A 63,880-nucleotide genomic window follows, 5' to 3' on the forward strand; every position below is an offset into this window, starting at 1 on the left:
TAAAAAGATTTCCATGAAGGGTTCTTTTAGAAAAGTTTTTCTAAAGACTTTTTAGGTGAAATGCAACTGAAATATGCACTCTAAGTAAGGCTCTTACAAGAATCTAAGACTTTTAATGAATTTAACATTTGCACACTAGTCTTCAAAGATTCTTCATCGAATTCTTCAATGCTTGTCGTCTTTCTTCATTGCCTTAGCTGAAATGCAGTTGATTCACTTGTTCATCATCAAAACCTTGTACTTGAAGTATCATGTACGGCTTCATTGTCGTAACACATCTTTCTTCTTGATGAATAATACTGGAGCTCTTCATGGCGAAACACTCAGCTTAACAAAACCGTGATCTGCTAACTCCTGTAATTGCTTCTTCAGTTCTTCGAGTTCTGTGGTTGCCATACGATAATGTGCTTTGGATATAGGTGTTGTCGGAGGCAATAAATCGATACATGACTGGCTAAAGTCTCGATAGGTCTTTTGGAAACACCTCTGGAAACTCCTTGACTATATTGAGGTCTTCTATCGATGGAACTTCAGACTCCACCCCAACAATGCTAACCAAAAAGGTGGTGTATCCCTTATCCAAACATCTCTAAGCCTTCACGGTCGAGATGATACTGCGACACAAACTAGGTCTGGATATCCTGAACACAACCTCCAGAACATCTGATCTCGAAATCACTACTTTTCTCTCTCGACACAAGATACTAGTGTAATGCTCAAAGAACCAATTCATACCCAAAATAACATTATATTCCTTCATGTCAAGTAGGACTAGGTTGGCAGGTAAAACCTATTTTTGCAACTCTATACTAATGTCTCGAATATGAGAAACATACAAGAATGTATTTCAAACAGGAGTATGAACATCAAGAGCAAAAACAAGCGGTTCTACAGGCAATCCCAACTGGCTAGCATAATATACTAAAACAAAAGAATGAGTAGACCCACTATCGAAAAAAACTAAAGCGGTTAAAGTATTTTCACGACAAGCCATCTACAACATATATATATATATATATATATATATATATATATATATATATATATATATATATATATATATATATATATATTAGACCCCACTTAGCTACTATGCAACTCAATAATATCAAGCATTATTTGTTTATTATTCTTATAACATTCACAAAGGCAAAAGTTTCTCAATGCAACACAAGATTATGGTTAAAACATACTTATAGCGAGATGTCGGATTGCTAGATGGTTGTGAATTGATGGTTTTTTGATCCCAAGCTTTAATACCAACTGTAACGGCCCAAACAATTTCAAACCAAAAATATATATATAAAAAATTCCTTTCCTTCTCAAATATAATAATGCAACGGTCTCATCAACAAACTCGTTTCAACAATACCAAGTATTAGATGGTCTTGCCTAAGCGCAAACGCGAGCGTGTCTTAGCCTCCTAGTATCAAATCCAGTATGAAACCATCTATTAACGATTTCGATTGAACCATTACATAAAAGAAATTATTACTATATCAAGTTTTTCATCATTGGCTTCTCCTTAATCGAATCAAGCTATAGGAAGTCAGCCTTCCCATGCACTGGTGTTTAGTAGCTCCATAGAACAAGGTTCAAAGTTAAACCATCCAACGATAAAATCCTTATGTTATTATTAGGTGAGTAAACACAGCGGAAAAACATTGATTTTTTTTAAATCAATTTTATAAACTGGTTTCTTGGTTAAATCTTTAGACACATTACATTAAGAGACTACTACCATCACATATCTGAATATACATTGACTATAAACAAAGTAACTGAAATTCAGAATTTAACTAATAATCAAATATCCAATTAAATAATACTTTAGCAATTCATAAAGTATTAAAATTCAAATAAAATAAGAAACCCTTGGAATAATAAAAAACATCAGTGTGCACAACACCCTCCAGCTTCTTGCACGCTTTGGCCATCACACGTCTCCAAAAAAATATTTTATTTTAAAAGAATGAGACTTTAAAAAGTCCCAGTAAAACTCACACAACTAATGCAATGTACAACACATAAAGCTTGCATGATATAAGTATCTCAGAATTTGAATCAACTATCAACAAGGCAGATGTAAAGTTTCTACAAGCTATTCATGAATTCGAAATTCATAAGCAAGTATGAAATAACAATCTTAAATATGCCAACATCAAACTCCAAATGAGAACAAGACATATATATGAATTCACCAACTTTCAGGAACAAGAATAATTTGCAGTAATATAAAGTAAAGTAAAGCAAAGTGTAATAAAGTAATGTGAGCAAGTAATTTATGTTTCATCTTGATTTTTCGGTCTACTTGGGATTGTTACGACAATGAAGTCATACATGATACTTCAAGTACAAGGTTTTGATGATGAACAAGTGAATCAACTGCATTTCAGCTAAGGCAATGAAGAAAGATGACAAACATTGAAGAATTCGATAAAGAATCTTTGAAGACTAGTGTGCAAATGTAAAATTCATTAAAAGTCTTAGATTCTTGTAAGAGCCTTACTTAGAGTGCATATTTCAGTTGCATTTCACCTAAAAAGTCTTTAGAAAAACTTTTCTAAAAGAACCCTTCATGAAAATCTTTTTAGGAAACTCTTTATTTAATTTTTCGTGTTTATTAATCGACCAATAGACTCACCAGTCGACTAATCCTTTCGCGCCAAATTTTCTAAACAAAATGTCATTTTTGTCAAATTAGTCGACCGGAGGTTTTATCAGTCGACCGGACAGAATGTCTGTTTTCTGAAAATTTAGCAGCAGTCGACTAATGATTTTATCAGTCAACCGGACAAAACATGTATTTTCATAAAAGTTTAGCAGCAGTCGACTGAAAGGTTTTTCAGTCTACTGATGATATTATCAGTCGACTAACTTTTTCTCTAGTCGACTAAGTTTTAAAACTTTAGATTTTCAAATGGCTTGATAAACACATTAGTCGACCGATGATAACTGTCAGTCTACTAATAGCTAATTATCAGTCGACTAACTACTGTTCCAGTCGATTAATTTTGTCGTTTTTCCTGAAACTTTTAAAAGGCGTGTCTTTTCATTTTTCAAACATTTTGATCAGTCAAAATGAACTGTTTTGACACCCTTTCATACCCTCAACGTATGGAATCTTTCAACTATAAATATGAGTGCATTTTACACTCAAAAGCACAACAATCCAATCGATTTACATTGAATTACTCTTTGCTTTTCACTCATATTCAGTTTCTCATTCACTTGATATTTTTTACTTCAGTTTTTCACTCAAATTTCTTTGAGAGATAGTGAATTCGTGAGTAAAGTATTTCAACAACCTCAAAAGCCAATTGCATCTCATTTGCATTCATAAGAAGGGCTCATAGGTTGCTTTGTAAGTTGTTACTTATTTTTTTTTTTGTAAAAGGAAGGACTCCTTGGTTTAAAGGAGTTCTTTGCTTTCAGTAGGTGTGTTACTAAAAGTGGGACCGGATTTGGTCTGTATGATCTTATAGTTACACAAGGTTGATAGTGAAAATCTCAAGCGGGTTTTGCTTGGGGACTGGATGTAGGTCGGAAAAGACCGAACCAGGATAAATTATTGTGTTCTTTGTGTGTTTGCTTTGCGAATTGCAAAATTCGTCAAAATTTCGAAGACGATATTTAAAAGCACTATTCACCCCCCCTCTAGTGCTCGTTGCCTCGATCCTACTGCACTTTCATTTGGTATCAGAGCAAGGTTTGCTATTATTTTGATTTGACCATCATCTAGCATGACAACAACATCATCTCAGCACAAAGAAGGATGCTCCTCTGTTCGTCCTCCTCTCTTCGACGGAACAAACTATGGATACTGGAAAGTGAGAATGACAATATTCTTACAATCCATGGATCTCGAAATTTGGAGAGTTGTTTCAGAAAAGTACCAAATGCCATCAACTGGTTTCAGTCAATGGACCGATAAAGAAAATAAGATTGCTTCACTTAATGCCAAAGCTATGAATGCATTGTATTGTGCCATTGACAAGGTAGAGTTCAATCGCATCTCTCAATGCTCTACAGCAAATGAAATCTGGCATACTCTTCTCGTGACTCACGAAGGTACGTCAAAGGTAAAAGAATCTAAAATTGCTTCTTTAGTTCATAAATTTGAATTGTTTAAAATGAAGCAAAATGAATCTATATCGGACATGGTAACAAGAATGACCGATATTACTAACACTCTAAAATCCCTTGGAAAAGAATATTCACAAGTGGATTTAGTCAAAAAAATCCTAAGGTGTTTAACTCCTGAATGGGAGAGAAAAACCACTGCTATTGAGGAAGCAAATGATTTAAACACTCTCACTCTTAAAGATTTGGTTGGTAACTTAATGGCATATGAAGTCCAACTTTAAGACAGACAAGAAGAAGAACCCAATAAGAAATCTCTTGCTTTTAAGGTTACTTCTGATTCTTAAAATTCAGAAGAAGATGAAGATGAAGATGAAGATGAAGATGAAGATATTGCTCTCATCACAAGGCAATTCAAAAGATTCATCAAAAGGGGAAAATTTCAAAAAAAGGTAAAGAAAGCGGATTCTTCCAATCCAAATGAAGTCAAGTGCTTTAACTGCAAAAAGGCAGAACACATCAAGAAAGATTGTCCTCTTCTCAAAATCAAGCTCAAGGACCAATTCAAAAAGAAAAAGGCATTTCAAGCATGTTGGAATGATAGTGACTCCTCTTCCGATGAAGAATCAAATGAAAAAGTTTATGTAGAGCAACCTCCAGACTTTGAAAATGAGAAATATCCAAAAAAAGTCTACAAATTAAAAAGAGCTTTGTACGGACTTAAATAAGCACCAAGAGCGTGGTATGAAATACTACGAAATTTTCTAGAACAATCTGGTTTTTCCATTGGTCAGGTAGACTCCACTTTATTTATTAAAAATCTTTATTCAGATATTCTTATTGTGCAAATTTATGTTGATGACATAATATTTGGTTCTACTAATGATTCTCTTTGTAAAGAGTTTGCTAAAGCTATACAGGAAGAGTTTGAAATGAGCTTGATGGGCGAATTAAACTACTTCCTTGGACTTCAAATAAAGCAAACTAAAGAAGTAATCTTCATCAACCAGGCTAAGTATACAAAAAAACTTCTCAAGAGATTTGGGATGGACTCATCAAAATCAAGAAGAAATCCTATGAGTACAACTACTTCTCTTGATAAAGATGAAAATGGTAAAAATGTAGATATTAAGCTCTATAGAGGTATGATCGGATCTCTATTATACTTAACTGCTAGTCGACCTGATATTATGTTTAGTGTTTGTATGTGTGCTAGATTTCAAGTTAATCCAAAGGAATCTCATTTAACTGCAGTAAAATAAATTCTTCGTTACTTGAAAGATACTTCAGATTTTGGTTTGTTTTACCCAAAATCATCTTCCTTTGATTTAGTTTCATATAGTGATGCAGATTTTGCAGGAAGTAAATCTGATCGCAAGAGTACTAGCGGAACTTGTCATTTCTTAGGAAATGCCTTAGTCTTTTGGTTTAGTAAAAAGCAAAATTCAGTGTCACTCTCAACAACTGAAGCAGAATATATAGCGGTTAGTTTACCATGTTCACAAGTACTATGGATGAAACAGACCTTAAAAGATTTTGGTTTGAATTACTCCACAACAACTATTTATTGTGATAACACTAGTGCTATAAATCTTTCGAAAAATTCTGTTCAACACTCAAGAACTAAGCATATTGAAGTTAAACATCATTTCTTAAGAGATCATGTGTTAAAAGGAGATATTTCGTTAAATTTTATATCCACTAATGAACAACATGCCGATATCTTCACTAAACCACTTAAAAATGAAGATTTTATGAGAATTAAGAGAGAACTAGGCATTTGCTCATTTTTAGATTTATAAAATGCTGATTTTTTGAACAAAATCTTAAAATCGCACCATATTAGTCGACCGATAAACTTCTAGTTGACTGATGTTTTAAATTTTTTACTGAAGGAATCGCACCTTATTAGTCGACCGATAAAATTCTAGTCGACTGATATTTTTTTTAAAATTTCAACTGAAGGGACCCGATACCCCTTGGATTTTTTTTAACACCCATTTTTTTTTAAAAAGGGCACCATTTCATTTTTACACCCATTCGTTTTCCCTCTTCTTAAACAAAACCCTCTCTCTCTCTCTTCTGCATCTTCTAAAAATCCCTCGGAGTGCCGGTCGCACCCCTCCTCGCTGGAATCCTCTTGTGGCAGCCTCCTCTCACCTGCCGTTATCCACAACATCATACTCTATTTTTGTAGTAGACGGACTACTCCTCGCCTCTTCCCTCTTGCCTAAAATCCATGGAAACTCGACATCCCTTTTCGGGGGTTGTTACTGTCGATTGTTTTGGCCACTACCAAAGATCTTGATCGTAGAAGGCACAATGTTTACTTTGCACAAAGTTGCATTGGTTCTCCCCCACAACGTCGGACAACATCTTCCTTCCGCCAGACATCATTTTTAAAGCATTTGAAAGCCGACATCAACACCATCTTCAACTGTTCTTCTCAACGACTGTGTTGATCAATCACTCTCTACAACTGCAATTTTTTTTCAGGTGAATCTGTTTCATTCCTTATCAACCATGCCTCGTCAGAAGACTGCATCCGCACAAGGTTCTCCTCCAACTACACCACAAGCACGTCATGGATTTTCTCTCAGACTACTCAAAAATCCTCTTTTATATGATACTTTTGGATCAATTTTTGCACTTCCTATTTTACCAGGCCGAAATGTCCTGTTTCACTTATTTTCTCATTACAAAATCAGAGAATTATTTCCAGGTATTTCACATCTTTTTTATGCTGGTGCAGACCCCCTTCATTATCCTTTTCTGATCCACTTGTTTTACACAAATTTACAAATTGATCATGAAACTGGAATTCTTTCCTCTCTTGTTCGCGATGTTGAAATTGAGTTTGATTCTAAATTGCTTGGACAAATCCTAGATATTCCACCTTCAGAAACTCTTTTCAATACTATTGAACTTAATGATGAAAGAGTTTTTGAACAAATTCTTCTTCTCGGTGCACCTCATTGTCCTCCTTTCAAAAATACCAATCTTCAAACTCATGCACGCATTGCTGGACGAATTCTTGCCCACAATGTTCTACCTAAAACAGGATCTTTTGATTATTATTCCACAGATCTATCTACGACTCTTTATGTCTTATTTGGAAATATTTCTGTAAATTGGGTCAACGTGTATTTTATTAATTTGTGGAAACAAAAACCTTTTCTTCCGTATGGATGTCTTCTTACTCGTATTTTCAGATATTTCAAAGTACCCTTAACCAATGAAAAATATATTGAACAAAAAGAGTTCTTTGATCAAACTATTTTTAAACGTATGAAAATCAAATATCTGCCTCCTTTAAACTAGTATATTGATCAAACTGAACCATCTGAGCCATCACTCTTTGAACCCTCACCATCTTCTCTAACACCTTCATCTCAAGCAAAACGAAAGAAATTCTTTACTAGTCAAGACAATGATGAAGTTTTGCAGCGAATGGAAGCTTTGAAGCTGCATCAACACACTTTTCGTGAGGATGTGACTCAACAACTTTCTTTAATTCAGAAAGATATTGCTGAACTCAAGGAGATCATCAAGCAACACTTCTCTTGATCTTTGATTAATGTCCTTACTGAACTTTGATACTGTATGGGTTGTAATATTTTGAACTTGAATTTGCATTTTGCTTATGCTATTTCTGCCCTTACTCTTTTTTATTATGACAAAGGGAGAGAAAAAGATGAAAATTACATGAGAAATTGCATCACATGGAAATGAAAAAAAGATAGAACTTGCATGAGAAATTAAGAGAAATAAATAGAACTTGCATGAGAAATTAAGAGAAAAAGATAGAACTTGCATGAGAAATTAAGAGAAAAAGATAGAAATTGCATATTGCATCATGACATGAAAATTACATCATGTGAAAGCATTAAAAATTGCAATTATGATGCAATATGCAATTCTATCTTTTTCTCTTAATTTCTCATGCAAGTTCTATTTTTTTCTCTTAATTTCTCATGCAAGTTCTATTTATTTCTCTTAATTTCTAATGCAAGTTCTATCTTTTTCTCATTTCCATGTGATGCAATTTCTCATGTAATTTCTGTCTTTTTTTCCCCCTTTGTCATAATAAAAAAGAGTAAGGGCAGAAATAGCATAAGCAAAATGAAAAAGTTTTAAAAATGCATGAAGTAATGATGGAAATGTAAACCGATCAATATGTGATATATGTGCTTTGAATGTACTAACTTTTAATGTTTTGCAGCATATTGATAAGGGGAGTAAAATCTCTATCTATGCATCTAAATGCTCCATCTTTGATTAGTTTGTTATCATCAAAAAGGGGGAGATTGTTACGACAATGAAGCCATACATGATACTTCAAGTACAAGGTTTTGATGATGAACAAGTGAATCAACTGAATTCCAACTAAGGCAATGAAGAAAGATGACAAACATTGAAGAATTCGATGAAGAATCTTTGAAGACTAGTATGCAAATGTAAAATTCATTAAAAGTCTTAGATTCTTGTAAGAGCCTTACTTAGAGTACATATTTCGATTGCATTTCACCTAAAAAGTCTTTAGAAAAACTTTTCTAAAAGAACCCTTCATGAAAATCTTTTTAGAAAACTCTTTATTTAATTTTTCGTGTTTATTAGTCGACTAATAGACTCACCAGTCGACTAATCCTTTCGCGCCAAATTTTCTAAACAAAATGTCATTTTTTGTCAAATTAGTCGACCGAAGGTTTTATCAGTCGACCGAACAGAATGTCTGTTTTCTGGAAATTTAGCAGCAGTCGACTAATGATTTTATCAGTTGACCGGACAGAACATGTGTTTTCAAAAAAGTTTAGCAGCAGTCCACTGAAAGGTTTTTCAGTCTACTGATGATATTATCAGTAGACTAACTTTTTCTCTAGTCGACTAAGTTTCAAAACTTTAGATTTTCAAACGGCTTGATAAACACATTAGTTGACCGACAATAACTGTCAGTCTACTAATAGCTAATAATCAGTCGACTAACTACTGTTCCAGTAGACTAATTTTGCCATTTTTCCTGAAACTTTTAAAAGGCATGTCTTTTCATTTTTCAAATATTTTGATCGTTCAAAATGGACTGTTTTGACACCCTTTCATACTCTCAACATATGGAATCTTTCAACTATAAATATGAGTGCATTTTACACTCAAAAGCACAACAATCCAATCGATTTACATGGAATTACTCTTTGCTTTTCACTCATATTCAGTTTCTCACTCACTTTATATTTTTCACTTCAGTTTTTCACTCAAATTCCTTTGAGAGATAGTGAATTCGCGAGTAGAGTATTTCAACAACCTCAAAGCCAATTGCATCTCATTTGCATTCATAAGAAGGGCTCATAGGTTGTTTTGTAAGTTGTTACTTATTTCTTTTTTCTGTAAAAGGAAAGACTCCTTGGTTTAAAGGAGTTGTTTGCTTTCAGTAGGTGTGTTACTGAAAGTGAGAATAGATTTGGTCTGTATGATCTTGTAGTTACACAAGGTTGATAGTGGAAATCTCAAGCGGGTTTTGCTTGGGGACTAGATGTAGGTCAGGAAAGACCGAACCAGGATAAATTACTGTTTTCTTTGTGTGTTCGTTTTACGAATTGCAAAATCCATCAAAATTCCGAAGACGATATTTAAAAGCACTATTCACCCCCCCTCTAGTGCTCATTGCCTCGATCCTACTGCACTTTCAGGGATGACATAGATCAACCCGAAACAAGCTGACTAGCTCGAGTGTTTATTATGCTATGTATTTTATTATGCCCGAGTATCCCCTTGAGTCGTATCTCCCAAGGACGGAGCCCAAAACAGTGAGAGAAAGTGGCCGCTCTAGGAGAACTCTACTCGGAGGCGTGACACCATCACAACGATGATCATGATCACGAACTTCTGTAGAAGTACCTGAGAACTGTCACCTAGGATGAATTGACAGTCCTGATCCCCCTAATCTCCCTAGCAGGAGGACCTGGCAAAGAAATGCCTCTCGTGAGTCAAACTGAAGGGTCTAGGGAATTCCATAGCTTCTATCCCCTCTAAGGTAGATCACTGCTAAGCAATCGGTTAAGCATACCTCAATGAAACAAGGCAAACCCCAAAAGGCTATCACAGGGTATCTTTAACTAGGCCATAGGTAACACATGCAACTACCATTTAGGCTAGTGCACTTTCCATCTCATTCTTCTCTCTTACGAAACCATTATTATCTTAATTTCATTAAGCACTGATGTCTTCTTTTGAATCATTGTAATTTTGAAAAGATTTTTTATATGTAAAACATGTGAAAACCAGACATCAAATAATAAAAACCGGTTCCCACTAGTGGATGACACCGAGTCGAACTCAAGGAACGGGAATATTTTGTATTCAAACACAAAAATCTAAACTAATCTTTATTGCCAAATTATAAAATGTAAAATGTACGAGTAAAGTAAAAACAACTAACTATTACAACAAATGAATACCCTTCGCAGAGGGCATAAAAAACGATATTTACAAACCCAATTAAATGCCTAAATTCTAAAATAAAAGAAAAAACATCTTCTATTCTTGCACTTCCGTATCACGTATGTGCTTCAGCTCAACTCCTGTGCTATCCTGCACAAGTCAAAAGAACACGAGCAGTACAAGAGAAAGAAGTAGAAACTATACTAAACAAAACATACTAACTAAATGCTAAAAATTATGAAAGAACTCTAAATGACAAGTAAAACTCTATTAATTTTGAATTATTTCAATTCAATTAAGTAGTCTAATTGCAAAATGTTAAATCAAGCACATGCTAATGAATTAAATGCTACTAAACTAAATTGCCAAACACTAATGTAAAGATCTAATACTAAACACCTGAGTAACCATATGCTAACTATTTACAATTCACTAAGTTAATGGTAATTATTTCAATTAACTAACACTTAACTAGTTACCTAGCTAACATCTAAAACTACTACTCAAAACAATAAAAACCAGTGAAAATCAGTAAAAGCAATAGTTAAAGATCAACAATCAGTGAATTACATTGATCCAATTAACTGAAAATCACACCAGGAATCAATTTTATTCAGGAAAATAGTAACATCAATAAAAATATTAGCTCAGCACTTAAACTGGATCTAGATATCCAGCTTAACCGATCCACAACACAACCGATAACCGAATGATCAAATTATTGCCAGAAACTGATGAAAATCGATCAAATGCAATGATAATCCTTCACACAACCGACTTCTATTGTGTAACACACCAGAATGCCATTTCACGGTGACTATGAGGTGCCGATCAACTTTGAGGTGCTAATCCGGTGGATAGGAGCAGATTCTGACCTCAATCACAGGAATTCCGGCAAGAAAAATGTATCTTCCGTGAACCAACTCAGACATTGGCTTTCACAGAAATGAATAGCCAGATGCTGTTAACGATAATCGATCGATTGAGATCATATATTCAATCCAGAAATCAAACAATCAAACCATTCCACCGTGAAACAGATTTTCACAGTGAAGAAAAAAATTCCGGCAAAGCAGAGTGGATTCCGGCAAGAAGAAGAGAACGATCAACTAGATCTGAACTCTCTTGATTAAGATCTGATCAACTCTATTCCAATGGATGTACAAATGTTGGGCCAAATGCTATTCTTATGAACATCTTCATGGTGGATTACAGGATCCTTCAGATGAAGAGGGATTGAAGTGCGATTTTGGTCAGCTGAAGGTGATTCCGGCGACTGTATTGATGCCAGCAATTGCAATGTGATTTACGGCTGGAGGACACCAGTGGATTTGAGCGTGATCTGAATTCCTGTTCAGATTTGGATCGGCTAGATGCTATGCAGATCACTGATATTATGATGAACAACAAAAACTAAAAAAAAAAAATTAAAATGCTAATGCTACAGAAAAATTGTTAATGCAACGAAACAAACAGAAAAAAAAACACAGTCCGATCAAATTCTGAGTTAGGAACCAGCATCTGATCGAATACTTATTCAACCAATGCATTAATGCTTTAACAAAACTTAATTAGAAATGAATGAAAAATGCCTACATTCATAATGCAAAATTTATCGAAAATCAGACATTCTATATGCATATTAAAGGAATTAGATGTTGCTGCTACTAAAAAAACAGAATTGAAGCTAATGATATCGTGAAAACAAATAACTATGATGATGATGCTGTTACAGAAATCAAAAGTATATATGCTAACTCAGACAACCAGAGAAAAGACTAAAAGAAGAAGAGAAGAAGAAAAAGAAGAAGAAGAGGAAGAGGAAGAGGAAGAGGAAGAGGAAGAGGAAGAGGAAATAAGATGAAGATGAAAGACTTACCGTAACTTGAGGGGTTAGGAGAGAAGTGGACTCCTCCCGTATGCCATTGCCGTAGCTGGTTGCCTCCACCGGATTGAGGAAGAAGAGAGATCAAGGGAGAAGGAGAAGGAAGGGTAAGAAAAGGTGGAGGGGAAGGGTTAGAAGAGAGGGAAAAAGCATAAGAGAGAAAACAATTTGAAATTCCCCCTACGTATCATATTTATAACTTTGAAGTTTTGTCCATAAGTCCATCTTCTTTTTAAAATTGCATTTCAACTCTCTTCAAAAAGTTATTTGCAAAACAACTCAAAATGACTATGTTTTAGAAATTGTAAAACTAAGTCTATTTTAACTCTAATTTTTTTATGATTTTAAAAAACTAAATTACTGCAATTATGTCAAACACTAAAATATGCATTAAAATATAAAATAACACTATTTTTCATGCATTTTCTATTTTTAAATCATTTTAGCACATTTACTCGAAACTAACATAAAATTGGGTTTTTAAATCATTTTCTCATGGAATCATTCATATTTTTATATGAAATATCCCTAAAATATATACATGATCAAGTACACCAAGTGCCCATCAAATCCTGTGGGATATCACACTTCCTGCATGTATTTACAAATACTGTATACGAAAATCATAACTTGCATTCTCAAAAGTCTGGACTCATGTTAACATATCATTTAGCAATTCATTCATGCACTATCATATTATTTCTAATATTCCAGGATAAACATGCAACAATATCACATTTACATCATTATGTATCCGCATCTATGGCCAACATGGAACAACATTAACATGCTTACTATTCATTTTTTACATGCTTTGCAATTATAGTCATGCTCATAATCAATTTATCATAAAAATCACATAATCAAATTGCTATAATTGAATAGGTCCACAAATCTCACTTGCAACATGTATATAAACAATAAATCTTGCCATTAACTCTATCACAAATATTTATCTCAGATCAAATATGATTCAAGTAATCAATTTATGAAAAGTTTAAAGAAACATCAAAACATAATCAAAATCATTACCTCGACCTTCGCGATAAGAGCTCCCATAAACCCTTACCAATCAGATTGATATGACTATAATTAATATTTTAAACTTTTAGTACTCAAATCATATTAAACCTAATTAAAATATCTATGGTAGCATACACATTAAAGAACTCATTACAACTGGCCCATAACTAAAAACACATAAGTCTTTTTCTCCGATCCAAGCCTCCATAAGCCCGAACCGAAAAGATTTACATATTTCTAATTATGTTCAATTGTAATAATACTTAAACAAGATGAATACACATTACTTAAACTCAGTTCATGCCATACAAACTACCAAAAATTCATATCTCAATGGAATATGCCTTTTAAAATCGATCAGAATAATATATTTGTAAAACAATATGAAAGGAGTCGTGTATTACGCATATGATTCACATAAACATCCCAAATAGATCTTCTAACATAGCTAGCTCATTAATCTTGATGCAATATGACATAAACTCACTAATAATATGCAATACATGTCAAAAATATATCAATATCATAAGTTTCTAACATATTGCTAATTAAAAACAACTATAAGTTATTAAAACAAATTCAGATATCTGGTAAATCGAATTTATAAATCTGTGGAGAATAGCAAAACTTTAATAAAATCACGGTATTTTTACTGTAGTTACCAGTACATGTCAAGAATATAACCGAATAAATTGTTTGCAAAACAAATAAATACATAAATAATTAAAAATCATTTACGAAACCCTATTTTAGCACATTTTGGTCTAGAATTTATAATCTGTAGGATTTTAATCAGATTAAGTTATTTCTTAAATTTTTTTCAGAATGTTTCTGACAAAACCCTTTTTATATAGTCTGATATTGGGTATTAAGATTTATTCAAAATTTTTATAAAATATTTAGAGTCATTTTTTATAGGCGTTTATAATGTTTATCAAAGATGGGTCGAAATCATCCTGTAAATAGAGCCAGAAATTGGGGCTATGTTAAAACAGGTATACCTACATTAATACAATTCCAAAATGAGCAAAACAAGATTCTAAATTCAAGATCAAGATGCTTAGATAATCGCAGTAATTTTATTTAGATTTTTTGGATAGGCATTCATAGCATTATCGATTTGTTTCTAAAATAGGTTGGGAAACATTTATCAGACATCATAGCTTTAGGTTTCTAAGAATTTTTTTTTGGAAAAAACATTTTTAATATTATAAAACCTTTAGAATCTGATTATTTTCAGTTTAATCTAACTTAATATAGGTTAATACATAAATAACACCATAAAAAATCATACTATGATTAGATCTAATATGAAATAATAACAACGCCCTAATTTCGTATTTTTCTTAAAATCATTTTTAGGGAAAATGCAATATTTATATTTTTTGATTTAAGAAATGATTTTTTTCAATCAAGAAAAGATGTAGAATAGATCAAGAACATATTCAAAGTTGCTAGAAATCAAAATACTTCAATCATACATGCTCCAAGGGTGTAAAAATATCAGCTATATAAATCTTACCTATCTATGATCGATTTAAGAAATGATTTTTTTCAATCAAGAAAAGATGTAGAATAGATCAAGAACATATTCAAAGTTGCTAGAAATCAAAATACTTCAATCATACATGCTCCAAGGGTGTAAAAATATCGGCTATATAAATCTTACCTGTCTATGACCGATTTTCATGGTTAGAACAAAGAAACGAATGATCCGACACCTATTCGACCACCACTCAATGACTAAGTGCAAGTCTAATGGCTGCACAAGGGTTTTCCAAGCCTCCTACACATTTTGGAGGAGAGAGAAAACCCAAAAAGCAAGAAGAAAAAAGAAAAGAAGAGAGAGAAAGAAAAAGAGAGATTTTTTTTCTCAAAAAGTGAGGGGCATGTGGGAGGGGTGTATTTTTATACTCTCCCCAGCCCTAGATGAATAATATCTGAACTTTCCCTCTCTAAAAATATGTGGAGGGGAGAGAGGACAATTCTAGAGCGAAAAAACAACCTCTAGACTCCTAATTATGATTTATTTTGATTTTTTTCTATTTTCTATTTTATTATTTTGTAAGACAATAAAGTTTGACTTTTTGATATTTGATTCCAGCTTGGAAACTCATGTGGACTCTTCTAGATGTGTGGGATGTCCCCTAAATTTAAAACCTTTAAAACATTTAATTTAAAGGTCTTAATTATCCCCCATTTATTTTGCTTAATTTAAATTTTTATGAATTTGAAACTAGAGGTTATGGAATCTATGTGGGCTCTTGGATCCAAATGAGGATCCACATTGTGTAAGGCCAACAAATTTTCTGAGAAAATTCAATGCATCATAAGAATTTTTAGAGAAATATTTTTGTATATCTACGAGGATCTTTGCATTCACGTATATATATATATATATATATATATATATATATATATATATAAATACAAAATTTATTTCAATTTCCTTCATAGGCGGGCTTGGGCTCGACTGGGAGGTCGAAAGTAGCCTTGGTTCGACCTCACTAGGCGTCACCCATGTGAGGGAGTCCAGCTGGTCAGGTTGACCAAGCTGGGTGGTGGCAAGGGAGTAATAAAAAGGTAAGGATTTAAAAAGAAAGCATGGATTGACCAAGTGGGTGGCAGCCCATGGCATCCATGTAATATCAAGAAGAGTAATAATTAAAGTAGTGTATTCTCATTGGGTGCATGGGCGGCTGCCCCATGGGACTTTTGAAAAATTCAAAAGCAAATTTAAATAGAGGTGGATGAGTGGCTCACTTTGGGTGGTCATGCAAGGGTATTACACCCTTGCCACCGCCTAGAGGGGTGTGTGGAGCATCTCATCCGTTGGATCTCTCCAAGAGATCCTAGTCATTCATATCCCATGCAAGGGATATAAAAGCTTTTAGGAAAGAAAGAGTTCCCAAAAAGGTGACATTTTTGGGAGCTCTCCTTCTCCCTCTCTTTCTCTCCTCTTTCTCTAGCTCTTCCAAAAATCCGAGTGTGAGTGTGTGGTGTGGGCATTCATTTTTGTGAAGGTTCCATCTCAAGCTAAGCGAAGTCGTTCTCTTCTCCTTCCCCAATCTGAAATCAATGTGATTATTTCACCCTGTTTTTCTATTTTACTTGGATTTGCATGTTGGTTAATGCATGAAGCCAAAGAGATCCTTGGGCATTCATTGCATGCATGGATCTTTGGCGGACTAGTGGTGTTCGTTTGCTAATGCATGTAGCTTTACATTTCATTTGAGCACCCACACACTTTAGCATTTTTTAAGATGTTCTTCATCTTCGTTTGTTTCCAATTTCTTTTGGAAATGCTTTCATTTTGTGGACTGTAGCAAAGCCTTGAACTTCCTCCTTTCATTCCATGAAGTGTGAGGGGTTCTAGGTGGATAAGATGCAAGCGTTATTTGTTTTTCGTTTCTTGCATGTAGTAGAAAGATTCTTCTCGTTTTCATTGGTTTCACACGCATGCAAGTGCCCGTTTTGTTTTCGGTTGGATGCATGGGTGACCGAACTAGGCTTACTCACAACCCAACTCAGTCACCATCCTCTTCTTCACCTTCTCGGACTGCCATAGCCTTGTGTTGCAGCAGTTGCATGTGCTGCAGTCGTGACCCAGGCCGACAGATTGATGGTCAGCCCAGACCACCTTTCTCCTTCCCCTTTCCCTATACATAGCTGAGCTACAGCAGCACCCCAACCCGGGGCCTGCTGTAGCCCTCTTGCCTTCGGCCTGATTGGCTTGAACCACCCTGGTTCAGACCTGTCAGGGTCACCCTGAATCGAGCAGGGACTCGGTTAGGGGCTCCTTGCCGTAAGCCTTGCAAAGGCTAGTAACCGGGTGCAGACTGCACTCGGGTGTTGGTGTTGGCTGCGTGCCTTCCTAGCGCAGGCCACGACCTACACCAGTAGAGCCTAGTCTGAACCACACCCCAAATTTTTCAAAGTTTGATAAAAATAACCTTTTTGCCCCTAATTCCATCTTCTGAGAAAACCAAAGCTAAATTTCAGTCATTCTTCAGATTTTCTGGATTGAATTCCATATTGATATATTCAAATTCAATTCCGGATCCGAACCCAGTGTTTTAAATCCAAATCTGAGCCTCGTTGTCCGATTTCTAAATTAAAATTACAAAAATACCAAAAAATGGTTTTGAATGGCTTGGGCAGTTTATCCAGCATCCTCTTGGATCCCCAACCCTATATTTCTCAGTTCGAGGTTGTAAACCTCGAATATTTCCTAAAAATCTGGATATAAACCCGTTTTCTGAAGAAATTTTCCCAAAAATCACCTTGAGTTCTCAGAAAAATTCCCTTTTGTAATTTTTTTTGCAAAAATACAAAAAAATAGTTTTAATCTTTGTCTTCTCGTAAAACTTTAGGTTTTTATTCTAAAAATGCAAAAAATGAAAAATAACACAAAAACCAAAAAAATTGGAAAAACTACGAGAAAAACAAATGTTTTTTGAAGCTTTTTAAGTTAATTTTCCTGAAAACCTCATTTTAAACCATTTTACAAAAATTTCTTAAAAGGGGACCTCCTTTTTGGAAAAAGGGAAAATTTCCAACGGATTCCTTCCCGCGCCTCCCTCCTCTTCTCACCATCGTTGATCTTGAACAACTCCCTCCGTTCTTCACCTTTCATCCTCAACAAACCCATTCTCGAATCATCCAGGGTCTCTTTAAGAAGAGCCACCTCGTCTCCTCCAGGGCATCGAGTTTCTTTGCAAAATCCATTATCAACATCTTTTTATCGAGTTTTCTCCTTCTGATCCATTGCCGACCCCATTTTCCATCCCACTTAATGGAGTTTTCCTGCTAATCCCTCATCAATCATTCACCTCCTCTTGCCCCATTACTTTTTACCTCTCGTTCATTTTCCCCCATTCTCCTTTCTTCTTCATCGTCAAAGGAAGATTCAACGAGAAGACAAAAAGAAAGATGGCTCCCTACATCAAAATTCCGATAACCTGGTAAGGATTTTCTCTTCCTCTTCCTTTTTTTTTTTCTCTTTCTTCTACTTTGGTTTTCCTTTCTATTTATCGCCCCCATCAACGCAATGGACGTGGTGTTGATTTGCTCATTGCAAGATCAACCTACGCCTATGCAAAATTAACGAAATATGTGAATACCGACATCTATTATTCTTTCTCTTCTTCCATCCTTTCTCTTTTTTTTAGTTTTCAAGTTTCTGTATGTTATGATTTCTCGTAGCATAGCCTTCATATTATTATTTGCGTTTAAACTTTTGTAGCTTAATTTCAATACAGACGTTGTATTAGCATAAACTGCTTCATCGGTCTTAGTGTACAACACTTTCAATTCAGTTCACCTGATCGGTTAGTAATGGATCTATGTCGATCAAATATCAGATTTCTGACCGATCCCAACTCCGATTGGATCGGTTGTTGTTGTTTTTTTTTTATTTTTATCAGCCGGAATCTTGGATTGACGACTGATTTCTGGTCTGTCATCGTCCTGGAATGGAACTTTTTTTTGATTCAGAGCATCTGATTTTTGGATTCAATCTTCTGATTCTGATTATTTTCAATCTTTGATAATGTGAAAATCTGAATCACGACATTTGAAGCATAACCGTGGAATCTGTATCAGGATGGGTCTGATTTGCATTCCAGCAAACATATTTTTTTTTAACATAACTCAAGCATCTAAGCCAGAATGGTTGCATTTCAATCATCCAATTCCTTTATACATTCATTGAAAGTTACTGAAATTTAATCGATCATCTGAATCGATTTTCAAATTCTTTTTCCCTTTTTACAGACAGATCGATCCTCTGAATCAATCAATGTGCTTTCTGGTGATTACCGTTCACCCCCTCTCTGGTCGATCTATGATGGTCGATAATTTGAAATTCTCTATCGACACCATTATTATTCCTCGATGATCGATTATGTAAATTCAATGCTTTTATTTGAATATGGCGTGTATTTGACCTCCAGTAAATATCGATTCAATCAGATTTATTGATTTTAAACCACTATTTGTCGCCTCCTCTTGCCAAAGTTGAGTTTGGAATCACTTATACCTGATTTCTCAGCAGTTATTTGGCGCGATTTCCCAAAGATCTAGATGCCTGCAGTATGAAATTCACCATGATGAGGCAACTGTGCCATGTTTAGATGCTTGAAACTCATTGTGAATTTTCACTGCATTTTGTTCTTAACTATTGATTTTTAGATGTTGATTTTGCAGGGATGTCATTACTGAATGTTACATTCTATTTTTTTTTCTTTGCTGAAAGTTCATTATGATTTTTAAATTCACTGTATCACTTACACATCCAATTTGAGGGCTTCCTAAAGGTAGCTGCAGTTTTAGCATATGTGCAACCATGTCATTATCACCCGCTCCACTATCATGTTCCACTCATTTTCACACTCCATCGTTGTTGCACATCCGCTATGTGGCACACACCTACACCTCTTCTTCATGGTAAAACATTGTCATCTCTGTTTTGTGTCATATATCATAGCAGCCCAACCACCAACCTGCTGGTATCTTTTATCCCCAATGATGTCTCCTGCAATCACTGTAGCCTATCACCACTTTTTAGCCAAATCGGGCCCACAGTTAGTGTGGAACCTTCCGCCATTATGCAGGGTTCAGGATAGATTAAACTGGAGATTAAAAGGCAGGGTTGCTGGGTTTGATCGAGCCTGGGAGGGAGTCTATGCACAGATTATTCATTGTCAGCAATAATGAGGTCTCAAAGTTAATGTCACAGGGGTTGTAGGATCGAAAGATTAGACTGGTTCAAAACCCTGTCAGTAGATCAGTCTCATTATGAAGGTCACGACTCGGTGCGTGTTGTTTCCTCTGCACTTCAAAGAGTGCTAATATCCCCACACTTCCATTAGTGTTTATTGTACAACATCTATTATCACCATCCAAAAAAAAAAACTCCATTACAGCAGTATCCTACAAATGACTGGTGTGAGATTTGGAAAACGATTTTTTTAAAATAATATTTTTTTAATCAAAATCAAGTGAAAGCCAGACACCAAAAATATAAAAACTGGCTCGCACGAGTGGTGGAGTCCGGGTCGATCTCAGAGAACGGGAAATACTTGTATTCAAACACGCAACTAAACTATGCTTTATTGCCTAAAATAGAAAATTATGAGAAAATGAAACTACTTAACTATTACATCAAATGTTTACCCTACGCAGAGGGTTTAAAATGATTTTATTACAATCCCAAAATAAATTAAACTCCTAATTCTAAAAGAAAAGTAAAAGTGTCTTCTGCGCTCGTGCCTCATGTCACATGCGCTACCATGTATTGCTCGCTCGCTCGTCTCCACTCCACGCTTCCCTGCAAGATACAAAAGCAAAACATGCAGCAGAAATGAGAACTCTACGATAAAAATCAAACAAAAAGTCTAATAAAAATTCACAAAAACATGAATGAATGACATGAACTAACTATAATACTAATTGTAACTACTGCACTAAATGAAAGATTAGTAAAACAGACTATCTAATAAGAATTCAAGAAACAATTCAAGAAATTAACTAACTCGGAAGAAGAAGAAAGCACTCAGCTGAATATAACTACCTAATTAATTAACTCATTCTAATATCAACAAATTAATACATAAAAGATGAACAAGAACTAAGTAAGAAAGTTGACAAGTACTAATCTATGCTAATCGGCTAACGAAATTCCATCTAATAAAAACAACTACCTACAAGGATTAATTAATTAACATAGTAACTAATGTCAATGACATCTAATACACTACTTAGTTACAGCCACACGGTGCATAAAGAAAAGAAAACTACAACGTTAATCATTAAGCAACCTCAAGAATCATACCAAGATGGAACCCAACTAGACCTTAAATAATTAATCAATACACTAATGATCTACAATACTATTTCTAACTAACAAACTGAATACATGTTGAAAGATAATAGAATAAAACTAGACGTCAACAACTGATAACAAACACAAACTTACACGCTATACTAAATCGGAAAAAAATACTCAATGCTATGCTATCACTTGATCTGCTATTGAAATAAAAAGATTTCTGGACTAAGAACTAGTATTAATTAATCTAATTGACTGAGAAATGAGAACAATCAGACTGTAATAAAAAAAAAAACATATACTTGACTAAAAGGTGTAATGACTAAAAGGGGGAAAACACAAATGCAAATGATATGCGATGTTGAACAAGAAACATGATGAACAAAATAATAATAAAAAAAAAGACATGCCAAAATAAAAAATGACAACAATGAAAATGCACAGAAATGAGCAAATGTGATGAAAAAAACAAAATGAAACAATTAACCAAAATGCACAAAAAGAAAGAAAAATGAAATAGAGAATGAAAATACGATGTTGACACTATGAAACAAAAGGGAAACTGCAACACAGCAGAACCAAGAATGTAAATGCAAAGTGAAATGTGATGCACTTCAGCCAAAAATGTGAAACGGGCCCAACCGTGAAGCTCACAACAGGTGCCGTGAAAAGAGCTTCAGCCAGAAGTGAAAATTGGGCTACTATTCCACCGTGAAAATCAAAGGAACAAGCTGCCGTGAAATTCAAAGAAGCTGGTGAAGTGGCTGTCGTGAAAGATGAAATGCACAGAAAATGATTTCACGGTGAAGCACATTGTGCTTTCATGATTGCTGATAGATTTATCGGCAGATCCAAAGCAAATCAGCAACAAATATTGATTTTAAGAGTTCACGGCAGATCCAGATCTGCTTTCACGGCAGATGCAGAGCACTTCACGGTGGACCCAATAAAGAATTCACGACAGATGCTGGATGAAGATGCGATGGTGGGTGCCGTAATGCTAAGATGAAATGGATATAATGTATATGCTGTGTTGGATGCCGTGAAATAAAAAAAAAACAGACACGATGATGCTTGAAATGCTAATGCAAAACAGAGGGAAACAACTTTGTAAAACTAGAATTCCTAGATTAAAAAAAACACAAAATCAACTAATCCATATCGATTTTTTTTTTTATTTTTTTTTCAATCAAATCAAACTGATCTAAAACAAGAAATGAAAGAGGAAAAGAGGAAAGAAAAAGAAAAAAAGGTTAGGAAGAAGAAGAGATGTGCTTACCAGGGTTTGGGTTGAGGAGAGAATGGTCACTCATTTGCCACTGCTTCGCCCGTTCAGAAGAAATCCACCGGTGAGAGAAGGATTGAGAGAAAAAGAGGAGAGAATGGGGAAGAAGCATCCGATGGAGAGGGGTTGAGAGAAGAGGGGCTAAGTTTGAGCAATGGAGGACCCCCCCTCTCAAACCCTACGTGGGTTATTTAAGGAGAGGGGGTTTTAGAAAATGCCCCACTTATTCTCTAAAATTCCTAAAAAGGGCTTAAAAAAATATTTTCTAAAAACTCTAAAAAAACTACACTATTTACTAAACTACTAAGACTTTCAAAAAAAACTATTTTGTCCGTTTAAAAATCTAAATCCTAAAGAAATTAACTAATTCCTAAACAAACTAATTCACCAAATTAACTTGCAATTTATGCTTTTTCAGATATTTATCTTTTTCATGTGTTTTCTCAAAACTAATGATAAATGTGGGAATTTAATGCGATTTTTCATCAAATCATGCATGAATTAATATGATAAAATGCTAAAATAAATGCATGATCAAATACCCCCATGCTTATCATTTGCTAGTCCTCGAGCAAACTGAAGCAAAATGCAAGAAACAAGACTATCACTAACTCACTTTCGTAGGAATCACGATTGCATTTAGCTCATGCAACAAGCCCTTTCAACCCCTGGGTTACCCCAGTGGACGAGTAAGGTCTCGTGAGGGTTTGCAGTGATGCTACCCACAAACATCTCTGTCATGTACGAAAAATATTACACATCCTCATAAGTAGTAGGTAATCAAAGACTTTATTTTCACAAATATTTCGTGTTACAAAAAAAATCAAAACATAATTAGAGTCTTTTATATACCACCACAGAAAAAGAATTTCTTTCATTTTTCTGAATATCACAATTATTTATGTTTTATTCTTAGAAAATCCAATAAAAACATATTATTCTTTACTTATCCTCACTCATATGTTTTCTGCACAGGTTTTCTCACTCACACTTCTAAGCATTGAACTTTTTTTTTTTTTTTTACGCATTCATTCTTCTCTTATAGCTTGTGTGTGGTCTGCTTTTATGCCTTGTGTAATGTCAATATCTTCTATACTTTTTCAATGCATACCAAAAGATATCAACTAAGACATAAAAGTGACTTCCTTCATTTACCTTTGCAACGTGAGAGTCAAACACTTCAACTTGTATAACAACCTAACGCATGCTCTTTTTCACTTTTTTTTAAGCTCATTTTTACGCTTTTGTTCATTTGCTTAGTTTTTCAAAAATAGAACTGTGCATATTCATATTTGTGATTCAAAATAAATTCTAACATGTATCTATCATCATTTCTTCGAAATCCACATAAACAACCATAATTTTTAGATCCATGTCAGAAAAATTTTTCGTGGGGTTTAAAAATCCTCTAAAAACATCAGATTTGAAATAACATTCATATAAGTTCAAACTCTTTCTTTAAAAATCTACTTTTCATGAGAGATGTGTAAACATGTGCAAGAACGTGAACAGAAATATCAAGGTGTGCAAACTACACCCTCCCCCATGCTTGAATGACATTATCCCAGTGGCACTCCCCCATGCTTATATGAAACTACGTGAATGCACATGAGACAAAATAAATGAGGGAAAATAGTAGAATGACCTAACATGAATTAAAAAATGCACGTTTTATGAATGCAATGTATACATGACATGACATGACATGACATGACATGAAAAACTCATGAATAAAACGAAAAAGAAAAAACAAAATAAAATCTACAAATTCTAAGCAAATCTAATAATATACAAGATATGAGCTGCCTCCCATAAAGCGCTAAGTTTCACATCCCTAGCCAGACGGATCCCTGAAAAAACCTTCATTGTCCATGAGATCAATAGACGTGAAGTCAGGCTCAATCGGGCTCTATGAAGAAAAGAGTGTCATGTGTGACACTGCGCACTGTGATCCTAAAGGCTGAGAGAATGGGGATCTATGAATATATAATGATAATGCATGCTGTGGGCCAGGCCCCTTCTGCTGAGGTATCATGAAGATCGACTCATCAGTAGAAATGATATGGGGCTCATGAGTCAATTTCTGAATGGGATGATACGCCTTCCCGCTCTGAAGGGATGTAACAAATTTGACCTGCTCATGATGTGAATCGTTGGGATGCAAGTCAAATGACACAGAATCCTCTCCCTTGGATGTGACAACAGACTGACTATGAAGGTTTCCCTGGCTTTGTCTACTCAATGTCTGAGCTAACTGTCCCATTTGAGTCTTTAGCTTGGCTATTGACTGCGTATGGGAGCAAAGAGTGGCCTTGATATCAGAAAAGGCCTCTAACATCTTCTCCTGAAATGATGAACATGGAATGGGCTCCTGAGGAGAAGGTAGACTAAACTCGGAATGAACCTGTGGAAATATGGGATGCGAGTAACCTTGTGAAGGGTTACTGTGTCTATACTGTGTCTGAGAGGGTTGATGGGATGGGGGTATGGACTGATTTCGCCAACCTGGGTTATATGATGGTGTAAATGAATCAGGCATGGGTCTAGCGAAACCTTGGGCAGCATTCACCTGCTCTTGAACGAATTCAGGATATAGCGGCGCTGTCGGACAATCCAAAACACAATGTGCAGGGCTAGCATATAGCTCATACACTCTTTCTACTGGGTTTCGCGAAGAATTGGCTAGGAATTGATCTAACTTCCTAGTCAACTGTTCAACCTTGGTACGCAATTCTAACTCAGACCTTACTTCGGAAATCCCTACTTTCTTAGGACCACTAGACACAGGTGTAGTCCTATCGAGTCGTGAAGATAAAGCATGATGCATCGTGTTTTCACTCAAGATCTCAAATAGAGACCACGCCTCATCCTCACTCTTAAGCATAAAAGTGCCCCCACAAGACGAATCAACCATTTGACGGTGCTTCTCAGTAAGCCCATCATAAAAATACTGTACCAACTGCCAACGAGGCACCTGGTGATGGGGACACTTGTGGAGAAGATCTTTCAATCTCTCTCACGACTCGTGAAACTGCTCTCCCTCAATTTGAGAAAAACTGGTTATAGCTTTACGAAATTGATTCGTTTTATCAATTGGGAAGTACTTTTTAAGGAATTCGCGCTGTATTCTTTCCCAAGTAGTAATATGAACCGTATCAAGAGCTTTTAGCCAGTGCTTGGCTTTATCTTTGAGAGAGAACGGAAACAAAGTTAACCTCACAGCATCATCTCCAAAGTTATTGATTTGCACTGTCGAGCAAATCTCAAGGAATTTGTCGAGATGACGATATGGGTCTTCATTGCTAAGGCCATAAAACGAAGGTAGCATTTGAATCACACTGGCCTTTATCTCAAAATGGCTCGCTCCTACATCAGGTCTCGTGATGCAGGAGGTGAGAGTATACGTATTTGGCATGAAGTACTCCCTCAAAGGACGGATCAAATGATGATCGTCAGTCATTGCATACACCTTGGAGTAGACCGGTGTAACACATATCCTAACTTTGGGTTTTCTACCTAACTAACACACTAAGCGGTCAAACCACGCGAACCACAAAGCGAGTAAACTAAAAACAACAAAAACTAAACAAACACCATGCAGTTGCACACAGCAGGGATTATGCAAAGAAAGTATGAAATCTATGTGTGCGGTACCAATCGTACACAGTCACCTCTAAGGGGATCCTAGTAGGTGGGCTGTGCAGAAAAGTAAGCTTGTCTCTACGATATGCACATACGTTGTTCTACTCCTAAATGCAAACAAATACTAGGCAATAAAGTGAATACTAGTATTTCGCCGTTCCCCAGCAACGGCGCCAAAATTTGGTGTGAGATTTGGAAAACAGTTTTTTTAAAATAATATTTTTTTTTAATCAAAATCAAGTGAAAGCCAGACACCAAAAATATAAAAACCAGCTCGCACGAGTGGTGGAGTCCAGGTCGATCTCAGAGAACGGGAAATACTTGTATTCAAACACGCAACTAAACTATGCTTTATTGCCTAAAATAGAAAATTATGAGAAAATGAAACTACTTAACTATTACAACAAATGTTTACCCTACGCAGAGGGTTTAAAATGATTTTATTACAATCCCAAAATAAATTAAACTCCTAATTCTAAAAGAAAAGTAAAAGTGTCTTCTGCGCTCGTGCCTCATGTCAGATGCGCTACCATGTATTGCTCGCTCGCTTGTCTCCACTCCATGCTTCCCTGCAAGATACAAAAGCAAAACACGCAGTAGAAACGAGAACTCTACGATAGAAATCAAACAAAAAGTCTAATGAAAATTCACAAAAACATGAATGAATGACATGAACTAACTATAATACTAATTGTAACTACTGCACTAAATGAAAGATTAGTAAAACAGACTATCTAATAAGAATTCAAGAAACAATTCAAGAAATTAACTAACTCGGAAGAACAAGAAAGCACTCAGCTGAATATAACTACCTAATTAATTAACTCACTCTAATATCAACAAATTAATACATAAAAGATGAACAAGAACTAAGTAAGAAAGTTGACAAGTACTAATCTATGCTAATCGGCTAATGAAATTCCATCTAATAAAAAAAACTACCTACAAGGATTAATTAATTAACATAGTAACTAATGTCAATGACATCTAATACACTACTTAGTTAAAGCCACACGGTGCATAAAGAAAAGAAAACTACAACGTTAATCATTAAGCATCCTCAAGAATCATAACAAGATGGGACCCAACTAGACCTTAAATAATTAATCAATACACTAATGATCTACAATACTATTTCTAACTAACAAACTGAATACATATTGAAAGATAATAGAATAAAACTAGACGTCAACAACTGATAACAAACACAAATTTACACGCTATACTAAATCGGAAAAAAATAATCAATGCTATGCTATCACTTGATCTGCTATTGAAATAAAAAGATTTCTGGACTAGTATTAATTAATCTAATTGACTGAGAAATGAGAACAATCAGACTGTAATCCAAAAAAAACATATACTTGACTAAAAGGGGGAAAACACAGATGCAAATGATATGCGATGTTGAACAAGAAACATGATGAACAAAATAATAAAAAAAAATAGACATGCCAAAATAAAAAATGACAACAATGAAAATGCACAGAAATGAGCAAATGTGATGAAAAAAACAAAATGAAACAATTGACCAAAATGCACAGAAAGAAAGAAAAATGAAACAGAGAATGAAAATACAATGTTGACACTATGAAACAAAAGGGAAACTGCAACACAGCAGAACCGAGAATGTAAATGCAGAGTGAAATGTGATGCACTTCAGCCAAAAATGTGAAACAGGCCCAACCGTGAAGCTCACAACAGGTGCCGTGAAAAGCGCTTCAGCCAGAAGTGAAAATTGGGCTACTATTCCACCGTGAAAATCAAAGGAACAAGCTACCGTGAAATTCAAAGAAGCCGGTGAAGTGGCTGCCGTGAAAGATGAAATGCACAGAAAATGATTTCACGGTGAAGCACATTGTGCTTTCATGATTGTTGATGGATTTATTGGCAAATCCAAAGCAAATCAGCAACAAATGTTGATTTTAAGAGTTCACAGCAGATCCAGATCTGCTTTCACGGCAGATGCAGAGCACTTCACGGTGGACCCAATCAAGAATTCACGGCAGATGCTGGATGAAGATGCGATGGTGGGTGCCGTAATGCTAAGATGAAATGGATGTAATGTATATGCTGTGTTGGATGCCGTGAAATAAAAAAAAAAACAGACACGATGATGCTTGAAATGCTAATGCAAAACAGAGGGAAATAGGTTTGTAAAACTAGAATTCGTAGATTAAAAAGAAACACAAAATCAACTAATCCATATCGATTTTTTTTCATTTTTTTTTCAATCAAATCAAACTGATCTAAAACAAGAAATGAAAGAGGAAAAGAGGAAAGAAAAAGAAGAAAAGGTTAGGAAGAAGAAGAGATGTGCTTACCAGGGTTTGGGTTGAGGAGAGAATGGTCACTCATTTGCCGCTGCTTCGCCCGTTGAGAAAAAATCCACCGGTGAGAGAAGGATTGAGAGAAAAAGAGGAGGAGAGAATGGGGAAGAAGCATCCAATGGAGAGGGGTTGAGAGAAGAGGGGCTAAGTTTAAGCAATGGAGGACCCCCCCTCTCAAACCCTACGTGGGTTATTTAAGGAGAGGGGGTTTTAGAAAATGCCCACTTATTCTCTAAAATTCCTAAAAAGGGCTTAAAAAAAATATTTTCTAAAAACTCTAAAAAAACTACACTATTTACTAAACTACTAAGACTTTCAAAAAAAACTATTTTGTCCGTTTAAAAATCTAAATCCTAAAGAAATTAACTAATTCCTAAACAAACTAATTCGCCAAATTAACTTGCAATTTATGCTTTTTCAGATATTTATCTTTTTTATGTGTTTTCTCGAAACTAATGATAAATGTGAGAATTTAATGCGATTATTCATCAAATCATGCATGAATTAATATGATAAAATGCTAAAATAAATGCATGATCAATGACATTGTTCATTTGCCATACCCACCAGCAGCTCCTGTCGCGTAGCGGCATCCCATTACCCCCCTGTACCAGCCAATAGGTATTTACCAATAGAATCTTTACCAATACTCTGGCTCTCACAAGCCATTTGCACAACCATAATCATCCTCCTTCTTCACTACCTTCCCCCCGTCATGCACATTACAACATAGGCAGCATCACCTGGAGGATGTTACAAAACCATGTAAGTCCTAAGGCTCGGAGTTTGCCTCCAATTGATCATCATATCATGGTTCTAGAAGTCAACAAAGGGCCCATTTCCATTAAGGCACAGGCATAAACCAAGCATAGGTTTCGCATGACCTGTAGTAAAATGCAGATTTGGATTTAAGGCTCCCCATGAAATTTCTGTTGCAGTGTAAATAAAATATAAAGAAGTTATTTCATGGCAATCTGCTCCAAAATTTCTCTGTACCATATATCATATCTTTAGCATCATGCATGTTTTCAGAAATCTATATTATATCATCCAAACTGTGTGTTTAACTATGCATATCATTTACATTATCATAACATGTTTCTTTTTTTTTTTATTAACCCATCATTGCCCATGTTGTGCATATTGTATATTAGGCCATTTTGCATCACTGTTGTATATTAGGCAGAATAGCACCCCTTAATCATATCGTGCATCTCTATATCCAACCTTTGAAGATCTGGAACCTTCATTGCCCATAGTGCGCATATTGGCCACCTTCCAATATCGTCCCATTGTGCAGTAAACTGCGAATCATATTGTATACATCTACCTCATTTGCTGCCACCTTTCCATAACAATTTTTTTTTCTTTCACAATAGCATATATACAGTCCCATCCTCTCCTACTATCATTTAACCACCACATATACTATTTTCCTGCATTTTCAGCTTTCACCTCTAGCCTTCAGTACCATCTTTGTCACCAACTCACTCCATCATTCCCAGTTCTACATAATATTTCCATAGTATAGATATACCTTCCAGCTACAACCCATCTTCCACAAGTATTCAATCTGTCAATTTACTTTCACAAATACCCTGACAAATGTATTGCCACAGCATAGTCATCCAAACACCTCACCATGCAGTAGTTGTCCATGGACCCACTATACATCAGTTATCCTTATAGCAGTCACTTACAACACCTACCCTAACAGCAGTCCTCTTGATTTGCTATTGCCTCTGGCTTCTTACAGTAGTTCATTCCAAATGATAGTGGCCTCCGCTGCCATTTACATCAATTTGTGGTTGGCTGTTATGGCTCTAAACCTGTGCATTAATTCAGCATGAACTTTTATGGCTGTTGCCTTCCACGGTGGTTCATCCTGGGCCATTATGGCTTTTGCCTTCTACAGCCATGAACGGCTACAACCCTTCACCACATTTCTTATCTTACAAACTATTATATATGCCCTATGTATATATATACCTATATACCTATATATATATATATATATATATAAGTATGTTGTGTCATTCTCCATCTTTCCACCATTTACATCTTGGCACATGAGCACTTTACCATTGATATCTATATGATATGTTCAATTTCTCTTCTCTTTTTCATATTAATCAAGTGCTTTGCAGGGAATATGTGAAGAAAAGTCATTATTTGGAGTTGTGAATTCAATTTCATGTATTGTAATAGTTAGATCTTAATGAGAATTTACATTTCCTGTTTTAGATAGAATGAATGAGCATTGTAAATATCATAAATTGCTTATTTTCATGATTTTTGCCTTTATTTCTCAAAATCTCACAATGGTGAAACACGAATGGCACGTGCACCAGTTCGCAAGAGGTAATTAATCCTAAGTTGATGATTTACATCAATGGCCATAGTCAGGATGTAAACAAAACTTAGTATTTTTATCTTTTATAAAATAACACTGGATCCACACTGGGTCTTTTTCAAAATTCATCACGTTTTCTTTAAATATTTTCCTCTTTTATCAGAGTTTAGTTTAAAATTAATTAAATATGTGCATCAATGGCCATAGTCAGGGTATACTGAGAATTAATTTCATTTTAAACTCTATAAAAGCACCCAAAAGGTATTTTATTCTTCATTTGAATTTAGATATGATTATTATATAATACATTCAATGACCATAGTCAGGAGTGTATTATATCATTAATCTTATTTACATTCATTTAAAGAATGAAATATGATTTTCAAAATCCAATTTCAAAATTCTTTAAATTTATTCATCATTTAGGATAGAATGACATCATATTTTTAAAAATGATTTTTTTTCTTCATTTCTCAGATCAAATCTTAGTTATAGATTCAAATTCAATTCTATCTCATTTCAAGATTCAAAAATTCAATTTCAAAAGTCCAATTTGACTTTGAAATTTCAAAATCATTTTGTATCCAAATTCCAATTTCCAAATCAAAATCCAAACTTCAAAGTTCAATTTAAACTTTGAAGTCATCTTCTGTTTCAAAATCAAGTTTAATTTTTCTCATCTTTAAATTCAAAACCAAAGTTTGAGATTGATTCTGAATCTCAAAACTTGATCCTTCTTAAAATTTTAAATTCGATCTGGGTTTTCAAAACCCAGATCCATCTTTAAAAGTCCCATTTGGACTTTCAAAATCCAAATCCAAAATTAGATTATAATCCCAGCTTGGATCCAAATTTCCAAGTATGATCTCTACTTTTGGATCTCAGACTTCAGATCCAAAATCCATTCTAGGATTCAGATCCCAATTCCACCTTGGATCTCAGACCTTCAGATCCAAAATCCAGTATAGGATCCATAAATCATTTTTACCATGGATCTCAGACTACAGATCCGAACTCCATTCCAAAAACTCAGATCCAATTCTCATTTAGGATTCTAAACCCAGAATTCAATTTTGAATCTCAATTCTATTTAAGATCCAAACTTTGGATTCAAATTCCATCTTGAATTCTAGATTTCAAATCAACTTCTATTCCCAATTCCAATTTTTCAAATCCAATTCCATTTCATTCCAGATTTCAAAATCCAAGTTTTTCTTGATTTCCGAAAATTCCAAAAATCAATTCCATTTCCCAATTCTATTTAGATTTCTCAAATCTCATTCTGATTTCAAACTTCAAAACTAGAATTCAAATTTCATTTCAAATTTCATTTCAAATTTCATCTCTATCCTGATTCAAAATTCTAAACTCAAAGTCCATTTATGACTTTGAAATTTCTTTTCTTTTCCTTTTATCTCAACTTCAAAACCATTCCTTTCGAAGTTTAGATTTATCTTCCCAAGCTCTAATTATTCCAGAAACTTAGAACTTTAAATCTTAAGTTCTAAATTAGAAACCATTTCTTCCCTCTATACATCCTTGCATTGCACAAGCATGATTCTTTGTGCATTTAGACTTAGGATAAATTCTTAGATGATTTCTTAGCAAAACAAAAAGGCATGAATTCGACCCTTGGTTAGATTACCCCTGGTAAAGGCGCCAGGAACGGTCGAACCTCGTACCGACGAGCGAATCCCGTCTCCCAGTTTTTCCGCAAATATTTCAAAACGGAGGTGAGTTATTTTCTCAAATATTTTCAAATTAAGGTCAAGTGAGACCCCACAAAAGAGTTCCTCTTTCTCTTCTCTTCTTTCTTTTCTCTTCTCTCTTTTTTTTCTGTCTTTTATTTTCTCCCTTCAAAAAGGAGGAAATAGGGATTAGAAAGGAAAAGAGAAGGAAGAGAGAGAATATTATGAGAGGAAAAATTTTGCGATGATCACAGTTTTGGCGACCGTGATGGGACTTCGTCTTCGTCCGGTCAAATTTAATGCCTTTGCTTTTTTGCTTTAAAATTATTTAAGTCTTTATTCTACAAATGTCAGCTTCATTTCCATGCAAACCTTAGGAGCCTAGACTCTGTCCTAAGCTGACATCATTGCATATTGGATCTAAGCATGGTTTGGTAGGACCATATCGAGGAGATTATTCCATGCTCACATTAGATTTTAGGTCTGAAATACAACTCTCCTCAATTCTAGGGATTGAATGCAAACAATGTATGCAAGTGTATGCTTTTCTTCATTTTAAATCTATCTCTTTAGGACTCGCATTAGAGCCATATGATTTTATTGCATGTTGAGCATGTTTTTGAAAACCTCCCTACCTATATTTTTCCGGTCTTCACGTTGCTGGGCTGTCTCACTGAACCATATTTCGGGAGAGAGCCTCACAACTGGACCACCTATTTGGGCTCGCGCCCCCTACCACGTACCTAAGAGCCATAGTCTGAGGTATATCGGTAGGCGCTCAAGGATGTTGGGAAGCCATTACCTTAGAACCGGAGAAATATTTCTATGCCACGTACTTTGAGCTTCGGCTTGGGTATATCGGCATATCTTGATTGGAATCAGATGATCTAAAACTTTAGAGTTAGGATTAAGGTCTTACAAGCCATTTCAAAATATTGCATTTAGAGTCAGCCTTTAGGGAGTGCTGTGTGCGCATCCTTGCTTGTGCAGCTTTGGTTATGCGATGTATCTTGTACCTTCTTATATATATATATTTATATATATATATATATATCAAACTTTTTTCAAAAAACCCTGGGTATATTATTCAAATTTCCCCTTACTTCAAAAAACCCTAGGTGTAAAAATTCCTTGATCTTTCAAAAATTTCTAGGTTTGATTCTTCAAGAGTCTATCTGTAAGTCCTGCATTCTATCTGATCCTCCTCACTTCTTCTTTTGCCCCAGTATCATTTCGATGGCGTCCGATTCTCTCGATGCTGTCTTTTCCAGATATCATGTCTTCTATCAGATTCAGGATGGATCCCCGGATCATCGGGTCATCCAGTCTCATCCTTTCTTCCCTCGGTGGTATTATTCTTGGTTCGCCACCTTCTCACATATGTTCCCAGACCACTTGGATGACTGTGGGTTGGAGATGGCATCAACAGTGGGCAAGCGAACCATCAACGGGAGTTTAATTCAGGCTATGGCAGAACAGTGGAATACACGTACTTGCACATTTTGGTTTCCATGGGGAGAGATGACTCTACTGATGGATGAATTCAATGATATTATGGGATTGCCCAAACCAGCTGGTCATCCAGATGATCATGTCGAGCAGCAGTTCCTAATCAACATCAAAGGGGTAGATGTTCGAGAAGCTTTGGCCCGAGCAACAGGGAGCATATCCTGGCCTCTCACTGAGATCGATGGGAATCAGTTCATTGATCTGTTCGGACTCTATTGCAAGTACGGAACTTACAAAGAAGTTGACACTTTGTCTCGAGCAGCAAAAGACAGAATTCAGCATGCCATGATCTTGTGCACAGTGGGATTAGCTTTCTTCCAAGATGGTCAAAATTTCATGGATGTTAGAGTTGCCCAGCTCTTTCGAAGATGAGGAAGCAAGCAGACCCGTCAACTATCAGTCTCTATGGCAGCCTTGGCTTTTCTTTACCGAGGCTTGGCTCGTTTCGCTCTTGGAGAGACTATTTTGGTAGAAGGATGCACTTACGCCCTACAGTCGTGGTTCCTGCGACATGTGCCATCAAAGGCCAATTCTTTCAGATTCAGCAGTAAGCAGCCGAAGTCGGCCATTCAATATCGAGCCTTGATCGAGAAACTGCATCAGGAGGAGATTGTTTGGGACTTCTTCGACATAAAAGAGACTGTTCCTTGTTACACCTATGCTCGCAGCAAGCGCTACAGATTGCTTGGCCTCTTCTTCTGTGTTGATTATCAGCCAGAAAGATGTCTCAAAAAGTTTTCACAGCGGCAGGCTCGTGCCAACACCCGCTTCTCGACGGGCAACATGCCAAAATTCAACCTGCAGTCGGATCAGTGGTCTAGAGCATACCATGTCACCAAATATACTTGGGACTCCTTTGTTTCTCTATCTATGTTTCCGGGACCAAATGTATCTTCTGAATATCAAGAATGGTGGCAAACTGTCTGCCCACCCTCTCTTTGTCTTTGAATATTACCATTAATAAAAAATTACTTTTTGGGCCAAATTTTGTTTTTTGTATTATTTTATAGCACAAATGGTCATCATTTTGGTGACGACCTCATCTCAGGTAAAAGGGACATTCCTCCTACTTTTCTTCAATATATTTTATCATGGTTGATGACCTCACCTAGGTAACAAGGCACATTTCTTCGTTATCATCAAAATGGTAATACAATTGTCACAAATCTTGTGATGACCCAATCCCGGGTAATGGGATAATCTCTTGAAATTGTCTACCGAAATCCTTCATTCTTTTTCCTCAAAAATTATGGTTTTCCAAAGCTTCTCCATACTCTAACCATTCCCATATTCTGTAGGAAAACTTTGGCATCCAAAGATGGTTCAGACAAGGGCTGGTAAACAGACTGTTCAACAACATAGCGACAGCGAGCAAGAAGAAATAAACTTTCCCAGATTATCCAAGAAACACGACTCAGGGGATGAGAGTGATGTCGATTCTGCCATGTACAGAGTCTTCCAAAAGATGATGTCAAAAATGATGGCTGAGCAGGCTAACGCTGGTCCGAAGAAGGCAGCTGCTAAAAGCAAGACTAAGAAAAAGCCTGTCAAAATCAGTAAACAGAAAGTAAAGCGTGACAGCACCTCAGAAGATTCAGAATCAGCAGAAGAAGAACAGTTGATTTATATCCCCAAGCATCTACGACAACCTAAGAGAACAGTTGAAGAGCCTGTGCCAGTGAGCAAGCCCAAGTACGAGGCACCCGTAGAAGATCCGATTCAGGCATTAACAAAGATAGTCAAAGATCTGCAAATCCGGGACAAGGGAAAGAGGTCATACACCAGGCAAGATTTCTACCTTGGCTTAGAAGGGGATAATAATCTGGAAAACCTCCCCCGAAAATTCATCAAGTTCGACGGAACCCGCGATCCTAAAGCCCACCTTGCCATGTTCTTCGCCGAATGCGCCATATTTAGCAAAGATAACCGTGCCCTTTTCCTCTGTTTCCCACGCAGTTTGGAGGGGATAGCTGCCAAGTGGTATGCTGAGCATGTCAATCCCATTGAATTGAGGGATTTTGACAAGGTTGTCAATATGTTTGTTGAGCGTTTTTTGTTCAATACAGAAGCTCTGCCTACGCTCAACTGTGAACAACTCAAATTTTTCAAAGTTTTGTAAAAATGACCCTTTTGCCCCTAACCCCGTTTTCTAAGAAAATCAAAGCAATTTCAAAGCTAAATTTCAGTCATTCTTCAGATTTTCTGAATTAAATTCCATATTGATATATTCAAATTCAATTCCGGATTCGAATCCAGTGTTTTAAATCCGCGTTTCCTCAAAATTCGAATCCAAATGTATTTTCTAAAGAAACTTCCCCAAAAATAGCCTTAAATTCTCAGAAAAATTCCCTTTTGTAAATATTTTTTGAAAAACACAAAAAAATTAGTGTTAATCCTTGTTTTCTCACAAACTTTAGGATTTTATTCTAAAAATACAAAAAAAATTGAAAAAATAACACAAAAATAACCTTGTGAAAACACCTTTTGCCAAGTTTATGAAAACACCTTTTTAGCAAAAATGTATTAAAAACCCCCTCTTTGTAAAATTTTGAAAAAAATGGGACCCCTTTTCAAAAAAATGTTTCTAGGGTTTCTTTTGAAGACCCTTTTTCGTAAAGAACTCCAGGAGAAGGGCGCCTTCTCCCTCTCTCACACCAACCCTCGCACGCCCTCTCTCTGTTCTCAGCCTCCATTAACCACCCGATCACCCTCCATCGCTCACCCTACATCCACCATTGATGTCTAACAGCCTCCCCTTCTGGAGACTTCTCATTTTCCCCTTTAAAAGAGACACACAGAGAACCCTAAATCCATCGCTTCCTCACCCCCACACCTTCTTCCTTATTCTCGGATCCGTCTCCTACCTCTCCCTGCCATCCATTTTCATCCGTGGTTCACCCCTCCATTGCATATTCTTGATCACCTCTTCTCCTCTTCTTCTTCATCCCTTCGTCTTTTGTCCCATCTGGTTCTCCCAAAATCAGTAGGAAGAAGTCGATCCTCTGCCAGCAGAGCCACAAACTAAGAAGTTCAATACTACAAGCTGAGGCCACCTTGCCTTCAACCTCCAGAGCTCCAGCAGCAAAGTGCAGAAGAATAGCCTCTTCTGCCTTCATCTCTATCGATTCTAGGATCGGAGTTTTCTTAGGAAGGATCCATTTCCATCGATGAACGCCAACAATCAATCCATTCTCCCAATCCTCCTCTTGAGCATCTCTCTCTCCTGAAGGAAGGAAATCCATCGGCATCCATCCTCCATCGATCGTTAGCAACACCCGTCCGATCTCCACTCATCTGTTAAAGACATCCATCGTCGCACCCTTAATAGACTAGCTTCTCCTCTGAGCTTTCAAAGAAGGTTTTCCTTCCTCCCACAAGATTTTGGTGAATAAGGTAAGAACCTTTCCTCTTTATTTCCTTTAATCAGTTTCTAATTTCTTGGTTTTTTTTTTCTTTCTCGTTAACGCACCCTTGGAGGAGTTGGATTGCTGATAGCAATCCCAATTCCTCCCTTGTGCTACAGCAAAGGGGACGCATGACCCCAACATTTTTTTTCTCCTGCTTACATTGGATTTCTTTCTTGCACATTCGGAATATCTGCTTACATTGGATTTCTTGTCTTTGCTTTGTATTTTTTTTTTTTCCGTTTGTTTGTTTCTGTGCATCTGATCCAAAAGATCTTTCATGCTCTATAGTTACATCTCAGCTGTATCATCAGCTCAATCGTCCCTCCCCTTTTGGTTTGATTGAATCTCACGCTGACCAATGGACAAAATCAAGGGGAGTTCAACCGCCTCCCCTCGTCCCCTTCATCATTCTTCTTCTCTCACCTCACATGGGCTCTCCCTCTTTTCCTACTCATTAGCCCCAACAATCAATCTCAACTAACTTTATTACAAAATTCTTGAATTGTGTTCCTCTTTTCCTTTCCCTTTGGTGTGTTTTCAGATTGTTGGGTTTATTGCCATTCTTGAGTTCCTTTTCTTTTTTTGGGGTTTTACTTGTTTTCACCATCTGGTTTTATTTGTTAACATTTTGGGGCTGTGAAGATTTTTTTTTCTATATTGGGATTTTAAATACTGTGGGGAATTGAGTAAACAGCGACCATGATTTAGTTGTTGTATACGCTTTTGGTTGGTGAGGGAATTGTGGTGTTGCTCCTGATCCTGAAGAATCCAATGAGGAAACTTGTCACGCTGTGTTTGGATCGGGCGAAGCGCGACCGCGTCCCCCGTTGTCGTCAAGATGCTGGCTGGTCTGATGTTCATCTTGATGGTGTCGAATCTACACAATATCTTCAAAATCCAGAGGCGTTCGACAGATTTTGGCACGATCACGCCCACCGATTATGTCCTTGTGAGCAAGCTTATGTCGGAAGCCTCTCTGATGGGCTTCTCCATCTTCCTTTTGTTGGTAATTGACCGGCTGCACCATTATATAAGGGAATTGCGGATGATGAGGAAAACCATTGATCCTTTGAAGAGGCAAATGAAGGAACTCTGGTGATGCAAAGATTATTGCATCAACAGAGATCAGTAAATTGGAGAAGGAAATCTCTGTTTTGAAAGAGAAGTTGAAGCAGCTGGAAGCAGAAGCTGAGGCAAAGGGCAAGGAGGCGAGAACTGCTGAAGCAGATGCTATGGCTCTGAAGAAACAGTCTGACGGATTCCTTCTTGAATATGATCGTCTTTTGGAAGATAACCAGAACCTTCGTACCCATCTACAATCATTTGAACGAAGATTGTCTTTATCTCGCTCTGATAGCAGGAAGATTTTGTAGCTGCTCCCTATCTTCCGCTCAGCTTGTTTGCAAAACCGAATTTTTAATCTGAGAGGTATGATTTCCTCATTTTATTGATGGACTGCACATATGATTTATAGCCTTTTTTTTTTTAGGGTGAGATCTATATTTGTTGTATAGCGTCCTTTTTGGGTGGATTTACATGTTTTAAGAGGCAGCTAATGTATGTTAAATTGCTATGCAATTTCCTGTGCTGCAAATTTCCAAGTTTTGCAGAATATTTGCATCATGAGTTACTGAGCAAAATTTTGAAGCTGCCAAACTGAGTAGGAATTTGGTAGGGATTTCTGTGTTTGGGTCTTCCTTCATCAAGTGAAGGTGTATAGGGGCTAGGGAACTTGAATTGAATACTTGTATGCCTTTGGCGATGGCACTGTATCTCAGAATCATTTGGCGATTATTGAAATTGGTCAATTCATTGAAAAAAAAAAGGAAGTTGGTAATCCTTAACTGCATCTACATAAGGTTATGGAGGTAACTGTCATATGGTCCATCTGACAAAGGTGCTTTTTTTTACTAAACATGGTTGCAGCTTGCCAGTTTTCTTTTTGTGTTTGTGAAATTTCTTCTGTATAGTAAATATCTAATTGCTGTTTATTTTCTTTCTTTATTTTTGAATAAATTCTGAAGTGATGCCAAATCTAGAACAAACTGTGTTATGTACATTTTTGGATCTTGTCTTTGCATTGCCATTATTGGACCTTTTCATTATTTAAATTGTCTATCTCCACTCATAGTGATTTAGTATTCATTGAAACAGTTAATCACCTAATTTAATTTGAGAGCATCAGTAAAGTTGTAATGGCATTTTGCACATATAAGAACCATTAAAATGTTGCCCATTTTCTTTTTTTCACATACACAACATACAGACCCTGTACTCCATACATTTGTTGTTCATTAACCCACTTTCATACATATTTCATTTATTAAAACCATCTAGGCTATTTCCAGCATTATATATATCAACAACAACTATTCACATGATGCATTCACCAGTACAATACCCTCCATATCATGTATATATACTTAGTCTTCAGCCTTCATCTTATCTATGCATTTACCCATACTCTCATCTACACTGTCTCACAAACTCAGACCTTTCCATCATAGATTAAATATAATTAGGCACATTTCCTAATAAGTTCAAACCTTGCCTTTAGGTATATATTCCACTTTTCCAAGTATATACACACTCCCACACACAGCAGCTAGGTAGATGCATCCTCTTTTCTTTCTAGATAATATATATTTCCTGTGTGTAAATACATTCTTACATCTGTTTAGATAAATGCAGTCCTATGTATCTTCTCTACAAATTTGGCATTTGGGTTTCACCGGATATCTTTCCATCATCCTGCATTTCTTGCAATTTTGCCTTACACTAACCAAGTGTTTTGTAGGAAATACATCTAATATGCAGATTTCCTTCTTAGATTAGGATTTCAAATTCAATTCCAACATTGTAATAAGTCAGATATTAATGAAAATTGTACATTTCCAAGTCTTAGATTAGAATGAATGAACATTGTAAATATCATAAATTGCTCATTTTCATGCTTTTTACCTTTATTTTCCAAAATCTCACAATGGTGAAAACACGAATGACACCTGCATCATTTCGTAAGAGGTAATTAATCCTAAGTTGATGATTTACATCAATGGCCATAGTCAGGATGTAAACAAAACTTAGGATTTTTATCTTTTATAAAATAATACTGGATCCACACTGGACCCTTTTCAAAATTCATCATATTTTCTTTAAATATTTTTCCTCTTTTATTAGAGTTTAGTTTAAAATTAATTCAATATATGTATCAATGGCCATAGTCAGGATATATTGAGAATTAATTTCATTTTAAACTCTATAAAAGCATCAAAATATGTTTTATTCTTCACTTGAATTTAAATTTAGATTATTATATAATACATTCAATGACCATAGTCAAGGATGTATTATATTTTCAATCTTATTTTAATTCATTTAAAGAATGGGATATGCTTTTCAAAATCCAATTTAAAATTCTTTAAATTCATTCATCACTTAGGATAGAACTGCATCATGTTTTCAAAATTCTTTTTTTTCAAAACTCCAAGTGATGTTAATATCTTCTTCAATCAATCTTCAATTCTTGTAAAATCCAAATTCATCTTTTCATTTTCAATTCTATTTCATTTTCATTCTCAAAGTCCAATTTAACTTTGAGATTTCAAATCCATTTTATAAAAATTCCAATTCAAATCAGATTTCAAATTGACTTTGAAATTCCAAATTCATTTTATATTCAAAACTCCAATCAAATTCAAAGTTCAAATTAACTTTGAAATTTCTGATTCATCTCCAAATTCAAAACCAAGTTTATCTTTTATCTTCAAAATCAAAGTTTGAGATTGATTATGAATCTCAAAGCTTGACCCTTCCTAAATTTTAAATTCAATCTAGGTGTTCAAAACCGAGATCCATTTTCAAAAGTTCCATTTGGACTTTCAAAATCCAAAATCTTAGGATACAGAGTCCAACTCTACATTGGATCTCAGATTTCAGATTCAAATTCATCTTAAGATCCAGAATCCAATTTCATCCTGGATCTCAGACTTCAGATCCATTCGATTTTAGGATCCAAAATTCAACTCTACCTTGGATCTCAGACTTCAGATCTAAATCCATCTTAGGATTCAGAGTCCGACTCCATCTTGGATCTCAGATTTCAGATCCTAAACCCATCTTCAGATCCAAATCCATTTTAGGATCCAAAACCCAATTCCACTTTTGGATCTCAGACTTCAAATCCAAAATCCATCTTAAGATCTAGACTCCAATTCTATTTTGGATCTCAGATTTCACATCCAAATTCCATCTTAAATTCCAAATCTTGGATCCAATTCCATTTAAAATTCAGAATCCAATTTTATCTTGAATTCCAGGTTTCAAATCAAGTTCTATTTTCAATTCCAACTTTCAAATCCAATTCCATTTCACTTCCAGATTTAAAATCCAATTCCGTTTTCAGATCTCGTCTGAACTTCCTAAATCCATTTCTATCTTTTTATACCATTTGGATTTCTCAATTCCATCCTGATTTCAAATTTAAATTCAAATCCATTTCAAGTTTATCTCTTCTCCTAAATCTAAATTCAAAGTCCATTTTCTGACTTTGAAATTTCCTATTCTTTTACCTCATCTTCAAATCATTCTCTCTTAGAAATCAAGATTTATTCTTCCAACTCTAAATTACTTCAAAGACTTAGAACTTCTCTGATCTATCTCAAGTTCTAAGTTAGATTCAACCATTTCTTCACTCCATTTTCAAGTTCATCTCAGAATACTTGGAAATTTTCAAAACATCTTTAAAAAAGAGCATACATCTTTGCATTGCACAAGCATGATTCTTTGTGCATCTAGACTTAGGATAAATTCTTAGATAATATTTAGGCAAAGCAAAATGCATAAATTCGATCCTTGGTTCGATTACCCTTGGTAAAGGCACCATGAACGGTCGAACCTCGTACCGATGAGCGAATCCCGTCTCTCCATTTTTCCCACAATATTTTAAAACGGAGGCGAGTTAAATTTTTAAATATTTTCAAATCAAGGTCAAGTGAGACTCCGCAAAAGAGTTCCTCTCTCTCTCTTCTTTTCTTTCTTTTCTCTTCTCTATTCTTTTTCTGTCTTTTATTTTTCTCCCCTCAAAAAGGAGGAAAATAGAGGTTAGAAAAGGAAAAGAGAAGGAAGAGAGAGAAACCACAAGAGAGAGGAAAAATTTTGCGATGATCACAGTTTTGGCGACCGAGATGGGACTTCGTCTTCGTCCGGTCGGATCTATGCCTTTGCTTTGCTTTAAATATATTCTAAGTCTTTATTCTTCAAATGTCAGCTTCATTTCCATGCAAACCTTAGGAGCCTAGACTCTGTCCTAAGCTGACATTATTTGCATATAGGATCTAAGTATGGTTTGGTATGACCATATTGAGGAGATTATTCCATGTTCACATTAGACTTAGGTCTTAAATACAACTCTCCTCAATTCTAGGGATTGAATGCAAACAATGTATGCAAGTGTATGCTTCTTTTCATTTAAATTCTATCTCTTTAGGACTTGCATTAGAGCTTTCTGGTTTTATCTGCATGTTGATCATATTTTTGAAAACATCCCTACCTATATTGTCCCGGTCTTCACGTTGCTGGGCTGTCTCACTGAACCATATTTCGGGAGAGAGCCTCACAACTGGACCACTTATTTGGGTTCGCGCCCCCCTACCACGTACCTAAGGGCCATAGTCTGAGGTATATCGGTAGGTGCTCAAGGATGTTGGGAAACCATTACCTTAGAACCGAAGAGATATCTTTATATGCCACATACTTCGAGCTTCGGCTTGAGTATATCGGCATACCTTGATTGGAATCAGATGATATAAATCTTAGAGTTAGGATTAAGGTCCTATCAGCCATTTCAAATATTGCATTTAGAGTCAGCTTTAGGGAATGCTGTTCGTGCATCCTTGCTTATATATCTGTGATTGAATGATATATATGTATATATCTTCCTTATATTTTCCAAAAACCCTGGGTATATATTATTCAAAATTTCCTCTTTTAAAACCCCAGGTGTATTGTCTTTTCTTCTGATTTCTTCAAAATTCTTTTTGATCCTGCTTGCTATTTTTCAAAAATTTTAAATCCTTATCATCTATTTTAAAATTTGTTTTCCTCCATCATGAGAGAAATGATATTGCCTATGAGGATTTTCAAAATCATAAAAATTTTCTGCAAAAGTCTTAAAAAAAAAAAGATTCAAATATCTTGATCTAAATCCCTTTTAAATAAACTAACATGTTGATTTTTCCTTTTCCAAATTAGGTTTTGAAAACCATTTGTCTTCAAAATCATCACCTCGTGATTGTTTTTCTTTTTCAAAATTGGTTTTAAAACCACTATCTTCAAAATCAAACCTCATGATGATCTCTTATGATGATTCCCCTTTTTAAAGAATCAGATCTCGCGCTGATCATTCTTCTTGCGGTGGATTTTCTTTCCAAAAGTGATTTTTCACCTATCTTTTAAATAAACCTTTTTTCTTTTAAAATCCCATATGCAGGCAGGATCATAAAAACTTATTTCCTTAAATCTTATAAATTTTCATCTAATTTTGTTATCTTTATCAGTTTCATTCATTTTATTCATATTTTTATCAAGTTTACATCAATTTTATCAAGTTTTATCAAGTTTTTCCTCAATTCTATTAAATTTTATCAAAACTTCTGTACCCTTTCAGGTTAAGGGATAAACTTGACCCTCGTTGTCCGAGGTGTCCCCCTCAGGTTAAGGGATAAACCTGACCCTCGTTGTCCGAGGTGTTTCCCATTCAGGATAAGGGATAATCCTGAGACCCCTCGTAGGAGCAATAACGCTACCTATGAGGATTCTTTTGTAAATACAAGTTTCGTAAACCTTCATTTGATTTTCTAAATTTATATCAATTTTCCTTCATTTAAATTCCTTAAATTCTTTTCCCATTCAGGATAAGGGATAATCCTGAGAACCCTCGTAGGAGCAATAACGCTACCTATGAGGATTCTTTTGTAAATACAAGTTTCGTAAACCTTCATTTGATTTTCTAAATTTATATCAATTTTTCTTCATTTAAATTCCTTAAATTCTTTTCCCATTCAGAATAAGGGATAATCCTGAAACCCCTTGTAGGAGCAATAACGCTACCTATGAGGATTCTTTTGTAAATACAAGTTTTGTCTATCTTTGTTGATTTTCTAGATTTATATCAATTTTCCTTCATTAAATCTCTTTAAATTCTATTCTTTTTCCCATTCAGGATAAGGGATAATCCTGAGACCTCTCGTAGGGGCAACAATGCTACCTATGAGAATTCTTTTTGCAAATACAAGTTTTATCGATCTTTATTGATTTCTAAAAATTATATCAATTTCTCTTTAAATTCTATTCTTTTTCCCATTCAGGATAAGGGATAATCCTGAGATCACTCATAAGAGCAACAATGCTACTCGTGAGAATTCTTTTTACAAAATAAATCAATTTCCTCAAATTCTCTCCATTTTTATCAATGTTTCATCAAAATTCTATATCCTTCTGTCTTCTCAAATTTTATTCCTTCTATTTTTCCCCGTTCAGGATAAGGGTTTATCCTGAAAATTGGACCGCATACCTGGTCCATCTAAATCATAGATCATAAATTCTAAATCTTGTCATATCCCTTCTAAATTCAAGTCTCAGGTTATCTCTTCATAAAATCTTCTAATTCCCCTTCAGGATAAGGGAGAATCTTGAAACCCTGGCAATCATTCCCGCTTCAATCTCTAAATATCTTAAGAATGCCGGTCTCCTTCCCGACTCTCAGTTGGAAAAACCCGGTGCTCGCACTGGTTATTTTGCTAAAGTTTTTAAATCTAAAGATCAAGTTCAGTCCTCGTACTGGTTGTCTTTCAAAAGTTTCGAACTTAAATCAGGTCATTAAATGAAAAGTCCCAGCTACTTCGCTGGTCGTTAAATGGTTAAATGAAATGTCCCAGCTACTTCGCTGGTCGTTAAATGATTAAATAAAATGTCCCAGCTACTTCGCTGGTCGTTAAATGAAATGTCCCAGCTACTTCGCTGGTCGTTAAATGATTAAATGAAATATCCCAGCTACTTCGCTGGTCGTTAAATGATTAAATGAAAAGTCCCAGCTACTTCGCTGGTCATTAAATGATTAAATGAAAAGTCCCAACTACTTCGCTGGTCGTTAAATGAAATGTCCCAGCTATTTCGCTGGTCGTTAAATGAAATGTCCCAGCTATTTCGCTGGTCGTTAAATGATTAAATGAAATGTCCCAGCTACTTCGTTGGTCGTTAAATGAAATGTCCCAGCAACTTCACTGGTCGTTAAATAAAATGTCCCAGCTACTTCGCTGGTCGTTAAATGAAATGTCCCAGCTACTTCGCTGGTCGTTAAATGAAATGTCTCAGCTACTTCGCTGGTCGTTAAATGAAATGTCCCAGCTACTTCACTGGTCGTTAAATGAAAAGTCCCAGCTACTTCGCTGGTCGTTAAATGAAATGTCCCAGCTACTTCGCTGGTTGTTAAATGAAATGTTCCAGCTCCTTCGTTGGTCGTTAAATGAAAGGTCCCAATTTTTACTGGTCATTAAATGAAAGGTTCCAGCTACTTCGCTGGTCGTTAAATGAAAGATCCTAGTTTGCTAGTCAGAGTGACCAAAATCATAAATTGCAACTAAAGGTCGTATCAAAATCTATATTGAGTGATTATTTCACAAAGAATTCATGAAAAATTTGCCAATTTGCTAAAAGTATTTGTTGATTCCAATATTCTTAAATGCACAAAAGAATCATCTCAAATTACCTTTAGTATTCTTTCCAAAAGGGTGAAACTTTTTGTGAAAAAGAGGTAAAATTCAAATCTTTTCCCTGTTGATCAACCAAAAGGATGAGAGAAATATCCTCGGTATGATTGGCGAAAGAAATGCTCGATGACATTAAAAAGCCAGAAACGAATTGATATTGATCTTAGCTTTGACTCTTGTTTAAAGATGATTTTCTAGCAATCAGACAGTGGAAATATCCTGAGCTACAAAAAGAATCCACTTAATTCATATCTTCTCATTTCTAAAGCTGCAATCAAATATCTGCAAAAGGGATCTCTCAATTGTCGTCAAGATGAAGGTGAATATGCGAGCAGATCCCCGGGGCCAAAGAAGATTTGGATCATCTACCGAGATGAAGAAGTTTGTGAAGGATCCTTCCAGGGAAAGTTCAGATCACCGTCGAGATGAAGGCGAGTGTGATGAACCTACCGACAAACCCTAAATGATATTTGATTTCAGTTATCATCTAAAGACCTTTGAGCCAATACCATCATATATAATCCCTGAGATAAAAGAAGGATCGAAGCATCTCCAAGATGAAGGAGTTTGTGACGTACCCTTCCCTGAAAAAGAGAGAAAAGTCAAAACACATCCAAATGAAGGATGATGTAAAAGCCCGAAAAAGTTCAATGACTCAAAAAGAGTGCAAGAAGATCATCATAGGAAAATACCCAGATATCAAACTATCTAAATTGCCAGAAGTCATCTTCTCTCATGCAAAATTCTTTTATCAATATCTTCTCACTACTTGCTTTTATGAAATTAAGAATATATCTTCTCTTCTCATATCAGGGAAATGGATAGCCTTCTCCTTGAAGAAAGTCATCAGCGCTGAAATTTTGAATTTGACTCTTAAAGACCGAGGAGTTAACCTCGATGAAGGAAATACTCTAGGTAAAAGAGGGATTCTCTTTCGCACATACGTGCACATTTTAAAGAGTTTTGAGTCAACTACAATTTTATCTTATTAGCAAAATTTTCTAGATATTCTAAGAATGAAATAAATATTCAATATCCATTTGGATACAATCTAGAGTTGTTTACATTTCTCGTCTTTCGCTTGTCGAGAGACTCGCCTTCTCCTTGATTAAAGGATTGCCTTCCTCGTCTTTCGCTTTGTCGAGAAACTCGCCTTCTCCTTGATAAAAGGATTGCCTTCCCCGTCTTCCGCTTTATCGAGAGACTCGCCTTCTCCTTGATAAAAGGATTGCCTTCCCCGTCTTCCGCTTTGTCGAGAGACTCAACTTCTCCTTGATTAAAGGATTGCCTTCCTCGTCTTTTGCTTTGTCGAGAGACTTGCCTTCTCCTTGTTAAAAGGATTGCCTTCTTCATATTTTACATTTTGCCTTCTCCTTGCTAAAAGGATTGCCTTCTTCATATTTCACATTTCACCTTCTCCTTGCTAAAAGGATTGCCATCTTCATATCTTCATATTTTACCTTCTCCTTGCTAAAAAGATTGCCATCTTCATCGCCATCTTCACATTTCGCTTTCACTTTCTCCTGCCAAAAGGATCACCCTCTTCATCTTTCGCCTTGTCAAGAGATTCTTCTTCTCCTTACTACAAGGATCGCCCTATTCATCTTTTCACCCCCATCAAAAGATTCGCCTCCTGTTACCTTATTCATCGTTCATTTTGTCTCACATCTCCTCATTTTTCATCTCTCACATTTCCAGAAGAGTTACCCCATTCAGTTGAATTATCTCTCCTGTCCCATCACGGTTTCGAGAAATCCGTATGGTTGTTCCCACTCAGGTTAAGGGTCAAAAACCTGTATTTTCTGCGAGAGGTCATTAAATTTAAAAGTTGATTTTGTCTCAGCAATGAGACGTCCAAGTTCACCCCTTTTTCAAAGTTTTAGGGAACCCCATTTCTTTTCTCCTTTCGCAAACCCCTTTCAGATTTGTTCGTCCAAACTCCGAAGGTCCCATTATGGTTTCTTCATTTGAGGATTCCATCTGATCGTCCCCTTCAGGTTAAGGGTTAAGCCTGAACCTCGCCCATTGAGGTATCTTCCTTTTCAGGTTTCGGTTAAACCTGAATCTCGTTCCAACGAGTTTCCCTCGTTTCGACGAGGAGTTTTCTTCCAGTCCCTTCATGGTTCTTCCCATCGAGGAATCCATGCTTTGTATATCCATCCAGGACAGGATCCTACTTGAGCTTCATCTCACGAGGCATTTTCGCAAAAATATCCCATCAAGGTCCTCATATATTTCTTTTTCCATCCAAATTATCTTGATATATCTTCGTCTCATCCAGTCTAAGGGCTAAGCCTGAGTCATTCCACAAGGCTGATCTTGTCTCACCCATAAGACTTGATAAAAAATTCTTATCTTTCATCACTTCGGGATCTTCACCATAAAATCCCATCACGATTTCCTCATTTTTATCATTTATTCATATCATTGTCGAGGATTTCGTCCCCCCAAGCCATTCAGGACAAGGCTTTAAGCCTGAAAAGCCATAATTCTTCCACACCCAGTTTAGGTCGGCTAACTGGGGCATTTTTCAAAATTTGGAGTGTTTTCTTTGCCACTAAGCTCGGCTTTGAACCAGCTTAGTAGCAAAGAGGGGCATCTGTGAACACCCCAAAATTTTCAAAGTTTTGTAAAAATGACCCTTTTGCCCCTAACTCCGTTTTCTGAGAAAATCAAAGCAATTTCAAAGCTAAATTTCAGTCATTCTTCAGATTTTCTGAATTAAATTCCATATTGATATATTCAAATTCAATTCCGGATCCGAATCCAGTGTTTTAAATCCGTGTTTTCTCAAAATTCGGATCCAAATGTATTTTCTGAAGAAACTTCCCCAAAAATAGCCTTAAATTCTCAGAAAAAATCCCTTTTGTAAATATTTTTTGCAAAAATACAAAAAAAATAGTGTTAATCCTTGTTTTCTCACAAACTTTAGGATTTTATTCTAAAAATACAAAAAAATTGAAAAACTAACACAAAAATAACCTTGTGAAAACACCTTTTGAAAATCAAGTTTGTGAAAACACCTTTTTAGCAAAAATGTATTAAAAAGCCCCTCTTTGTAAAATTTTGAAATAAACAGGACCCCTTTTCAAAAAAATGTTTCTAGGGTTTCTTTTGAAGACCCTTTTTCGTAAAGAACTCCAGGAGAAGGGCGCATTCTCCCTCTCTCACACCGACCATCGCACGCCCTCTCTCTGTACTCAGCCTCCATTAACCACCCGATCGCCCTCCATCACGGACCCTACATCCACCGTTGATGTCTAACAGCCTCCCCTTCTGGAGACTTCTCATTTTCCCCTTTAAAAGAGACACAGAGAACCCTAAATCCATCGCTTCCTCACCCCTGCACCTTCTTCCTTCTTCTCGGATCCGTCTCCTACCTCTCCCTGCCATCCATTTTCATCCGTGGTTCACCCCTCCATTGCATATTCTTGATCACCTCTTCTCCTCTTCTTCTTCATCCCACCGTCTTTTGTCCCCTCTGGTTCTCCCAAAATTAGTAGGAAGAAGTCGATCCTCTGCCAGCAGAGCCACAAACTAAGAAGATCAATACTACAAGCTGAGGCCACCTTGCCTTCAACCTCCAGCGCTCCAGCAGCAAAGTGTAGAAGAATAGCCTCTTCTGCCTTCATCTCTATCGATTCTAGGATCGGAGTTTTCTTAGGAAGGATCCATTTCCATCGATGAACGCCAGCAATCAATCCATTCTCCCAACCCTCCTCTCGAGCATCTCTCTCTCCTGAAGGAAGGAAATCCATCGGCATCCATCCTCCATCGATCGTTAGCAACACCCGTCTGATCTCCACTCATCTGTTAAAGACATCCATCGTCGCACCCTTAATAGATTAGCTTCTCCTCTAAGCTTCCAAAGAAGGTTTTCCTTCCTCCCACAAGATTCTGGTGAATAAGGTAAGAACCTTTCCTCTTTATTTCCTTTAATCAGTTTCTAATTTCTTGGTTTTTTTTTTCTTTCTCGTTAACGCACCCTTGGAGGAGTTGGATTGCTGATAGCAATCCCAATTCCTCCCTTGTGCTACAGCAAAGGGGACGCATGACCCCAACATTTTTTTTTCTCCTGCTTACATTGGATTTCTTTCTTGCACATTCGAAATATCTGCTTACATTGGATTTCCTATCTTTGCCTTGTATTTTTTTTTTCCGTTTGTTTGTTTCTGTGCATCTGATCCAAAAGATCTTTCATGCTCTATAGTTACATCTCAGCTGTATCATCAGCTTAATCGTCCCTCCCCTTTTGGTTTGATTGAATCTCACGCTGACCAATGGACAAAATCAAAGGGAGTTCAACCGCCTCCCCTCGCCCCCTTCATTATTCTTCTTCTCTCACCTCACAAGGGCTCTCCCTCTTTTCCTACTCATTAGCCCCAACAATCAATGTCAACTAACTTTGTTACAAAATTCTTGAATTGTGTTCCTCTTTTCCTTTCCCTTTGATGTGTTTTCAGATTGTTGGGTTGATTGTCATTCTTGAGTTCTTTTTTTTTTTGGGGTTTTACTTGTTTTCACCATCTGGTTTTATTTGTTAACATTTTGGGGCTGTGTAGATTTTTTTTCTATATTGGGATTTTAAATACTGTGGGGAATTGAGTAAACAACGACCATGATTTAGTTGTTGTATACGCTTTTGGTTGGTGAGGGAATTGTGGTGTTGCTCCTGATCCTGAAGAATCCAATGAGGAAACTTGTCACGCTGTGTTTGGATCGGGCGAAGCGCGACCGTGGCCCCCGTTGTCATCAAGATGCTGGCTGGTCTGATGTTCATCTTGATGGTGTGGAATCTACACAATATCTTCAAAATCTAGAGGTGTTCGGCGGATTTTGGCACGATCACGCCCACCGATTATGTCCTTGTGAGCAAGCTTATGTCGGAAGCCTCTCTGATGGGCTTCTCCATCTTCCTTTTGTTGGTAATTGACCGGCTGCACCATTATATAAGGGAATTGCGGATGATGAGGAAAACCATTGAACCTTTGAAGAGGCAAATGCAGAAACTCTGGTGATGCAAAGATTATTGCATCAACAGAGATCAGTAAATTGGAGAAGGAAATCTCTGTTTTGAAAGAGAAGTTGAAGCAGCTGAAAGCAGAAGCTGAGGCAAAGGGCAAGGAGGCGAGAACTGCTAAAGCAGATGCTATGGCTCTGAAGAAACAGTCTGACGGATTCCTTCTTGAATATGATCGTCTTTTGGAAGATAACCAGAACCTTCATACCCATCTACAATCATTTGAACGAAGATTGTTTTTATCTCGCTCTGATAGCAGGAAGATTTTGTAGCTGCTCCCTGTCTTCCGCTCAGCTTGTTTGCAGAACGGAATTTTTAATTTGAGAGGTATGATTTCCTCATTTTATTGATGGACTGCACATATGATTTATAGCCTTTTTTTTTAGGGTGAGATCTATATTTGCTGTATAGCGTCCTTTTTGGGTGGATTTGCATGTTTTAAGAGGCAGCTAATGTATGTTAAATTGCTATGCAATTTTCTGTGCTGCAAATTTCCAAGTTTTGCAGAATATTTGCATCATGAGTTACTGAGCAAAATTTTGAAGCTTCCAAACTGAGTAGGAATTTGGTAGGGATTTCTGTGTTTGGGTCTTCCTTCATCAAGTGAAGGTGTATAGGGGCTGGGGAACTTGAATTGAATACTTGTATGCCTTTGGCGATGGCACTGTATCTCGGAATCATTTGGCGATTATTGAAATTGGTAAATTCGTTGAAAAAAAAAAAAAAAAAAGGAAGTTGGTAATCCTTAACTGCATCTACATAAGGCTATGGAGGTAACTGTCATATGGTCCATCTGACAAAGGTGCTTTTTTTTACTAAACATGGTTGCAGCTTGCCAGTTTTCTTTTTGTGTTTGTGAAATTTCTTCTGTATAATAAATATCTAATTGTTGTTTATTTTCTTTCTTTATTTTAGAATAAATGCTGAAGTGATGCCAAATCTAGAACAAACTGTGTTATGTACATTTTTGGATTTTGTCTTTGCATTGCCATTATTGGACCTTTTCATTATTTAAACTGTCTATCTCCACTCATAGTGATTTAGTATTCATTGAAACAGTTAATCACCTAGTTTAATTTGAGAGCATCAGTAAAGTTGTAATGGCATTTTGCACATATAAGAACCATTAAAATGTTGCCCATTTTTTTTTTTTCACATACACAACATACAGACCCTGTACTCCATACATTTGTTGTTCATTAACCCACTTTCATACATATTTCATTTATTAACTCCATCTAGGCTATTTCCAGCATTATATATATCAGCAGCAACTATTCACATGATGCATTCACCAGTACAACACCCTCCATATCATGTATATATACTTAGTCTTCAGCCTTCATCTTATCTATGCATTTACCCATACTCTCATCTACACTGTCTCACAAACTCAGACCTTTCCATCATAGATTAAATATAATTAGGCGCTTTTCCTATTAAGTTCAAACCTTGCCTTTAGGTATATATTCCACTTTTCCAAGTATATACACACTCCCACACACAACAGCTAGGTAGATGCATCCTCTTTTCTTTCTAGATAATATATATTTCCTGTGTGTAAATACATTCTTACATCTGTTTAGATAAATGCAGTCCTATGTATCTTCTCTACAAATTTGGCATTTGGGTTTCACCAGATATCTTTCCATCATCCTGCATTTCTTGCAATTTTGCCTTACACTAACCAAGTGTTTTGTAGGAAATACATCTAATATGCAGATTTCCTTCTTAGATTAGGATTTCAAATTCAATTCCAACATTATAATAAGTCAGATATTAATGAAAATTGTACATTTCCAAGTCTTAGATTAGAATGAATGAGCATTGTAAATATCATAAATTGCTCTTTTTCATGCTTTTTACCTTTATTTTTCAAAATCTCACAATGGTGAAAACACGAATGACACGTGCATCATTTCGTAAGAGGTAATTAATCCTAAGTTGATGATTTACATCAATGGCCATAGTCAGGATGTAAACAAAACTTAGGATTTTTATCTTTTATAAAATAATACTGGATCCACACTGGACCCTTTTCAAAATTCATCATATTTTCTTTAAATATTTTTTCTCTTTTATTAGAGTTTAGTTTAAAATTAATTCAATATATGTATCAATGGCCATAGTCAGGATATATTGAGAATTAATTTCATTTTAAACTCTATAAAAGCATCAAAATATGTTTTATTCTTCACTTGAATTTAAATTTAGATTATTATATAATACATTCAATGACCATAGTCAAGGATGTATTATATTTTCAATCTTATTTTAATTCATTTAAAGAATGGGATATGCTTTTCAAAATCCAATTTTAAATTCTTTAAATTCATTCATCACTTAGGATAGAACTGCATCATGTTTTCAAAAATTTTTTTTTCAAAACTCCAAGTGATGTTAATATCTTCTTCAATCAATCTTCAATTCTTGTAAAGTCCAAATTCATCTTTTCATTTTCAATTCTATTTCATTTTCATTCTCAAAGTCCAATTTAACTTTGAGATTTCAAATCCATTTTATAAAAATTCCAATTCAAATCAGATTTCAAATTGACTTTGAAATTCCAAATTCATTTTATATTCAAAACTCCAATCAAATTCAAAGTTCAAATTAACTTTGAAATTTCTGATTCATCTCCAAATTCAAAACCAAGTTTATCTTTTATCTTCAAAATCAAAGTTTGAGATTGATTATGAATCTCAAAGCTTGACCCTTCCTAAATTTTAAATTCAATCTGGGTGTTCAAAACCCAGATCCATTTTCAAAAGTCCCATTTGGACTTTCAAAATCCAAAATCTTAGGATACAGAGTCCAACTCTACATTGGATCTCAGATTTCAGATTCAAATTCATCTTAGGATCCAGAATCCAATTTCATCCTGGATCTCAGACTTCAGATCCATTCCATTTTAGGATCCAAAATTCAACTCTACCTTGGATCTGAGACTTCAGATCTAAATCCATCTTAGGATCCAGAGTCCGACTCCATCTTGGATCTCAGATTTCAGATCCTAAACCCATCTTCAGATCCAAATCCATTTTAGGATCCAAAACCTAGTTCCACTTTTGGATCTCAGACTTCAAATCCAAAATACATCTTAGGATCCAGAATCCAATTCTATTTTGGATCTCAGATTTCAGATCCAAATTCCATCTTGGATTTTAAATCTTGGACAATTCCATTTAAAATTCAGAATCCAATTTTATCTTGAATTCCAGGTTTCAAATCAAGTTCTATTTTCAATTCCAACTTTCAAATCCAATTTCATTTCACTTCCAGATTTAAAATCCAATTTCATTTTCAGATCTCGTCTGAACTTCCTAAATCCATTTCTATCTTTTTATACCATTTGGATTTCTCAATTCCATCCTGATTTCAAATTTAAATTTAAATCCATTTCAAGTTTATCTCTTCTCCTAAATCTAAATTCAAAGTCCATTTTCTGGCTTTGAAATTTCCTATTCTTTTATCTCATCTTCAAATCATTCTCTCTCAGAAATCAAGATTTATTCTTCCAACTCTAAATTACTTCAAAGACTTAGAACTTCTCTGATCTATCTCAAGTTCTAAGTTAGATTCAACCATTTCTTCACTCCATTATAAAGTTCATCTCAGAATACTTGGAAATTTTCAAAACATCTTTAAAAAAGAGCATACATCTTTGCATTGCACAAGCATGATTCTTTGTTCATCTAGACTTAGGATAAATTCTTAGATAATATTTAGGTAAAGAAAAATGCATAAATTCGATCCTTGGTTCGATTACCCCTGGTAAAGGCGCCAGGAACGGTCGAACCTCGTACCGACGAGCGAATCCCATCTCCATTTTTCCCGTAATATTTTAAAACGGAGGCGAGTTAAATTTCTAAATATTTTCAAATCAAGGTTAAGTGAGACCCCGCAAAAGAGTTCCTCTCTCTCTCTTCTTTTCTCTTCTCTATTCTTTTTCTGTCTTTTATTTTTCTCCCCTCAAAAAGGAGGAAAATAGAGGTTAGAAAAGGAAAAGAGAAGGAAGAGAAAGAAACCACAAGAGAGAGGAAAAATTTTGCGATGATCACATCAACCATCTTTGCAACCTCAAACAGAAGCCCAATGAGAAGGCCAGGGATTTCATCCATAAATGGAGGAGTATTTGTAACAAGATGAGAAATCCCATTTCTGAGGAGCATGCCCTTCAAGTCATTCTCAACAACTTCTCTCAGCCCCTGAAAAGCCTCCTTTTCTCATACCCATCCAAGTCATTTATCGAACTGACAGAATGAGCAGAATGACTCGAAATGGGAGTGGAAAACGGAATGTATGAAGGTGTCGCTTTGACCAAGAATATCCAGGATCCAAAGAAGAAGGCACATTTCACTTATTCGGTCGAGGTTCCAGGGGATGACCAGGGCAGTAGCAGCAAGAACGCCAGTGGCAGTGGCACGAAGCCTGAGCAAAGCAGAGGTAGAAAAGGAAAGTTCTTCAAAAATAATGACAAGCCTCTCTCGAGCGGTCCTCAACAAAAAGGGGATCTTCAGAAAAAGCCCAAGCACATAAACTGGAGCAGGGATCGGAAATTTACTCCTCTCGACCAGCCTCTAGAAAAAGTTCTGGAATATTTACTATCCCACGGAATGGTGAAACTTCCCAAGGTTGTAGATCCGCCAGTGATCATTGGAAGATTCAAGGAGCAGTACTGCAAGTTCCATAGAGCGACTGGACACGATACAGAATATTGCTTCGTCTTGAAGCATTTGATTCAGGACTGTATTGATAAGAGCATCCTCATCGAAGATGAAGAGGAAGGCAAAATGGATATCTTGTCCGCCCCATTCCCAAAACATTTCGCCACAACCATTTCAGAACATTCATTTCTTCCGCAAAGTCATATACATCCATGCTCCAGCGAAGATATAAGTCTTCAGCATTAGGTGATGGTTCTACATCAGGATCAGCCTGCATCTCAGTGAATGAACATCCTCTCATTTTTTAACCTAAGGAATATATCAGTTGAGAGTGGAAAAACCCAAGTTTTTCCAAAAAGATTTCTTAAAAAAGAAAGTCTGCACAGAGGAAGCAGAAACCTCTAAAGAAGCCGAAGAGCGGGCCAAAAATCTCCAATAGCCGATTACAATGCTCTCCAACATCTCTATTTTTGAATTGACTCATGATTCTCCTAAGCATCGAGAAAAGCTAGATGGTTTACTGAGAATGATCAAGGTGAAGCCGGGCACTACGCCCGAAGATATGGCACTAATCGTGAATCAGGCAATGACTAATGCGCCTATCACCTTTTCAGATGAGGACCTGCCAAAGCCTCATTCTTTTCACAACAATGCATTATACATCGTGGTAAGGAACAGGGGCATGACTATCCCACATGTACTTGTTGATGGAGGCAACACCCTCAATATTTGCCCAAAAATGACAGCGAAGGCCTTGGGATTAAAAGAGGAAGAATACGTGCCTGATCCCATTACCATTTATGGCTTCGACAATCACGGGCAGACTGTGAAGGGCAAAATTTTTCTAGAAATCTTTATTAATTACTCGGTGCACACCGTTCAATTCCAGGTCATCATTGTGCCACCAACTTACAATCTTCTGTTGGGACGAACATGGATTCACAACGCTAATGCCGTTCCGTCAACCCTCCACCAATGCATAAAATGGTCCAAGGGAGGAATGATTACCACTATCCTAGGCGAAGATCCTGAAGAGAGGCTGCCACAGCCTATGATTCCTCGCCCAACATTTATGGCAGATATTCCAAGCATCCGAGAAGCGGATGAGATTAACCTCAGTGAGAGCCTAGAGATGCTAAAACTGAAAGATGTCATGGAAGAAGAAAATGTTGCAACCACGGTCCAATGGCAGGGACCTTGTTTCTTCAAATTAGGAGGATGCATCAATTACACCTCCTTCAAAGATCATCCCTTATTTCCTCAGTTTTCCAAAGCCAGAAAGGGATTCAATCTTCTGATAAAACATGGATACCAGCCGTTCCGGGGCATACAGAAAAATGAAGATGGTATAGTGGAGCCAATCATTCATACTCAGCATTCAGACAATTCAGGGTTGGGGTTCACCGGCCAAGGTTCCACCAAGAAAACAGTTTTTGTCAGAGAAAGCCAATGAAAAGATGATACCTCAGTTTTCCTGCTTTTCTGTTCTTATATTATAGGGACAACACAGTCCCATCTTTTGTCAATATCTTGTAAATATTATATTTCAATCAATGAAGGATCAATCTTCTCTTTATATTTTGGGCATCTATCATTCTTTCTTATATTTTGTTTGTGCCATTATTCTTTGTTTCGTACAAAAGACTTGTTTTTGCTTGTATTTTCTCTTAAAAACCCTTTCTTATATTTTCAGGATCATAACTCCTGAATCAATGAAGAAATTCATTATCAATCCCAAATATTTAAAATCAGCAAGGTTTCCTGAGATAAAAAGAGCAGAGGTCAGCCAAGCAGTAGAGCAGACCGAAGAACCAGTAGAATTTGATTCAACTATCCAAGAATTGCCAGAATTTGCCCACATTCAGAAGCAGGATGAACCCTCATCTTTGGTTCAAGATCCAACTGAGGATATCAACATTGGTTCGGAAGATGATCCAAAAATTCTCAAAATTGGCTCAGGTCTAAATGCAGAAGAGAAAGCAAGACTCATCCAATTCCTTAAGCAGCATCAAGAAGTATTTGCCTGGACTTATAAAGATATGCCAGGATTAGATCCCAAGCTGGTTGAGCATCGACTCAAGTTGAAGCCAGATTCCAGACCAATCAAGCAGAAATTGAGGAAATTAGACCCTCAAATTGAGCAACAAGTCAAAGAAAGACTTGAAGATTTATTGAAAGCAGGCTTCATCCGAGCCATTGATTATCCAGATTGGTTGGCAAATACCGTAGCAGTCCCTAAAAAGAACGGAAAAGTTTGGATCTGCATTGATTTCCGGGATCTCAATAAGGCTACCCCGAAGGATGATTATCCACTTCCCAACATTGATCTGTTGATCGATAGCACGGCGGGTCATGTCATGTTTTCTTTTATGGATGGATATTCAGGTTATAATCAGATCAAGCTGGCCGTTCGTGATCAGTCGAAGACTTCCTTTACTACACCATGGGAAACCTTCTGCTATACAGTCATGCCATTTGGGCTCAAAAATGCTGGGGCAACTTATCAAAGGGCAATGACCGTTATTTTCTATGACCAGATGCACAAAAATATGGATGCATATGTGGATGACATTTTGGTTAAGTCTAAAGAAGAAGAGGATCACCTCGATGCTCTTAGTCAAGTTTTTGAAAGACTTATTCTCTACAAGTTAAGACTTAATCCTCAATAATGTATTTTCAGAGTTGAGTTTGGCAAATTGCTCGGCTTCATTATCAACAAGAAAGGAATAGAGGTGGATCCGGCCAAGGAAAAAGCCATTATTGATATGCCACCTCCAACTAATCTCAGGGAACTGTGAAGCCTTCAAGGGCGTATTCAGTCTATTCGCAGATTCATTTCCAATTTGGCTATGAGATGTGAACCTTTCAATCATTTGCTAAGAAAAGGAGTAAAATTTGAATGGGGATCGGAATGCCAACTCTCGTTTGAGCGCATCAAGCAGTTTCTCCTTAATCCACCCGTCTTGAAGCCGCCAAAATTGGGGAAGCCCCTCTTACTATATATTTCCGTCAATCAGAATGCCTGTGGTGGATTCCTCGCACAGTATGAAGAAGGCAGCCTGATAGAGCACACCATCTACTATGTGAGCAAAACTTTCATTGATTATGAAAAGAAGTATTCTCAAATGAAGAAAACTTGTCTAGCTCAGGTTTGGATGTGCCAAAAATTAAGACATTTCTTGTTGGCATCTGAAATCAAATTTCTATCAAAACTTAATCCTCTCAGATACATTCTTTAACAACCATTTCTCACTGGACGGATTGCGAAGTGGCAGGTCCTCCTAATGCAATATGACTTAGAGTATGTTTCTCAAAAGTCAATTAAAGGCCAAGCGATCACAGATCAGTTGACAGACTTTCCCCTGACAGAAGAAATTAAAGCAGAGGATGATTTTCCTGATGAGTACATCTGTAATGTCCAACAGCCCCCGGTTTGGAACCTATTCTTCGATGGATCTAAAAATATGTCTGGCATAGGGATTGAAGTGTTGCTAATCACTCCAGAAAAAGAAATGATCCCTTATTCTCTCAAGCTTGGTTTCCAATGCACTCATAACATGGCCGAGTATGAAGCTCTAATACAAGGTCTCAAAATTCTGCAAAGTTTCAATGTCAAGAGAGTGCATGCCTTTAGCGATTCATTACTTGTTGTCAGTCAAGTTAACACTGAATGGCAAGTGAAAGATTCAAAATTGATCCATATCAAAAGATCGTCCTAGCCCTTGTGGACAACTTCAAAGAATTTCAGCTCAACCATATCAGAAGAGAGCACAATCAGATAGCCGATGGCTTAGCCAGCCTGGGTTCTATTCTATCCTTCAAGAGTAGTGAATCATGTCGTTCTTTTGAAGTTGGCAGACTTGAGCAACCTGCTTTCATTTTAACCATGCAAGTAAACCAGGTTGATCAGAAGGAGAAGCCTTGGTATCAAAGCATCAAGAATTTAATTGAAACTGGTGAGTTTTCATCAGAAATGCCAAAAAGGAAACAACGTGCAATTCAGCATATGTCTACCCGTTATTTCATTCTCGCCAATGTCCTCTACCGCCATGGGTTCAGTTTTGAGTATTCAAGATGCTTAGACAAAGAAGAGGCTATGAAAATTATCCAAGAGGCACATGAAGGGATTTGTGGTGGCCATGTTGGCTATCAAACTCTTGTCAAGCAGATCGTCCGAGCAGGGTACTACTGGAATACCATGCAGCAGGACTGTCATCGATTTGTGAAGAAGTGCGTCAAGTGCCAAATGCACGCGCCTTCCATTCATGCACCAGCCACATATCTACAATAAGTTGTTTCTCCTTAGCCATTTTCTATGTGAGCTTTCGACGTCGTAGGCCCAATTACCCCTTCTGCTTCCAACGAACACAAATACTTTCTGGCTGCGACAGAGTATTTCACCAAATGGGTTGAAGTTGTTACTCTACGCACAGTAGAAGGCCGCCATGTGGTTTCTTTCATTCACAAAAACATTCTTTGCCGTTTCGGCATACCACATGACATCATTTCAAATAATGGGAGCCATTTCAAGAATGAGAAGATGAAAACCTTCTGTTCTAAGTTCAAAATTTGCTATCATTTCTCAGCTCCCTATTATCCTCAAGAGAACGGCCAAGCAGAGGCCACCAATAAGATTCTGATCCGCATCTTAGAAAGGACCGTGAAAACAGGTCGAGATTGGCATGAGAAGATTCATGATGCACTTTGGGCATACCGAACCACCATTCGGACCCCAACCAATGCCACTCCTTTAGAACTTGTTTACGGAACTGAAGTAGTGTTGCCTCTTCACGTCTAAAAGCCCGCTCTCAAATTTGCTTCCTTTATAGAATTGCCACTCGATCAGTATCAGCAGCAGAGATTGGTGCAACTAGATTTACTGGATGAGAAGAGGCTCAAGGTAGCAGAGCATGCTCAAGCTTATCGACAGAGGATAACTTGACATTATGCCAAGTCCGTCATTGAGAGAAAATTTTGAGTTAACGATTTGGTGCTCAGATCAACGGCTCATCTCAATCATCGACCACGGGGCAAGTGGTCACCCAATTGGGAATGCTTTTATGTGGTTAAGGAAGCATTGCCTCACAATTCATATCTTCTAATCAACGCAGATGGGGTGAAAATGCCAGATCCTGTCAATGCTCTGCATTTGAAGAAATTTTATACCTAAGATGTTCATTCTAGAGCCTCTTGTACTATCAAAAGAGTCATTTTCAATAAAAAAAAAAGATCTTTTATCAATTCTTGCATTCTTCTCCATGATACGAGGGCATTTTATTTTCCTTCATCATATGCAGGCAGGATTAGACAAAATTCTTTCCTCAAATTCTACTAATTTTCAAGTGATCTTGTAATCTTTAATAAATTTCATTCATATGGTTTATTTTCTTGCTTAAATCAAGTTTTTATCAAATTGTTGTCAACATTTGTCAAAGTGTTAATAATTTTTCATCAATCTTATTTTCTATCTACCTTTATCTTTAAAAATACCCTTTCAGGTTAAGGGATAAACCTGATGCCTCCTTTCAATGAGGTATTCTTTTTTTTATTCCCCCGTTCAGGATAAGGGGATAAATCCTGAAAGCCGACCACATGCAATTAAGCTATGATGGTCCATTAATTCTCACCAAGAACCTTTATCTTCTAAAACTCATTTTGAAAACCTAGCTCATCTTTCAAAACCTAGTCCTCACACTGGTTATTTCTCAAACTTTTCAATCATATATTGAGCACATTTGGAAAATCCGGTTCTCACACCGGTAACTTTCTAAATTCAGTCTTCTGATCAAAGACCTTTCTTCTGCAAAATTCAAGTTTTGACTTGAACTTCCCAAAATTTGATGTATTTCCAAAAGATCCAGCATCTCGCTGGTCATGTACTTCCAAAGGATCCAGCATCTCGCTGGTCATGTATTTTCGAAAGGATCCAGCATCGCGCTGGTCATGTCTTCCAAAAGATCCAGCATCTCACTGGTCATATATTTTCAAAAGGATCCAACCCTCGTTGGTCATGTATTTCCAAAAGGATCCAACACTCATTGGTCATGTCTTCCAAAAGATCCAGCTCCCGCTGGTCATGTATTCCAAAAGGACCCAGCATCTCGCTGGTCATGTATTTTGAAAAGTCCCAGCTCTCAAGTGTCGAGCTCCTCAAGTCAATCTGTTCCACAAATCAAACCTTTAAGGTATGATTTCTCCATTCTCTCATTTCCAAACCTTCGGGTTTTCAATCTTCTCAAATTCAATCACTCTCAAGCCTTCAGATAAAACCTTTTCAAATCCAGTTTTTCATAATTGGTCGGGATTTTCAAATTCAGTGTTTTCACTGGTAGGGATTTTCAAATCTAGTTTCTCATAACTGGTCGGGATTTTTCAAATCCAGTTTCTTATAACTGGTCGGGATTTTCAAAATCCAGTTTCTCATAAATGGTCGGGATTTAAAATCCAGTATTTTCACTGGTTGGAATTTTCAAAATCCAGTTTCTCATAACTGGTCGGGATTTAAAATCCAGTTTTTCATAACTGGTCAGGATTTCCAAAATCTAGTTTCTCACAACTGGTCGGGATTTAAAATCCAGTGCTTTCACTGGTCGGGATTTTCAAAATCTAGTTTTTCATAACTGGTCGGGATTTAAAATCCAGTTTTTCATAACTGGTCAGGATTTCCAAAATCTAAATATCTCTCATCAATTAAGTTATCCATGGTCTGATTTTTATAACATCCCTTTAAAATACAGCTAAAGGTTTCATCAAAATCCATATTTAGTGTTTATTTCACAAAAAGATTCTGGAACATTATGCCAATTTGCTAAAAATAGTTGTTGATTCCAATATTTTTACTATACAAAAAGAATTACCTCAAATTACCTCTAATATTTCTTTCCAAAAGGGTGAAACTTTTTGCGAAAAGAGGTAAAATTCAAATCTTTTACCTGTTGATCTACCAAAAGGATGTAAGAAATATCCTCGATATGACCAGTGAAAGAAATCTTCAATGATATTGAAAAGCCAGAAGCAAATTGATATTGATCATGGCTATGGCACATGTTTAAAGGCAGATATCTGGCAATCAGGCAGTGGAAATATCTTGAACCATAAAAGAATCCACTCAATCCTATGTCTTCTCAACCATTTAAGCAACAAATCAAATATCTGCAAAAGGGATCTCTCAACTGTCGTCAAGATGAAGACGAATAAACGAGTTAGACCCCCGGGGCCAAAGAAGGTTTGGATCATCTCCGAGATGAAGAAGTCTGTGAAGGACCCTTCCAGGGAAAGTTCAGATCACCGTCGAGATGAAGGCGAGTGTGATGAACCTACCGACAAACCCTAAAGGATATTTGATTTCTGCTATCATCTAAAGACCTTTTTTGAGCCAATATCATCAACAGAATCCCTGAGATAAAAGAAGGATCGAAACATCTCCAAGATGAAGGAGTTTGTGACGTACCCTTCCTCGAAAAAGAGAGAAAAAGTTAGGACACATCCAAATGAAGGATGATGTTAAAAACTCAAGAAAAGTGCAGTGACTCAAAAAGAGTGCAAAAAGATCATCATGGGAAAACACCCAGATATCAAACTGCCGAGATTGCCAGAAGTCATCTTTTTCTCATGCAAATTTTTTTTATCAATATCTCTTCACTACTTGCTTTTATGAAATTAAGAATATTTCTTCTCTTCTCATATCAGGGAAATGGATAACTTCCTTGAAGAAAATCATCGCTAAAATTTTGAATTTGACTCTTAGGACCGAGGAGTTAACCTCGATGGAGGAAATACTCTAGGTAAAGAGGGAATATCTTTTGCACATACGTGCACATTTTCAAGCATTTGAGTCAACTATAATTTTATCTTATTGGCAAAATTTTCTAGCTATTCCAAGAATGAAATAAGCATTCAATATCCATTTTGATGCAACCTAGCGTTGTTCATATTTTCCAGGAAAAGTTGCTTC

At 36.3% G+C, this 63,880-nt stretch overlaps 2 protein-coding genes across 2 annotated transcripts; both read left to right on the top strand.

Moving 5' to 3' along the window:
- The first annotated feature begins 38,242 nt into the window (after window positions 1-38,242).
- Window positions 38,243-38,844, top strand: LOC149848967 (uncharacterized). Its single transcript, XM_090006230.1, has 2 exons — window positions 38,243-38,477; window positions 38,594-38,844. Exons 1-2 carry the CDS (start codon window positions 38,243-38,245, stop codon window positions 38,842-38,844), a joined length of 486 nt encoding a protein of 161 aa, XP_089862356.1.
- Window positions 38,845-50,929: 12,085 nt separating this feature from the next.
- Window positions 50,930-51,531, top strand: LOC149848968 (uncharacterized). Its single transcript, XM_090006243.1, has 2 exons — window positions 50,930-51,164; window positions 51,281-51,531. The coding sequence occupies exons 1-2, from the start codon at window positions 50,930-50,932 to the stop codon at window positions 51,529-51,531; spliced, it is 486 nt and encodes a 161-aa protein (XP_089862369.1).
- The last annotated feature ends 12,349 nt before the right edge of the window (window positions 51,532-63,880 follow it).

Source organism: Nuphar pumila, chromosome 1 (genome assembly GCF_984573655.1).
Source record: "Nuphar pumila chromosome 1, dmNupPumi1.hap1.1, whole genome shotgun sequence".
NCBI classification, from domain to species: Eukaryota; Viridiplantae; Streptophyta; class Magnoliopsida; order Nymphaeales; family Nymphaeaceae; genus Nuphar; species Nuphar pumila.

Bases quoted from the DNA above. Each gene is read 5' to 3' on its own strand.
- LOC149848968 (XM_090006243.1), top strand. From the start codon at position 50,930: ATGAGGAAACTTGTCACGCTGTGTTTGGATCGGGCGAAGCGCGACCGT. The intron at 51,165-51,280 runs GTAATTGACCGG...TTGCATCAACAG, and splicing joins TCTCCATCTTCCTTTTGTTG to AGATCAGTAAATTGGAGAAG.
- LOC149848967 (XM_090006230.1), top strand. From the start codon at position 38,243: ATGAGGAAACTTGTCACGCTGTGTTTGGATCGGGCGAAGCGCGACCGC. The intron at 38,478-38,593 runs GTAATTGACCGG...TTGCATCAACAG, and splicing joins TCTCCATCTTCCTTTTGTTG to AGATCAGTAAATTGGAGAAG.